A 72,089-nucleotide genomic window follows, 5' to 3' on the forward strand; every position below is an offset into this window, starting at 1 on the left:
TCGGGTATCACTCTTGTAAATGCGCATTGCACTCCCTCCAAGGCCCAACTAATCTTCCTGAGGTGTGGTGCGCACAGATCTGCTCACAGTATGCTTTTTCATTTCTTTTATTTGAGAAGCTTGCGAACCAATTGAAGTGGTCAGCACAAAGCTAGATGCTGAGCATGCAAAGCAGATTATTAGGCAAGGCCACACAATGCTTATGTTGAGCCTTGTGATGAGATTTCAGTAGATGATAAGGTACAACAGAAAATGTATCTCCTGTGCTTACAAGTTAGCCCCTAAAACTTACCAGCAAGCATTCTGAAGCTTCTAAACACATCCTGAATAAACACGAGACTCACACCATTTGTATGATCTTTTGATTTCCGTATCTTTGATCTCTCTGTCTATAAACTCTGTATGTGCCCTAATATCTCCAGTCACCTTCTGCGCCCCTTCCATCTCCCACGGGAATTTCCCGCTGCTATACTAACTGTTGTGTACATACCACCACAAGCAAAGGTTGAGGAAGCTCTGGATGTGCTGTACTCCATCACTAACACCCTGGAGACAGAACACCCCGAGGCCCTGTTTTTTGTAACTGGTGACTTCAATCAAGCCAATCGAAGGAAGGTGTTGCCTAAGTACCACCAGGGCATTACCCACCCCAGCAGGAACCTGGACATTTTAGACCACTGCTACACCACTGTGAAGGATGCCTACCGCTCCATCCCCCGCCCTCATTTCGGAAACTCCGACCACAATGCCATGTTTCTTCTCCCGGCTTACAGGCAAAAGCTCAAGTAGGAGACCCCCCCCTCACGGATACAGGTCCAGTGCTGGTCGGAGGAGGCAGAGGTTCAACTCCGGTGCTGTCTGGAATCGGCTGACTGGGCCGTGTTCCAACAGGCCGTCACTACTGTCACAGACTTTATCAGCAAGTGTGTGGAGGACTGTATACTGAGGGAGTCAATCCGAGTGTTCCCCAACAGGAAACCCTGGGTGAATCAGGACATACAGAACCTGCGAAAAACCAGGCGTGAGGCCGTCAGATCAGGAGACCCACTCAAATATAAGGAATCCAGAGCCATTAAGACAGCCAAGGACCAATACCGATCCAAACTAGAGACCCAGACAGACACCCGGCGACTATGGCAGGGACTGAATGACATCACAGGTTCTAAAAAGAGACAGTGCAAGATTGCAGACGGTGACACATACCCAAATCTATCACATCCTCTGGAAGTTCATTCCACCCAGGAACCATTCTGACATCTGGAGGACTCCCTGCAGTCCTTTTCAGATAATCCCATGGAATTGTTTATATCCACCTGATGGACAACAAAATTCATCAAAGTCTCATCTGAAAAATGACCCTGCTGACCATGCAGCACTCCCTCACTGTTACACTGAACTTTCAGCCCATACTTTGGACTTAAGTTCTAGAGTGGAGCTTAAAGCCACAAACTTTTGATGCTTGAGGTGGGAGGGCGAGCAGTGCCAAATCAGCTAGCCTTTGAGATGCTAGTTTTAGAAATATGAACATTTGCTCATCTTATCAAAAATTAGACAACCAGCCCTGGCAGCAGAATACTATGATTAAAGGCATTGAGCCTGAAGCATGGAGAGATAAAGTAGAGGAGGGTGGGGGTGGGGAGAGAGTAGCATAGAGTACAATGGGTGAGTGGGGGAGGAGATGAAGGTGATATGTCAAGGAGGAGAGGGTGGAGTGGATAGGTGGAAAAGAAGATAGGCAGGTCGGACAAGTCAAGGAGACAGTAACTGAGCTGGAAGTTTGAAACTAGGATGAGGTGGGGGAAGGGGTAATGAGGAAGCCGTTGAAGTCCACATTGATGCCCTGGGGTTGAAGTGTTCCGAGGCGAAAGATGAGGCGTTCTTCCTCCAGGCGTCTGGTGGTGAGGGAGCGGCGGTGAAGGAGGCCCAGGACCTCCATGTCCTCGGCAGAGTGGGAGGGGGAGTTGAAATGTTGGGCCACGGGGCAGTTTGTTTGATTGGTGCGGGTGTCTCGGAGATGTTCCCTAAAGCGCTCTTCTAGGAGGCGCCCAGTCTCCCCAATGTAGAGGAGACCACATCAGGAGCAACTGATACAATAAATGATATTGGTGGATGTGCAGGTGAAACTTTGATGGATGTGGAAGGCTCCTTTAGGGCCTTGGATAGAGGTGAGGGAGGAGGTGTGGGCACAGGTTTTACAGTTCCTGCGGTGGCAGGGGAAAGTGCCAGAATGGGAGGGTGGGTCGTAGGGGGGTGTGGACCTGACCAGGTAGTCACGGAGGGAACGGTCTTTGCGGAAGGCGGAAAGGGGTGGGGAGGGAAATATATCCCTGGTGGTGGAGTCTTTTTGGAGGTGGCGGAAATGTCGGTGGATGATTTGGTTGATGCGAAGGTTTGTAGGGTGGAAGGTGAGCACCAGGGGCGTTCTGTCCTTGTTACGGTTGGAGGGGTGGGGTCTGAGGGCGGAGGTGCGGGATGTGGACGAGATGCGTTGGAGGGCATCTTTAACCACATGGGAAGGGAAATTGCGGTCTCTAAAGAAGGAGGCCATCTGGTGTGTCCTATGGTGGAACTGGTCCTCCTGGGAGCAGATACGGCGGAGGCGGAGAAATTGGGAATACGCTGCTCATTGGATGCTGCCTGAACTGCTGTGCTCTTCCAGCACCACTAATCCAGTATTTGGTTTTCAGCATCTGCAGTCATTGTTTTTACCTAGCAGAATACTATGAGTTAACTCACAAAGTAAATGAGCATCTGGAAAGTCTCACAAACAAAGAAGAGATTGAAGGAGGGTAGATAAAACTAGAGGGAAAGGAGATTGTGAGCAGAAAACAGAAATGACCTCAACGTTTATGGATCCACACAGAGGGTAGAGGGGGACAAAGCCCCTCCATGTGTTTTCACTGTTAAAGCCAGGACACCTAAAGGAAACTGGTGAGCCTTGTTTGATTGGTTCTTTGTCCAGTATGTCCACAATTCATTACCTCCACTGCAGGGACTGTGCTGAGTACCAGAAGGCTCAGTGGTTAGCACTGCTGCCTCATAGCACTGGGATCCAGGTTTGATTCCAGCCTCTGGTGACTTTCTGTGTGGAGTTTGCACATTTATAGAATCCCTACAGTATGGAAACAGGCCATTCGGCCCAACAAGTCCACACCGGCCCTCTGTGGAGCAACCCACCCAAACCCTTTCCCTTATGTTATCACTCTACATTTAACCCTAAACTACACAGCCGCAAACACTATGGACAATTTAGCATGGCCAATTCACCTAACCCACACACCTTCAGACTGTGAGAGGAAACCAGAACACCTGGAAGAAACCCACACAGACACGGGGAGAATGTGCAAACTCCACACAGACATGTGCGGGTTAGATGGATTGGCCATGCTAAATCACCCATAATTTCCAGGGATGTGTGGGTTAGTCATGGGAAAGGCAAGGTTACAGGGATAGGGTAGGGGGGGTGAGTCTGGAGGGTCAGGAGAGTCTGACTCTGGTGGGTCTGGTGCGTCTGACTCTTTGGAGGGTCAGGTCAGGATGGACCTGTTGGGCTGAATGGCCTGTTTTCACACTGCAGGAATTCTATTCTATGCAGCGACTTGCCAAGGTACCTGCAAGCTCTACTACCTTGGGGTAACAGATGCATGAGAACCCCTCCACCCACACGTTCTACAAATCACTCACTTGGAACCAAAACACCGTACCATTACTGTCACTGCGGCAAAAGCCTGGAATTCTGCAACAGCATTCTGGGGGGTTTTGTAACATGGAAAATGATCCCCAACCTAATACAGTTCAGTAGGATACCCAAAACCGTGAAGCCTCTGGCTGAGGAGGGGTGAATTGACTCCTGTCCTTCATTAAGCTCCCCCCCCCCCCACTCTGATCGATTGCAACAAGAACCCCCTCCTTTGTGCAAACCTTTCTCCCAGAACCAAACGAGTTGATGTTTTGACAAGAACAAAATTAAGCAGGCCTTCTTGAATTAGCAAAATGTCTGAATTCATTTATCCAAAACAAAATGCACACATACAAGCACACACAGATTAAAAACAAGAGCAAGTAAAAACAGTAGATGCAAAAAACAAAACAGATCCACAAATCAATCTCGGAATTGTTTGTGAAGAGTGCACAGCTGAACGTTGAGGCCACTGCAACTGGGTATCCTGATAACATTGTCTTTAGAGGATAAACAATAGGCTTTGAAATAACTCCACAAAGGCCGATATCGTGTCACAAAGTCACCGTTTATTCACACCTGCATTAGACATGACACTGACACAGCTGGCTCAGAGTTCGATCCTAGAGTGAACAGAACCTCTGACGCTCATGTTTTTATCTGTTAGCCAGGACTCAACCAGGAAACTCATATTCTATGATGTTCACCTGGCTGACCTGTTTCTAATCACTACAGACTTCACAGTCTTTGGTTTTGCAGACTGATTGCAGTTTGAATGTTCTAAATGTTTTTTTTACCATGATTGGGTTTCAGCATTCAGAATGAGCGAGAGCCCTTTTGCTGTCCCATTTGATTTAGTTTGCAGCACTAAGAGTTAGAGATAACTTTTCCTGCAAAGCAGGAAATTGTTCATTGATCGTGACTGTCAGAACACACCTACACTGAAACGTAGGCTGATACATGAGAGCATTCAGTCTCACTAGTGCACTCCAGTAGAGTTGAAACTGACTTTATAACCCCTGTCCTTGTGTATACTTCCAAGTGAAAAATACAAAATGTGTCTACAGTTTGGAACATAACGCTGTTGACTCAAGGTTATCAACTTCTCAATATTCTTACAATCACAACAGATCACCGTCCAATCTGTTTGATACCATTAAGTCTTCCATCCTTTGCGCCCCACTAAAATTTTATAAAACCAGCTGTAATCGGTTCATAGAGATGTACAGCATAGAAACAAATCCTTTGGTCCAACTCATCCATGCCGACCGGATATCCCAACCTAATCTAGAACATTTGCTAGCACCCGGCCCAGAACCCTCCAAACCCCATTGAGATACAACATAAATGCTGTAATTGTACCAGCTGCCGCCACTTCCTCTGGCAGCTCATTCATACCACCCTCTGTGTGAAAAAGTTGCCCCTTAGGTCTCTTTTATATCTTTCCCCTCTCACCCTAAACTTATGCCCTCTAGTTCTGGACTCCCCGACCGCAGGGAAAAGACTTTGTCTATTTATCCTATCCATGCTCTTCATGATTTTATAAACCTCTATAAGGTCATCCCTCAGCCTCTGGTGCTCCAGGGAAAACAGCCCCAGCCTATTCAACTCTCCCTATAGCTCAAAACTTCCAACCCTGGCAACATCCTTGTAAATCTTTTCTGAACCCTTTCAAGTTTCACAACAAACCAAATGCCTTCTTCGCTATCCTATTTACCTGCGACTCTGCATTCAAGGACACTCCCTAGGACCTTACCATTAAGTGTATAAGTCCTGCTCTGATTTGCTTTTCCAAAATGAAGCACTTCGCATTTATCTAAATTAAACATCATCTGCCACTCGGTGCATCGGCCCACCTGATCAAGAATCTATTGTTCTCTGAGGTAACCTTCTTCGCTGTCCACTAAACCTCTAATAATGGGGTCATCTGCAAACTTACTAACTATAACTAGTGTGTTCACATCCAAGTCATTCATATAAATGAAAAAAAGCAGTGCACCCAGCATCGATCACCATCACCTTATGTCTTCTACCTTTGAGCCAGTTCTGTATCCAAATGGTTAGTTCTCCCTGTATTCCATGACATCTAACCTTGCTAACCAGTCTCCCATGTAGAACCTTGTCGAACGCCTTACTGAAGTCCATATAGATCACATCTACAACTCTGCCCTCATCAATCCTCTTTGTTACTTCTTTAAAAGCTCAATCAAGTTCACGAGATATGTTTTCCCATGTACAAGGCCATGCTGACTGTTCCTAATCAGTCCTTGCCTTTCTAAATCCTGTCACTCAGTGCTTCCAACAGCTTGTCCACCACCGATGTCAAACTCATCGGTCTGTTGTTTCCTGGCTTGTCCCTACCATCTTTCTTAAACAGTTGCACCACGTTTGCCAACCTCCAGTCTTCCGGCACCTCACCTGTGACTATCAATGATACAAGTATCTCAGCAAGAGGCCCAGCAATCACTTCCCTAGTTTCCCACAGAGTTTTAGGGTTAACCTGATCAGGTCCTGGGGATTTATCCACTTTTATGCATTTCAAGACATCCAGCACTTCCTCCTCTGTAATGGACATTTTTTCAAAATGTCACCATCTATTTCCCCACATTCTGTATCTCCCATGTCCTTATTCACAGTAAATACTGATGCAACATACTCGTTTAGTAACTCGCCTATCTACTGAGGCTCCACACATAGGCTGCCTTGCTGATCTTTGAGGGGCTCTATTCTCTCCCTAGTTGCCCTTTTGTCCTTAATGTATGTATAAAATCCCTTTGGAGTCTCCTTAACCCTATTTGCCAAAGCTATCTCATGTCCTCTTTTTGCCCTCCTGATTTTCCTCTTAAGTATACTCCTGCTGCCTTTATACTCTTCGAAGGATTCACTTGATCTCTACTGTCTTTCCTAATGAAGGGCTTATACCCCATATGTCGACTCTCCTGCTCCTCAGATGCTGCCTGATCGGCTGTGCTTTACCAGCACCACCCTCTTTGGGTCGAATCTCCAGCATCTGCAGTCCTCACTTTCTCGCTGTCTATATCTGACATATGCTATCTTCTTTTTCTTAACCAAACCCTAAATTTCTCTAGTTATCCAGCATTCCCTGCACCTACCAGCCTTTCCTTTCACCCTAACAGGAATATACTTTCTCTGGGCTCCTGTTTTTTCATTTTTGAAGGCTTCCCATTTTCCAGCCGTCCCTTTAAAAGCGAACATCTGCCCCCAATCAGCTCTTGAAAGTTCTTGCCTAATATCGGCGAAATTAGCCTTCCTCCAATTTAGAAATTCACCTTTTAGATCTGGTCTATCCTTTTCCATCACTATTTTAAAACGAATAGAATTATGCTCGCTGGCCCCAAAGTGCTCCCCCACTGACACCTCAGTCACCTGCCCTGCCTTATTTCCCAAGAGTAGGTCAAGTTTTGCACTTTTTCTAGTAGGTACATCCACATACTGAATCAGAAAATTTTCTTGTACATACTTAACAAATTCCACTCCATCTAAAACCTTAGCACTGCGGGAGTCCCAGTCTATGTTTGGAAAGTTAAAATCCTGACCATAACCACTCAGTTATTACCTCGGTAGTAGTCCTCTTTTTAAAACAGTGCATTTTAGAATTAGGGCTATAAATGTCAGTAATACACTGGAGTTCTGATCTGTGGACACGACAGTCTTGATCCCTCATTGACTCCAATGGTTCAAAAGGCCACCACCACCTTTTCAAGGGCATCTAGGGCTGGACAATAAATGCAGACTCAGCCAGCGATACTCATACCCCCACCGAATATATTTTCCAAAGTTGTATTTTGTACACTGGCGATTTGAGGAGAAGAAGGAATATACCATGATTGAAAATCAATGACCTTAGTGTGAACCACAATTTTCAGATACAATAAATTAACCTTTATTAACTTTACAGTTTGTTGGCCAAATTTAGTGCCTTGTAGTCTGTAGCAATGTGTTTCTTTCATGCATGGCTAAGGGAGTGTTTCTGTTTGTACACATTCATGGGAAATAGAGCGCATTTGTACATTTTTAATGTTTTTACCTAGATGTGTTTTAACAATAGTTACATGTTTAATTTAAGAATATTTCCTGGCTTAATTTTTGCCAGCTGTGCATAGCCAAGAACATACCTAATTGACAACCCAACACCCTTTTAAATTTCACATTTGTTGAAGCCAAACCAGAAATGGAAAGGAGAGGACATTAACACTCCAACATGTCATGTGACAAACACAACAGGAATCCCAATTTCTACTGAACAAATAGATTAAAGTTAGTATTCCTACCATCAAGTGTGATAGTTATTAAACTACAAAAAGGACTGTAAAAGTTATTTAGTGCTGCGTCATCTAATGAAGAAAAACCCTGTCATTTCAATTTCTATTACTAGGACCACAACATTGTCTTCTGAATAAACTGAAACCAGCACTGATTCAATAACACCCTCATATTTGAACAATACGTTGTGTTTTGAAAGCCAAGGTTCACTGGCATGTAATTACATGACAAACATGTGACCAGTTTGGTTTTTTTAAAGATGTTGGATTAAACAAAGGTTTCATAAAATGCTCCATTTCCCCCAGTCACACGCATAGCGCACATTTCTTTGTTCCTGCAACCCTTTAGAAGGCTAACTGCCTTGATAGGCGTTTTCTCCTACAGTATGGCCCTTTCTCCTCACAGTGCCACACTATTGTCTAGCTCATACCCCCTCACGTAAACAAGCACATACCTCCTGCATCTGGTAGGAAACTGAAGTGTAGCCAATGCTTTTCTCCATTTTTAGTAGAGAATTCAGAAGGAATCTCTTTCCTCTCAGTGTGGTGAGAGTGTGGAAATGGCTTCTATGGGAAGTAGATAAAATGAATAGAACACATGAATTTATGGGGAATCTGGACAAATGTATGAAGGAGAATAGAACTAGATGTTACAACTGAATGATGAAAGGTGGAAGGATGCTCTATTGGAACGTAAACATTGGCATGGACTGGATGGCCTGTTTTTGATTTTGCGAGAACATAGGGGGCTAAGGGGGCAACTTGACAAAAGTGCATAAAATAATGATAGTCATGGAGGGGATGGATAGTCGGGAGTCTTTTTCCAGGGTGGAAATGATAAATATTACAGGACATCGGTTCAAGGTGAGGGGGGATGTTTAATTGAGATGTACAAGGCAGGTTTTTTTTACACAAAGGGTGGTAGGTGCTTGAAATATGCTGCTGAAGAAGCAGTAGAAGCAGATTATGGTAGCAACATTTGAGAGGCATTTTGACACACATATGAACAGGCAGTGAATAGAGGGATATGGATCATGTGCAGGGAGATGGGGTTAGTATAGAATGGTATCCTGGTCGGCACAGACATGGCGGGCTGAAGGGCCTTTTCCAGTTCTGTACTGTTGTACATTCTATGTTCTGTAAATCCTGTCTCAACCCACACAATTCTATCCGAAATCACAAAGATTTACTTATTTATATATTTTATCATAAGTGGTAATATAATTTGATTTTGTGGAATCTACATTAAAAAAAGAATTAAGAATCTTTCTTCCTTTCCAATTTCTATTCATTCTTTTCCCCCCCCCACCCCCCAGCAATATGATTTGCCTTTTCTGGAGGATATTATCTAACTACGTGGCTTTTACTTGAACCATAGTTGGCTCAGCTTTGACATGCATTAAGGAGAAGTTTGAACATTCTGGGTGAATGGGACAAAAGCTTATTTCAATGCATTCAGGTGTGGCACAGTTTAGCTGCAGGATTAAGCTCCCTTTGCATTGCCACATCAATATGCTTCCACCCCCAATCAACTGCAGTGAGTTTGCATTTTGTTCCACTAACATATCCAATCTGCGATCAGACATAAGCCACAATGACGCCGAGTTTTGTCCTGGTAAGTGATTTGTGCTGAATGCACAGGGTCATCAGGAAGGTGTACATTAAAGTCTCAGAGTGAGGGAAGGCCACTTTCTTGCATAGCAAGAGAAAGACCAGGGCAGAAGTTTAACCAACCTTTCATAGAATCCTCACAATGTGGAAGCAGGCCACTCAGCCCATCGAGTCCACAATGACCCTCTGCAGAGTATCTTACCCATACCCACCGCCCTACCTTATCCCTGTAAACCCTACATTTCCCACGCACATCTTTGGACTGAGTGACAATGCTGTCACTTGAGGAGGTTATTTTTTCCTGGTCTTATTTGAAGATATGTTGTAAGACAGAGAAGCTGAGCTGTCTCGAGGCAAGTAAACAATTTAATAAGGCCTTCATTTTTTTAACGTTGGAACAATGGGGGCAGCCTGGGTGTGGTCAGCTCTCACCCACCAGACTCTCTAGTTTTTTTGTTAGTTTTAAGAAGAAGCCTTTGGGGCCTCAGAAGCTTCAGTGAATGTCTCCATGCTACTTCTCCCTTTGAATGTTCTCTTGATATTTTTCTCTTGGAATGGAGAACTGCATGTGAGAATCTGTATCTGAACTTGCCAAGGAGTGTATTTGTGGGGTGCTACTATACTGCTACAGTTAATTAATACTAAGAACTACATCTATTACATGGTGACGTTTTCTAGTCGTTAAAGTTATTCTAAATTCCTAATTCTTTTGTTTGTATTTGAACTTAAATAAATTGTGTTTTGCTTCATGTCGAGTAGTTTGACCACTCACATTGCATCGGGAACACAGCACTTCCAATCTACCTTTAAAATAGAAAAAAACTAGGCCACCTTCCTAAAATATTTTGAGGAGTTCTGGTCTGGTCCATTACAGAGGAAACCCATGCAGACGCAAGAAGAACATGCAATCTCCACATGCACAGTCACCTGTGGAATTGAACCCGGGTACCTGGCAATGTAAGGGAGCAGTGCTAGCGGCTGAGCCACCATGCTCCCTACCACCTACCTTCCCCTCACTGTATTTTTAATGAGGGGACCAGGTTCTGACACATCCCATAATGGAAGGCTTCATGTTACATTTTTTTGAAACAAAGCAAAATAATTTGAGTCTATTAAAGTTTCCCTGAGGCTGTATGATCAGCTGCACTGAAGATTTTCTTTCAATCTGTAAAATTAAACATCCAACAGCAGCTGCACAGTCACTTCCTCTTCCAGAGACCTGGGCCTTCAGATAAGGAGCAGGGCACTAGCCTTCCACCAATTGACCTCTTTTGTGTAAAACGTTTTCGTTCACCGCCTTTATAACAGCTGAAAAATGAATTTTCCATGCACGCACACTAAGAATATGGACATTGGATTCTTCAGTGAGTTCAATAATTTCAAATTACAATTTCTGTTCCTGCTTTCTCAAGACAGCAGGTTCTGGTCATGGTTCTTACTGATACGACCCATATCTCCTCCAGGGCTGTTTTTGCTCGTCCCATTACCACATTGCTTTTGCCTAACCCTTTGTCATTTAATTTCTTTTCTCTGCCACTCTGTCACAGAACTCCCACACTGTTCATTTCCTCTTTCCTCTCGTTCTATACTTGCTTAAAAACAAGTTTCACACATTTAATCGCTTCCAGTCCTGATGAAAGCCAGGATGGTAGCTACCTCATGAAGGAGCAGCGCTCCAAAAGCTAAAATATTTCCAAATAAGCCTGTCGGTCTATAATCTGGTGTTGTGTGATGTTTAACTTAGTACTGATGAAAAGTAATTAAGCTTAAACTTTAGAGACTCAGACTTTAAACTTGAACTCTGATTATTTTCTTTTTGCTGTTCACAGACTCTTCCTGGCACATTAAGTAATTCCAGAACCTTTTGATTTTATTTTAGCGTGCATGCAGTTGCAATTTCATGGAGTAATTTCAAGATCGAGTGCTTGTGAACTTTAGAGGTAAACCATTCCGGGTGGTTTCTGCACAGCAGCATCCTTTCCACTGCACCACTGCACCTGTTCTCCTTGTTCCCTCCAAGGCACTTTCAGCCTCAACATGGTCATACTTCATCTTTACTGGAGATGTCAATGCCAAGCCAATTAATTTTCAATTCAAATTAATGTCCTCTCGGAAAGGGAGATCCACAGAGAGTGGGAATAAAAGTCTTGAAATAGCTTCACAGTGATTTGGTCCCTGTAAATATAGAGTTCACAGTGTCACAGAGATGCACCGCACAGAACCAGACCCTTCAGTCCAACTCGTCCATGTTGACCAGATATCCCAACCCAATTTAGTCCCATTTGCCAGCATTTGGCCCATATCCCTCCAAACCCTTCCTATTCATATACCCAACCAGATGCCTTTTAAATGCTGTACTTGTACTAACCTCCACCACTATTTTTGGCAGCTCATTCAATACATACACCACCCTCTGCATAAAGAACTTGCCCTTTAAGTGTCTTTTATATCTTTCCCCTCTCACCCTAAACCTATGCCCTCTAGTTTTGGACTCCCCCACCCCTTGGAAAAGACCTTGTCTATTTATCCTATCCATATCCCTCATGATTTTATAAACCTCTATGAGGTCACCCCTCAGACTCCAACCCTCTAGGGAAAACAGCCCCAGCCTGTTCAGCATCTCCCATTAGCTCAAACCCTCCAACCCTGGCAACATCCTTGTAAATCTTTCCTGAACCCTTTCAAGTTTCACAACATCTTCCCGATAACAGAGAAACCAGAAATACATACAATGTTCAAAAAGTGGCCAAACTAATATCCTGTACAGCTGCAACATGACCTCCCAACTCCTATACTCAATACTCTGACCAATAAAGTAAAGCAGACCAAACACCCTCTTCACTATCCTATCTACCTGCAACTCCACTCTGAAGGAATTATGAACCTGCACTTTAAGATCGCTTTGTTCAGCAACACTTCCCAGGACCTTATCCTACTGCTCCTCGGATGCTGCCTGAACTGCTGTGCTTTTCCAGCACCACTCTACCCATAATCTGGTTTCCAGCATCTTCAGTCATTGTTTTTACCATTAAATGTATAAGCCCTGCCCTGATTTGCTTTTCCAAAATGCAGCACCTCACATCTATCTAAATTCAACTCCATCTGCCACTCCTCGGCCCATGGGTCCATCTAATCAAGCATTATTAATACAATGATTTGGTGCGTAAGGCAGAGAGAAGGATGTGTCCACTTACTCAAGTTGTATCGCTGCCTTTCTACTCCATTCCAATCACTCGCTTCTCATCGTGGTGTAATTTCAAAGTACATATAATCCTGCAAGAAAATGGTTCCATTCAATATCCACTTGTACAGTATCCTTAACACACCTTAATGTACTTTGCAGAAGGATCATCAAACAAATCTGACATTGAGCCAAAGGTGATATTGAAAGAAGTGACAAAAAGCCTGGTTGGAGATGCAACTCCAACCATCCTAAAGGAAGGCAAGGAGATTAACAGCTGAAGATGTTTAATCTAGAGACTGTAGCTCAGAGGGCTGAAGGCAGGGACAGTACCGTGGGGCAAAGAGATTTTCCGGCTGCTCCGGAGGTCAGAGTTCTTGGAACGTAAGGGTTGGAGAAAGGCATATAGACAGATGGAATGGGCAAGCCAGAAAGGGTTTTGTGCCAAAATTTGAACTTTATCCTTTTGAGGGATGCAGGGACAGAGTTGATAGCTTAGTGAATTTGTGTTGGTTAGGAGACTTGGAACAGCCAAGTTTGGAAGTGCCTAAGAGTACACTGAGTACAGGAGTTGGGAGGTCATGTTGTGGTTGTACAGGACATTGGTTAGGCCACTTTTGGAATATTGTGTACAATTCTGGTCTCCATGCTATAATAAGATTTTGTGAAACTTGAAAGCTTTCAGAAACAATTTACAAGGATGTTGCCAGGGTTGGAGGGTTTGAGCTATAGGGAGAGGTTGAACAGGCTGGGGCTGGAGTGGTGGAGGCTGAGGGGTGACATTATCGAGGTTTATAAAATCATGAGGGGCATGGATAGGGTAAATAGACAAAGTCTTTTCCCTGGAGTCGGGGAATCCAAAACTAGAGGGCATAGGTTTAAGGTGAGAGGGAAAAGATCTAGAATGAATCTAAGGGACAACTTTTTCATGCGTGTGTGGAATGAGCTGCCAGAGGAAGTGGTAGACGCTGGTACAATTAGAACTTAAAAAGCATCTGGATGAGTATATAAATAGGAAGGGTTGAGAGGGATATGGGTCAAATGCTGGCAAATGGGACCAGACTAACTTAAGATATCTGGTCGACATGGACATGTTGGACCGAAGGGTCTGTTTCCGTGTTGTACAAGTCTATGATTCTGACTGTTTATTGCTGAAAGCTACAGCAGTAGATGGGTTGAGAGATGAGCAATATTGTGGGGGTGGCCTTTCTAAGGAAGATGTTTGAAGTTGGAAGCTCACTTTGTGTCGGATGAGATGCTATGGTCACACAGTCAGATTCATGTCAAATGCGATTACTTCCATTTCAGCAATGAATTATGCATGGATATAATATGTCCTTTTATATCATGATGATGCAACTGATGTCAGCAGATGTCAATACATGCTGACCTAGCTAGTGACACCCACATCCTGTGAATGAATTTAAAAAGGCCTCAGCTATAGGCCGAATGTTATGCTAGCAGCATGAAATCATGTGTTCGCCCACCTTCACCTTTGCTCTCAATGCTTGGGCAAGTGCTCTATTCTACGATGTCACAATTCTAATTGATTTTACCTTCCCTCACCTAATGCCTACACTTGCCTGCTCTCAATAAAGATGACAAGAAGCTGCTCAGAAACAGGGATTAGAAATAATTTCTGTTTCCATTTCCTAATCCTGGGATGCAAAGATTATATGGAGGCATTATCATTGATGACAATTAATGTTGTCGAGATGTTGAAACTGATTCTTGCTCAATAACCATAATTCTGTTGAAATTGCTTCCATTGTGTTTTCTTACTTAACCTTTGATGGGATGAGGAAATATTTTCCTAATCTGATCATCAGAGCCAGGCAGGTGACCTGAGTTTATCAGAGGGTTGGGCAGGTACAAACATGTGGATAAGGAAGAAACACAGGCCATTGACCCTTCCAACCTGCTCTACCATCCAAGAAGATCATGGATGAACTGATTGTAACCTCAATTCTACATTTCTACATATCCCCAAAGGTCTTTCTTCCCCCTTGGTCATTAAGGGCTGTGCCTTAAAAACAATTAAAGACTCTGCACCCATCACCTTTAGATCAAGGGAATTCCAAAGACTCTCAACCCTTAAGTCTCTTTTAAATCCTTTCCCCTCTCGTTTTAAACTTACGCCCTCTAGTTTTGGACGATCTTACCTTGGGAAAAAGACCTTGGCTATTCACCTTACCCATGCCCCTTATGATTTTATAAACCTCTCTAACGTCACCCCTCAGCCTACGTTGCTCCAAGAAAAACAGCCCCAGCCTGTTCAGCCTCTGCCTCTATCTCCAATCCTTTAACTCTGGCAACATTGTTGTAAATCTTTTCTGAAGCCTTTCAAATTTCACAACATCCTTCCTCTATAGTAGGGAGAACAGAATTAAACGCAATATTCCAAAAGTGGCTGAACCAATGTCCTGTACAGTCGCAACATGACCTCCCAACTTCTCTACTCAATGCACTCACCAATAAAGGAAAGCATACCAAACACCTTCACCATCCTAATCCACTTGCGACTCCACTTTCAAGGAACTATGAACCTTGTATCACAAGGTGTCTTTGTTTGGCAACACTCCCCAGGACCCTACCATTAGGCATATAAGTCCTGCCCTGATTGTCTTACCAAAAATGCAACTGGGCTTAATTATCAGAGCACTCCTCCTGTTATGATTGAACTGAGAAATGGTCACCACTTTGTGGTAAAGGGGCTGTTATGATGCAATGTTCTTGTCTCTAGCTCTGCAGTAGGACCTCTTCTGACACCCTTCCCTTGATAACTTGTTATGATCGCTCTACCTGAATTGGTTTGCACAGTTTTTGGATGTCTTGTTTCTTTGGTTAGACCTGCGACATGTGAGTCTTATAGCTATCATATTATTCCAGCCATTTCCAGCACCATGTTATTTTAATTTTTTTGTAATTATCTCTCTGTCTCATTTAATCAGCTACCTGACTTGCATGAAGTTCTGGGATTTACATATTAGTGAATCTAAACCTGCAATCCATCTAAAAGATGAAAGACTTAACAGAAATCCAGGATTGTTCAATACATCGCCCAGTTGTACGACACTTTGTTCTTTAACTATAAATTCTGTCCCCTGTGATCCAGCCCCACTAGCTACCTGACAAACGAGCAGCGCTCTGAAAGCTTATACCTCCAAATAAACCTGTTGGACTATAACCTGGTGTTGTGTGATTTTTTAACTTTGTCCATCCCAGTCCAACGCCGGCATCGCCACATCATTTGATCAAAGTGGAGATCCTCACTTGTTATTCAGCTGTTGACATTTTACTCGCACCATCTGACATTTTGGAACACCTGCAGAGACTTACTATCTGATACACCACTCACACCTTTTATATAACTTTTTGATACCACAGTCCTTGACCTCTCTACTCTGGATCTCTCTGCCCTGGATCTCTCTGCCCTGGATCTCTCTGTCCTTGATCTCTCTGCCCTGGATCTCTCTACCCTGGATCTCTCTGTCCTTGATCTCTCTGCCCTGGATCTCTCTACCTTGGATCTCTCTACCTTGGATCTCTCTGCCCTGGATCTCTCTGCTCTGGATCTCTCTGCCCTGGATCTCTCTACCCTGGATCTCTCTGCTCTGGATCTCTCTGCCCTGGATCTCTCTACCTTGGATCTCTCTACCTTGGATCTCTCTGCCCTGGATCTCTCTGCCATTTATCTCTCTACCCTGGATCTCTCTGCCGTGGATCTCTCTACCCTGGATCTCTCTGCCCTGAATCTCTCTGCCCTGGATCTCTCTGTCCTGGATCTCTCTACCCTGGATCTCTCTGCCCTGAATCTCTCTGCCCTGGATCTCTCTACCCTGGATCTCTCTGCCCTGAATCTCTCTTCCCTGGATCTCTACCCTGGATCTCTCTGCCCTGAATCTCTCTGCCCTGAATCTCTCTGCCCTGGATCTCTCTGCCCTTGGTCTCTCTGCCCTGGATCTCTCTGCCCTGGATCTCTCTACCCTGGATCTCTCTGCCCTGAATCTCTCTGCCCTGGATCTCTCTGCCCTGGATCTCTCTGCCATTGGTCTCTCTGCCCTTGATCTCTCTGCCCTGGATCTCTATGCCCCTTGATCTCTCTACCCTGGATTTATCTGCCCTGGATCTCTATGCCCTGGATCTCTCTGCCTATAAATTCTATACCCTCTCTCACTTCACCTGATGAAGGGGCTATGCTCTAAAAGTTTGTGATTTCACATAAACCTGTAGGGCTATAACCTGATATCGTGTGATATATGACGTTTTCCAGTCCAGTGAAACACTGGTTCCTTCACACCTGTAATAGCAGTCATAGGTTCAAATTCTTCCTACTTCAAAGATCACAACTTTGGTTTCAACCACACCACCATTTGTGGTAAAGCAATCCACACTCCAATAATTACAAGAAAGATTTTCCTTTCTTTTTACCTCCAAACTATTCTCCAATGTATAAAATATATTACTTTGTAAAGATATGCCTGAGTGACTCACCTTTCTTTGTAAGACAGACTGGTTCAGTGCTACTATTCACCAATCAGAGTTGGATGTTTCATGAAAATCTTTATACTTACAATTAAAAAACATAGACCAATCAGGGCTGCTTTAATCCTAACATCCAGCACCGTTGGAAAGTTGATTTCAAAGTTATCCTTATCTGTGAGAGCTTCAGTGAGAAATCCACTCCAGTTCTTTGTTATACTTCCAACTTTTGTTGATGCCTGAAAATCTTTAATCTGTAATAAAACCGTAAAAATAAGAACAATACAAGACCTTGATCAATGATATTCAATGAATTTTAACTTAGAGACATACAGCACGGAAATGGACCCTGTGGTCCAACCAGTCCATGCCGAACATAACCCCAAACTAAACTAGTCTCCCCTGCCTGTTCCTGGCCCATATCTCTCCAAACCTTTCCTCTGAATGTACCTGTCCAAATGGCTTTTAATTGTTGTAATTGTGCCCAAATCCAGCACTTTCACTTAGTAAAACCACTCTCTGTGTAAAAAATGTGCCTCTCATATCTTTTTTAAATCTCTCTCCTCTCACCTTAAACTTGTGCCCCTGAGACAACTTGAAAAGGAAAGGACTTGCATTTCTGTAGCACCTATTACTGTTGCCTACAGATGGAAGGATCAGAAAGGATGCATTTTGAGGAGTGAGTTAAGCACAATGATGTGGTGGGAGGTCCACTTAGGGTCTCGAATGTGTAAGATGGACCAATTGCGTTGGCCTCATTGTTTCCATAACAAAGTCTATGATTTCAATGCAGTGTGTACCTGTGGTCATGATTTGGAGATGCCGGTGTTGGACTGGGGTGTACAAAGTTAAAAATCGCACAACACCAGGTTACAGTCCAACAGATGTAATTGGAAGCACACTAGCTTTAGGAGCGACGCTCCTTCATCTATCACCTAATGAAGGAGCAGCGCTCTGAGAGCTAGTGCTTCCAATTAAACTGTTGGCCTAAAACCTGGTGCTGTGTGATTGTAAACTATGTAAATGTGGTAGTTGTTTAGTTCAGTTGGCCAGCTGATTGTTCTGTAATGCTAATAGTGTAGGCTCAATTCCTGCACCAGCTGAAGTTATCATACAGAGTTCTCTTTCTCTCAGTCACCCACATTCCCTCAGGGTGAAGCACCATCAGCCATCTCTTTCCAATGGGACTGTGGCTTTTAACTCATAAATATCAAGCAATAAGCTACATCTTATAAAGACAAGTGGCTCTTCTCATTAAACGATCAAATAGATTTCCACTATCACAGTATCCTAAACTAACCCAGTGGATCCTGACCTCTAAACAGGTTAATGGCAGCAAATCTACCTCAAAGTGAGTGATGGTAAAGTGAGTTTATACAACATGATGGACAACACTTCCAATGGAATCCACCTCCACCTCTCTCCCAGGCAGCGCATTCCGAAATCTAACAACTCTCTGTGTGAAGAAATTTCTCCTCATCTCACTCCTAGCCCTTTTGCTGACAATCCTGAAATTGTGACCCCTCATTGTTGACACACCAACTAGTGGAAACAGTTGTCCCTCTGTCAAAATTACTCATATGTTTGAACACCTCCATAAGATCACCTTTTAATCTTCTCTGCTCCAGAGAGAATGAGCCCAATCTCTCCAATCTTCCCTTGTACCTAAAATCCTTCATTCCTGATATTATTCCAGTAAATTCCCTTTGAACTCTCTCTGCAGCTTACTTAAGTAAGGTGCCCAGCAGTGAACACAATACTTCAGATGGGGTCTGATCAATGATTTATAGAGATGTAGCATTATAAAAATTCAAAGTTATATCAAAATAATTCGTCAAAACCACAGACAATGGGACTGATTCAACTAAGTTGGTTAAATAAATGGGTTAAAAATCACACAACACCAGGTTATAGTTTTAACTTTGTACCCCCCAATCCAACACCGGCACCTCCAAATCATAAAGGAATGGGAATCATTTATTGTAGTCTCATGTGTTTGCTCCTATAGATAGGCATTAATAAAAAGTAATAAAGAAATGGTGAATGAGGTGATCAAAGATTTTGCTTCCCCATAAAGGATACAAAAAATAAACCGATAAAAGCTGTAAATCAGGAGGTGGAACTGAAAGGGGAATTACAATTGCAAGGGAAGTTAAAACAAATGAGTGGAGCTTGTGTTGATAGGTCCAAATGGACTTCATCTTAACAAACAAGTAATGGATGAGTTGGTGTTAATTTTCCAAAACTTGTTAGGATCAGGAGAGGTTCCACTGAACTGGAGAGTAGTAAATATAACTCTTCCAGACAATGAGGGAGTAAAACAGGCAACTTAACTTGACGTGTCAAAATGAATTATGAAGCAATTGTCGCTGCAAATGTCGAAAGGTAAATCTGGAAGAGTCAGCGAGGTTTCAGGAAGGAAAACTTATTGAGGTTCTTTGGAGAAATACATGTGCTGTAGATAATGAGATTTTGTTTTGATAATGGGCAACACAGTGGCTCAGTGGTTAGCACTGCTGCCTCACAGTGGCAGGGTCCCAGGATCGATTCCAGCCTCGGGTGATTGTCTGTCTGGAGTTTGCACATTCTCCCAGTTCCTGTGTGGGTTTTCTCCGGATGCTCCGGTTTCCTCGCACAGTCCAAAGATATGCAGGTCAGGTGAATTAGCCATGTTAAATTGTCCATAGTGTTAGGTGCATTCGTCAGAGGGAAATGTGACTGGTTGGGTTACTCTTCGGAGGGTCGGTGTGGAGAGCCTGTTCCCACACTGTAAGGAATCTAATCTAATCTAATAATGGGAAACCTAGAGATATGCTGTCCCTGAATGACTGGGCAGAATTTGATCAGGTGCCACATCGAGATGACTGCAGTAAATTAGAGTTCATGTTGGGGAATGGGGATGACAACATGTTAGCATGAGGTTGGCTGGTGGTACCATGGTAATATTGTGCTGAACATAGCTGCCCTCTCAGGTGTGATTCCCGGCCTTTTACACATAGAAGATTGACTGGCAGATGGAAAATAGACAGCATGCAGAAATGAGGAGAATATGCAAACTCCACACAGACAGTCATCCAAGGCTGGAATCAATCCCAGGTCCCTGCACTCTGAGGCAGCCATGCTAAACACTGAGCCACTGTGACGCCAATAGGTAGGGGAGTGTACTGCGACGATGACATAAGGATGTTGCAGACAGATATAATGGGATTGAGTGAGTGTGCCGAAATCTGGCAGAGGGATTGTGATATGTGTAAATGTAAAGTTGTTCACTTGCCAGGATGCATGACCAATCAAGTATTACTTAAATGGCGAGCAGCTGTAGAAATTAGGACTTGGAAAAGATGTTTCATCTTCTGGGCCAGTCTGGAACCAGAGTGGGGTTGCAGGGTGGTGGGGATGTGGGGGGGTGGGGGAGGGGTACTGTTTCAAACTTTGACATCAACCATTTCAGGATCGAGCTGAGGGGCAGAAGTTTACCATATTTTACCAACATGCTATTTTCATTACTGTCCATGAGCCACAAAGAATTTTCACACACTGTTGTCACAAACCTGCTTCATTAACTATCTCCCACACCTATCCTGATGCCAGCTCCCTTCCTCCACTCACTGTTACTGTGAATACTTGCCATTGATCGGATCTAGGATCTCTGAACACTCTATCATGTTTAGAAGTCTGCTGTGGATCCTGAAGAAGGGCTCATGCCCGAAACGTCGATTCTCCTGCTCTCCTTGGATGCTGCCTGACCTGCTGCACTTTTCCAGCAACACATTTTCTGCTGTGGAATCCTGTCAGGTACTATCAGCCCAAAGCTGCCCTGCACAGTTTGTGATATCTGCCCTGGAGATGACAGAGAAGGGGAGAGATTGGTGCCCAACTTTGCGAGTGGGGACCAGAAGGTTCTGATGGATGTGCAGAGGAGGGAAGTGCTCTTTTCCAGAGCCTGAAGAAAAAGTCACTAGACCCTGGTCAACGTGGTCCAGGCTCATCGCCCGGGTCAGTGGTGTTTCGGCCAGCTGGAAGAATGCTCACCAGCGTATGACAGAGATTAGTGACCTTCTCTGCTCTGCCAAGCTAAGTGCTACCATCCTCTCTCCGTGCTCTCACACTCACTCTCTCAATGCTGCGGTACTGACTCTCCCCCTCACCAAGGCTCATACCCACGATTCCCATGATTGGATGCAACATCATCCCTCACTCACTCTTAGCCCCCCAATCCACCCATAGCCCAAACCCTGCATGCCCCAAATCATTCAGTTCTGAACCTCCACCCCTCCGTCCCCACTGGCACCAGCACCAGCAGCTGTGGGCAGAAAGAGCTAAGATGGGTGTTGGGCTGCCTGACAATCAGCTCCTCAAATCCTATGAGGAGTGGACACTGACCCTGACTGTCCCGAGTGTCTGACTGGCTGTGTCCAAGTTCCACACTGAGAGAGCAAAATGCAAAATAAAAATCAAGGCAAGGCAGGGGTAATGTGAGCATCTGGGTAGGTGTTAAGTGAACCAGCGCTAAGAGGCAAGTGAGCAGCCCTGAAATACAGCCTGGACCAGGCTGTGAGATTATTAGGGATATGCATAAATGCATAAATGCAGAATTGAGGCAGAGATCAGATCAGCCAAGCTCTTAATGAATGGGGGAGTAGACTCAAAGGGCTGTCTGATCTATTCATGTTCCTTGTTCATACTAGCTGTGTAAGGATCCCTGTTAGCCAATAGAAAAAATTGGTGCACTTCAAAATGCAGCATTAAAATGCCAGGGTGTACTGTAAGAACATCGGGAATGAGGCAAGATGGTGTGGAGTGACTGTCACAGATCCGCTGACATGGAGTGCTTGTAGCTGCTTTTTTTCTTCAGAATTGTTTTCTCCAAGATATCCAATCTGTATCAGATTTATTCCATGGAGTGCTTGTGGCTGCTGCTTATGGAGTGTGCTCTGATATGTTAGTGCCTTCTGTCCAAGGTGGAGTAAATGGTAAGTTAGAGCCACTATGTGCTCATTCTGACTTGCATGTCGGAAATTCTCAGTGTCTAGTTTCTCTCTGATGTATTGTAGAATGGGAACCTGCATAGTAATGAGTTGAGGTGAGGTAATAGTGAAGGTATAAATGAACAAGACTCCCCATTAACAGGTCTCCTGCCACTTACTAGAGAGAATACTCTCTTGACTCAGTTGGAAAATGCAACTTGTTCTTTCCATCAGGAAAGGCCTTGTTCGACTTCTCATGGGAGTCTCCCAAATTTAGCAAACTACACGCGTCATTCAGGCCCTTGGAGAAATCTGCCTGAGGAGGTTGTACAACTTTGGAACTCTCTGCCTCAGAAGGTCAGGTAATTAAATATTCCTAAAACTGAGCTGGATAGATACTTGTTAGACATGGGCATGAAAGATTCCCAACACAAATGGAGTTAGCCAGATATTATTGAATAGCAGAGCAAGCTTGAGGGGCTGAATCGTTCACTTCTGCTTCTATTTCATATGTTCTTATGCTTTCTCACAGAATCTGAGAAAGCACTAGACCTCCCTTTTATTCGCACAGGTGAGATGAACTCATTTTTTCTGGTAGAATGCAAGTATCCTCCATTTTGACTGGAGAAATCTGTAGAAACATTTCTTTGCAACAATACACAACAACAGAGTTTCTTTGTTGTAAAATAAATAGCCTTTAAAGTAAGAAAATATGTAATTACTGTGAGACATGGCTTCAGAAATAAATATTGTCAAGAATTTTTAATTGTAGATATTTCCTAAATAAAAGACAGAATAGATTGGGCATCTTGGAGAAAGTAATGCTTAAGAAGGAATAGCTTCCAGTGTCAGATATGAAATCAGATGCTGAACAACTGGATGTATCTCTATATGCAATTGGAAATATAATTGATGACATTATAGCTCAGCCTGATGTAAAAGCAATGGATAATTTTGACAAAGTTTGAAAATCTTTGGAAATTACTCCAACCTTAAAATCAATCCAATTCTTGAAACAGCAATATTTGACAGAACAGTTCATTATTCAGGAAATCCATAGATAATTCCAGATTGAGACCACCAAATGCATGGAAAAACGTGATCACTATGATTTAAAGTCAGAGATCATGAAGGACAGAATCGTTTTTGATTTGCTGACGATAAGTCTTTGTTTGATTTATTGCACTCAAAAGAACAATTCACTCTGGAGAAAAGTGAGTGAAGCTAAAGTTCAGACAGAATGCAGGTCAGTCCTAACAGGAGCTGAGTTTAAGAAATAATCAAAATCCATTTAGTTTTTAAGATTATATAAACCCTGAAGACACACAAGAGAAACCAATGCACTAAGAAAGGCACCAAAAACCAGCAATCATTGTTTGCCTTGTTAGCTATCACTGTGGAACCCTTTCAAACATAAATAGTACTTAAACAGATTATTTGTTTCTTAAAGTGTAGACCAATTTCAGAAAACGTGCTGAAGTAGGACACAGCCCCAGAGCAGCAAGAGTTAAACATCTATAGAGACAAAGAAGTTAATGAGGTAGAACAGGAGAAGGTATTCCGAGGGCAAATAGGTAATCCAATCTAACCTCTCACAAAAAGACGGTGATGTGAATGTTAATCTTGACACAGGGGTGAATGTCACTGTATTATCAGATAGCGTACATGCTTGGAGAAACTCAGCTTTCTATTGACAACAGTGCCACGTTACAGTTTAGGGGATTTGGCTTTAAAATGATAAATATAGTGCAAACAAAAAGACTGTCAGTGTGAAACATTGACATGCTTCAAAATCAAGAATTGTGAGTCTTGAGCAGGAACATGTGCCTTGCCCTTAACCTTTTCTGAAGACTGAAGAGATTAAACAGCACAGGATAAAGAGTTCTTTTACACAACATTAAGGAAGCTCAACACTGAATATAGCATCATATTTTTCAACAAGGAGTTCAATATGGGCTAAAGAGATCATAGGGCTATGGGGAGAAAGTGGAAAGCAGGTGACAGAGTTGATACACTGGCCTTCATGTGACCTTTTGTCATGTGACCTTTGATTTTGTCTCCCCCAGTCATAGAGTCATACAGTCATCCTCTGGCATCTCCATGTCATCTCTACAAGCAGGGAGATTTTGCATGATTTAATGGAACAAATTGCAATACAACTTGTAGAGAAGACCAGTGCGGGCTTCACATCCCTTGTAATCAAACCAATTGAGTGATGCTTGGGCATCCAACTGAATTTTATATTGACCTCAAAACACTCGTGATGACAGATAAATATCCTACGTCCATGATGATGAGAGTGCAGCTAAATTAGCCAAAAATACAGCTTTCATAAAATGTAATGCAGCGGCATCCCCTTTTCTTTCAGTTTGTTTGTGGATATGGGCATCGCTGGCTGGGTCAGCACTTATTGCCCTATGTCCCGAGTTGCTCCTTGAGATGGTGGTGTTGAGCTGCCTTGAACCACTGCAATCCACCTGCCGTGGGTTGACCCACAATGCCCTCAGGGAGGCAATTCCAGGAACATGACATTGTCTTCGTGTCATAGAGTCATACAGCACGGAAACAGACCCTTTGGTCCAACCAGTCCATGCCAAATGTAATCTCAACCTAAACTAGTCCCACCTGCCTCCGTTTGGCAGAAAAACGTAGAACAGTTTTATCCAGAAAATACAGTTGATTCTATTCTGCTTAGTTTATGCAGTGTGATTTACAGGATCAGCTTAGGATTCTCTTCTACCAGATCGTGTCATAGAGTCCTACAGCATGGAGACAAGCCCTTTGACCCAAACTGGTCCATGCTGACCAAAATGTCCACCCACGCTAACCCCATTTCCTTGCACTTGGCCCATATCCTTCTAAATCTTTCCTATCCATGTGTTTGTCCAAATGCCTTTTAAATGTTATTAATGTATCCTCCTCAACCACTTCCACTGGCAGCTCATTCCATATGCTAACCACCCTCTGTGTAAAAAGGTTGCCCCTCAGGATCTCTTTTATTCGTTCCCCTCTAACCTTAAACTGATGCTCTTGATTCCCCAACCCTGGGAAAAAGACGGAGTGCATTCACCCTATCCATGCCTCTCATGATCTTATACACTTCTATAAGATCCCCCCCTCAGTCTCATACGTTGTAATGAAAAAAGTCCTAGCTTGTCCAACCGCTCCCTATAACTCAGACCCTTAAATCCTGGCAACAACCTTGTAAATTTCTTCTGCACTCTTAATAACATCCCTCCTATAGCAAGGTGACCAAAACTGAACACAATACTCCAAATGGGGCCTCACCAAGTCCAGTAGAACTGCAACATAACTTCCCAACTTCTATACTCAATGTCCTGACTGATGAAGGCCCCCAAAAGCCGCCTTCACTGCCCTGTCTACCTGGGACTCCATTTTCAGAGAACCATGCACCTGAACTCCAAGGTCCCTCTGTTCCACTACACTCTGTATGACCCTACCATTCACCATGAAACTCCTGCCTTGATTTGACTTCCCAAAACGCAAGACCTCGCACTTATCCACATTAAACTCCAGTTGCCATTTCTCAGCCCACTTCCCCAGCTGATCAAGGTCCTGCTGCAATTTCTGATAACCTTCCTCACTGTCCACAATACTGCCTATTTCAGTGTCATCTGCAAACTTACTAATTATGCATTGTACATTCTCATCCAAATCCAAATCATTGATGTAGAAATGAAATCAATTAATCACCTCTGAGTTCAAAACTTATATTGCATAAAAATTATATCAACTTAACATGAAAACTGATAAGCCAGTAATGGACAGAGATCCGGCCAGGTTAGTTAATCTTCTCACATAAGATCTTGTACTGAAGGATCAAAACAAAAAATGCTGGAGATCATAGCAGGTCGGGCAGCATCAATGGCGAAAGAGCAAGCTAATATTTCAGCTTAGATGAAGAGTCATCTAGATGTGAAACATGATCTTGTATTGAACTCTATCCCCATGGTTTAATACTGTCCTAATGAGACCACTTAGACTTTGAGCAGGATTATGTGTCTTGGTGAAGGGCTTTTGCCTGAAACATTGATTTTCCTGCTCCTCAGATGCTGCTTGACCTGCTGTGCTTTTCCAGCACCACTCTAATCTTGACTCTAATCTCCAGCATCTGCAGTACCCACTTCTGCCACCTGTGCCTTGCCCCTAACTTTCTCTTGCTCAGTTCTCTTTCTCCTCTCAAATATTCAATTTTTTTTCCTTTCAGTTGCAGAATTTGTGGGTTTTAAGAGTTTGACTCAATTAAATAATCATATTTACTTCAGTGCAAAATGTTTTCATCCTAAAAAAGTCATCGATAATTCAACGTTACTCACAGCATAACTTCACTGTGTGATGTGAGATCTTACATGATTAAAATGGGAAATACAAACTGATTTCATTTCAACAGGATATTCTTGAATATAGAATGTTTGAGAGTTCTCTGAAGATATTCAAGCTGAGACAAGAATAACATGATTTGACTGTGGGCTTGTAACACAACCCAGACACATTGAAGGCATCAGAAGTTGAGAGAAATAAATAAGAGCGACTTTCAAAGAAATGAAACCAGACGGATCCAACACACCACGCTTCTACAGATGACACAAAATTCCTAAACCAGCAGCCCCCCCTCAGACCCATAGTCCTGCTACCTGGAACACCAATTTACAGATTAGGCAAGGAGCTACACCAAAGACTAAAACACTTAGTAGAAGACTCATACCACTTCATTCACTCCACCCAAAACTCCTGAAGACCATCAAAGACACTAAGATAGAAGAGGATGAAATAATAATCTCCTTTCACATCCATCAACATCAACCTGGCCAAGGAAACACTGACTACACTATTAGAAGAACCAAAGACACATACACCAAACACCACCAACTTCATCAGCCATGAAGTACCCATAGGATCTCCGTTATCAGGATTCTTAGCAAAGGCAGTAATGCAGAGACTCGAACAAACAGCTCTGTCAACCATCCAACCCAAACTTTGGGTCCACCACATGGATGACACTTTTGTCATCACTAAACGAAACAAGTTCGAGGAAACCTTCAAGACCATCGACAATACCCTTACTGGCATAAAACTCACTAAAGAGAACAACAACAACAAACTGCCATTCCTAGATGTTACAGTAGAGCAAACAGCCAATGGGGAACTTCAAACCAGCGTCTGCAGGAAAACAACACATACAGACCAAATACTGAACTACAGAAACAATTATCCCAACATCCACAAACAAAGCCACATTAAACCATTATGTCAATAAGCTACCACACACTGCAGCACAGAGGAATTACAAAGAGCAGAGGAAAATCACCTATACAGCGTATTCAAAAAGAATGGGTACCCAGTGAACACAGTCCGCCGATTTCTCAGCAATAAACCCAAACAAGCAGACCAAACCCGTCCAGAAACCCTAACCACTCTCCCCTACATTAAGGCATCTCAGCAATGACTGCCACACTACTCAGGCCCACTGGGTATAAGCTCTTCATCAGGAATGAGGCATGTGGGCCGGGGCTGAGAGATAAATGAAAGGGGTGGTGGGGTTAGGGGGAGATAACTGGGAAAGCCATAGGTGGATGAAGTTGAGGGAGAAGGTGGTATGTCAGAGGGGACAGTGATGGACTGGTCCAGAGGATGGTGCCGAGTTGGAGGCTTGGGACTGGGATAATGTGGGGGGGGGATGGGAAATAAGAAAGCTGTTGAAATCTACATTTATCCCACATGGTTGCAAGATCCCACGGCGAAATATGAGGTGTTCCTCCTCCAGGTGACAGTTTGGCGGTGGAGGTGACCTGTATTTCCTTGACGGAGTGGGAGGGGGAGTTGAACTGTGGGTGCGGGTGTCCCAGAGACGTTCTCTGAAACGATCCACAAAAAGGTGTTCTGTCTCCCCAATGTAGAGGAGACCACACCGGGAGCAACGGACACAGTGGATGACATTGGGAGAGGTGCAGGTGAATTTCTGACAGATGTGGAAGGACCCCTCGGGGTCTTGGACAGAGGTGAGGGGAGTGGTGTCAGTGCAGGTTTTGCACATCCTACGGTGGCAGGGAAAGGTGCCAGGAGTGGGCAGTTGGAGGGTGTGGACCTGATGAAGGAGTTGCGGTGCGAATGGTCTTTTCGGAAGGGGGAGAAAAATATATCTCTGTGGTGGGGTCTGTTTGCAGATGGAGGAAATGGCAGAGGATGATGACCCACAAGCCTCATTCCTGATGAAGGACTTATGCCTGAAACGTCGATTCTCCTGCTCCTCGGATGCTGCCTGACCGACTGTGCTTTTCCAGGATCACACTCTCGACTCTGATCTCCAGCAGCTGCTGTGCTCACTTTCTCCTACTCAGACCCCTTGGCATCATGGTAGCCCACAAACCCACCAACACACTCAAACAGCCATTAGTGAACTTAAAAGAGCCTATACAGGCAACAGATAAAACTAATGTCATTTACAACATACCTTACAAGAACTGTAACAAACATTACATTGGACGAACAGGCAGAAAACTAGCCAGCAGGGTACATGAACATCAACTAGCCACAAAAAGACATGGCCCATTCTCACTAGTATCCTTACATACAGATGAGGAAGGACACCACTTCGACTGGTACAACACATCCATCCTAGGACAAGCCAGAGAGATGCGTGAGAATTCCTCGAAGCATGACACTCCAATCGGAACTCTATCAACAAACACATTGACTTGCATCCCATTTACCACCCACCCCCCCAAGAAAAAGAACAGGAAATGACATCACCAACCCAAGGAAGCCTAATCACATAAATAAAAAGCAGGTCATACCACCAGTGATTCACCAGAGGCTCACTGATGATGTGATGAAATGCCTGAAAATGAACCTTCCAGCTCAGCGAGCAAACCCACATTCAGAACCTCAACCTGAGCTACAAGTCTTCTCAAAACTCACTCACATTCAACTTGCTTGGACACTGAATCTGTTTAGACTTGTCACCATTTTCTTTGACCAAATGATACTCTCTTTCAAAAAGAACACTGTCAGAACAAAACCGGCAATCATGGTTCTTGTTCAAACACAGAATAAGACCTTACTCAAGAAGTGCAAAAACAACCAATAAATAATATCCAGCTGCATGACAATTTTCTATTTTACACAGTTGCAGCTTGAGCAGATTTCTGTATCAAAAATTCATAAATATAAACTTTGGCCGTACTTGCTGGTAGTCTGCTTGTGCTTTATCTATAATAACCAAAAAAGGATGGAATTTCATTATCTCTATCATGTATTCCGTAACATTATCTTCATGTAATCCTGTCGTACTGCAGTCATAGCACTGATGATGGTCAATGCAAGGTGTCCTTCCTTGGTTTTCTATTGCACTTTTTCTACTCATTTGGCACTCATCAAAAGCTGACACAACTCCTTATCAGATTTACACACCATTTGGGATGTTTTGGTTCAATGCACAGCCCATCAGAATTTCCTCCCTCTTCCCAAAGATTTTGCACCAGATTACTTCAATATATCTACAAAGTCTTCAAGGCATACTGCGCCTCATGGATGATGGGAAATAGTCAAGAAACATGGTCAGAGGATGTAGGCAATTTAAAGCCTACAAACCAAACATCTCACCTTCAATGACGAAAACACTCTTCCAAGAAATCGGTTCACTTCTTGGGACACACTGCCAACGGTCTTTCACTCAGAGGCCCAACAATGTCCAAAGAGAGCATGTTCTGGGAGTATAACTCCCCAAACTGCCTGAATGTCTGAAATCATCAAATCGTAGAATCCCTATGGTGTGGAAGCAGGCCATTGGACCCATTGAGTCCACACTGACCTTTTGAAGAGCATCCCACCCAGGCCCACTATCCCTGTAACCCTACATTTCTCATGGCTAATTCACCTCACCTGCATATCTCGGGACACTATGGGCAATTGAGCATGGCCAATCCAGCTAACCTGCACATCTTTGGATTGTAGGAGGAAATCGGAGCACCCGGAGGAAACCCATGCGGACACTTGAAGAATGTGCAAACTTCACACAGAGTCAGGGGGCTAGGAAGAGATGGGATAATGGTAGAAGTAATTATAAAGACAAAAATATACAAATTCACAATAGGGATTAAAAAAGGTTTGGGATGAGATGTGTAAGGGTCTGAAAGGGTTAATGTTGAGAAGTGCCTTAAGTCCGCTCCACTTGTGTCACCTGGACTTGGTGAAAGATCAGCTTAGGAACTTGAAGAAGAAATGGCAAACATTTGCGTTGTCCTCACAATTTCTGTAACAGTGCCTTTCATATCTCTGTCACTTGTACATAGCCACAATCATCTAATAAACTGCATCTTGTTTAAGACAACATTCCCTTCTCATTAACCTAGGAGAAAGTGAGGACTGCAGATGCTGGAGATCAGAGTCGAGAGTGTGGTGCTGGAAAAGCACAGTAGGTCAGGTCCGAGGAGCAGGAGAATCAATGTTTCAGGCAAAAGCCCTTTATGCCCGAAACGTTGATTCTCTTCTCATTAGCCTACCAAGCAATTTTCCCCCACCACACTAGACTAAGCAAGCCCTGTACATCCCTACCCTGTAAGAAAATAGTGGCAACACGTCCACCTTAGGGTCCACGGTAGTACAGAGAGCTCATACAATGTGATGTGCAGTGGTACAGATCGCACATAAAACATACATGTCTTCAGGATATCACAAAATGCTTCACACAAAGTATTCATGAAATATAACTAACATTAATATTAAATTAATTTGAGGCAGTTACAAGAATCCATTTTTCATGTAGCACGGGCCCAGATAAATGCCCAGTTCATCTGTCTCAGGGAAGCCATGATGTGGAGTGCTGGTGTTGGTCTGGGTTGGACCTGATGAAGGAGCAATGCTCTGAAAGCTTGAGATTTCAAACAAACCTGTTTGACTATAACCTGGTGTTGTGTGACTTCTGATCTTGTCTCAGGGAAGTTAAAGAAGTAACATTGTACCTGTGAATTAGAACATTTCAAACTGTCCTATTGAAACTGTATAATCTCCAAGCGAATTATAGATGGTGGATTGGATTACTGCTCTAGTAGAAGTTCCCAGAATTTATTGTTTCTGTCCACCCTGGTGAATATTGAACTGTTTACGAGTTTAGTTACACTCTTTTTGTTAGTGTCAGTCAATATATTTTTCCCTGTACCGCCATACTCAGATTATGTTCATTCATCACCAATTTGAACAGATCCATTCGGTTTGCGATCTGACACCACAGAGAGCACTTATGCATCTGCTGCAATTAACTTGCTACTTGCTGAGGTCACAGGTTTGGAAGGTGCTATTGAAGGTGCTTTTTGAGCTGTTCAGGGTATTTTGTAGATAGGACACACTGCTGCAACTGTGCACTGGGAGGGAAAAGAGTGAATGTTCACTATGGTCAATGGGGTGCCAATTTAAACAAGCTGCTTTGTTCTGGATGTTGTCAAGTTTCTTGAGTGTTGTTGGAGCTGCAGGAAAATAGGGAGTATTCCATCGCAAACTCGAGTAGGCAAGCATTTAGGAGACAGGAGTTAGTTATTTGCTACACAATTCTGAGCCCCTGACCTGCTTTTGCAGTCACAGTATTTATATGGCATTTTCAGATAGCTTCTGGCTAATGATAAACCTGAGGATATTGATAGTGGGGGATTCAGTGATGGAACTACTATTGAATGTAAAGAGACAGTGGTTTGGTGCTGTCATTTTGGAAATGGCACTTATGTGTCCTGAATGTTACTTACCACTTATCAGCCTAACTTGGATGCTGTCCAGGATTTGCTGCATGTGGACAGTGTCTGAGGAGTCACTGAACACTGTGCAAACATTGGCAAATATCCCCATCTCTGACTTTATGATGGAGGGAGGATCATTGATAAAAAAAGCTAATGATTATTTAGCCTAGCACACTGCTCAGAGGAACTCCAATAGTGATATCCTATTCTCAGTCAAATGCTGCCTTGAGATCAAGGACAGTCATTCTCATCTGAACTTTGGAGTTTTGTTCTTTTGTCCATATCTGCCAGATTAGATTAGATTAGATTCCCTACAGCGTGGAACAGGCTCTTCAACTCAACATATCCACACCAACCCTCTGAAGAGTAACCCACCCAGACCCATTTCCCTCTGATTAATGCACCAAACACTCCGGACAATTTAGCATGGCCAATTCACCTAACCCGCACATCTTTGGACTGTGGGAGGAAACTGGAGCACCCAGAAGAAGCCCATGCAGGTATGGGGAGAATGCACAAACTCCACATAGACAGTCACCTGAGGCTGGAATTGAACCCGGGTGCCTGGTGCTATGAGGCAGCAGTGCTAACCACTGAGACACTGTGCCACCCTGTAATGAGATTAGGAGTTGAGTTGCCTTAGTGGAGCTCAACTGAGTACCAGTGAGCAGGTTATTCTCTTTGCAAATTATGCTTGATAACACCCTCCCAACACTTGGCTCATGATTGAAAGTTCCTGATTTCATTCCTGATGAAAGACTCTGGACCAAAATATCGATTTTCCTGCTCCTTAAATGCTGTGCTTTTCCAGCAACACACTTTCAACTCATGATTGAGAGTTGCCAGGTGAGGCTGTAATCAGCTGGGTTAATTGACTTTTTTTGTGGATAGAACATACCACGACAATTTTCCATATCATTGGGTAGATTCCAGTACTCTAGCTGAACTGGAGCAGCTTAGCTAGGAGGCAAAGTAGTTCTGGAGGACACAGCTTCAGGAATAATGCCAGAATGTTGTCAGGACCCCTTGCCTTTGTAGTATCTTTGTATTTAAAGGTAAAGGATGTATGATCTATTTTATATAAGCTCATCTTAACCCGAATTGCCTAGTGAAACTGAACAGACTGAAACTGGTGGGAAGTTGTGGCACGATTTAAGTAAGTACTAGCCATTATTATTTGGCCAATTATTTAATTTCTCTTTGTGGGATCTTGCTACACATGAATAACTGCTGCATGTCCCTCCTCTGCAATGCTGAGTACATTTCTTTCATGGTTTTAAAGTGCTTTAGGGCATCCAGAACCTATGAATGACACTATAAAAATCCCAATGTTCTTGACCATTCAGTGTTTGTGAAGCTGACTTCTTATCCACCAAGAGTTATTGGAATATATTTAAAAATTGAGATCTCTCTTTAACGTTCAATAGACAACCAACACCTAATTACTAACGCGTTGGATCACTGCTGACATCCAACATCTGAAGGAATGAAAAATAATTCAGACAATGTATCCTGTGGTCTTTCGTAAAAATGCAGAAAACAGGAACAACAAGAGGCTATTCAGCCCTTTGAGCCTGCCCCGCCATTTAATATGATCATGGCTGATCATCCAACTCAGTCCCCTATTCCTTCTTTCCCTCCCATACCCTGTGAGAGCTTGAGTCCTAGGATCTATATCAAATTCCTTCCTGAAAACATTCAATACTTTGGCCTCTCTGTAGCAGAGAATTCCACTTCTTCATCTTATTATAGAGTCATACAACATGGAAACAGACCCTTCACCCAACTCATCCATGCTGACCATGTTCCCAAACTAAGCTCATCCCACTGCCTGTACCACCACTTCCTCTGAAAGTTCATTTCACACAAAAAACACTCTCTGTGTAAAAAAGCCTTCTCCTCTCACCTTACAAATATACCCCTTAGACTTGAAATTTCTCACCCTTGGGAAAAGACACCTGCCAATCAGCATATCTATACCACTCTGCACCAGTTGGACTAATGCAAACAATCCCTTCTGACATCTCCAAAAGAGCTTACCTTGAACTTAATTGGATGGCCGCAACTAGAAAGACAGCACGGGCCGAGGATCTTCAAAACAGGAACTGTGTTTTTATCTTGAATGACAAACTTGGGTAAGCATGGGTGCCATTTCTGGATCACGTAGCTAATAGGTTCCCCTGGAGGGGCTTGTACTTCCAACTGTGGACGAAAGAGATCAGTGCAAAGAAAGAGAAACAGAATGATGCAAAGTGTGGGATATTAGAATCCCATTTAATAAAGCAGCTTTCATTTCAAAACTCTATCACTGACACTTCCATCACAATCAGACAGCCAAATATCATCATGACAAAAAACCGTTCTGTTGACAGGAACATGAGTGACCTAAACTTGTTTTCTCAAGTGTTGAAATTAACAAACGCTGGTCAGTCAGTATGAGTTTGCTATTCAGTTCACACAGCATTTTCTCAAACCCAACCTTTGTCCAATAACTTTCACAATTCACCAGCTCTAAGTGAGTCAGAAGTGAGTTTTTTGGACTATAAATAAAAGATTACATAAAGTCTATGATTTTTTGATGACCAGGGAGTCTTTTCTGTAACATAAATGGGAGTTGTATGTTGGGAACTTTGGGGGAATTACCAGGAAATTGAAGATTCCACCAGGAACTCTCTGTTGAATTCACAGCAGTTACTCAGTAAAAGTAAGTGTAATTAATGGATAGTCATAAAACTCACACACACACGCGCACACTCGCACATGAACACATGCACTATGTGCACATACAGGATCACACACACAGGAACACACACACATGTACACGCAAACATACAGGCGCATACATATACTTATACACACAGACACACACACACACAGACACACACACACACACACACACACACACACAGTCAAATTCTATGACACCACCCCACCACACAGCTGCTGGAGCCTGACCTAATACTCTTTCTCGCCCCAGGACCTGACATTATCCACACCCCCCTCACCATCCTCCCTTGGGACCTAAGAAAACCCCTCACTTGGGGACCTGACACACCTCTCTGCACCTATGATCCAACACCACCCCTCAACTCCAGACTCTCTCTCCTCAACAGACCTGATATCCTCAACTCATACCAATCCACCCTAAACACTCAATCACTTTATTGACACACTTCATGATTTACTTTCTGGCATCCTAATCATTGGCATCCAACTCACCTGGTACCCTTCCCACCTGGCGTTCTAACCTCATATTTACCCTTTCAAAGAGCTGTCAAAGTGGCTCATAGACACTTAAACCTCCGAATGGGTCAAATATTGATGTGTAAACAGGGAAGTGTCTTGGCTTCACCTGACTATTCTGTATTATTGGGATAGAGACTAATTTAAGGTTCACTCCCTATCTATGAAGAATCCATAAGAAAGCCTCCTGCCAGAAATGCAAAGCCCTTTCTTAACAACAAAAAAGTGCGGAGTGTCAATCTAATGATGACTGCTACTCTTTTAAAAATCAGGCTGATTGTCTCAAAGAACAGGGTTCTAATGGATACCAGTCAGTCTGATCCAGAAATTCCAGGATTCTTTTTCTCCCACCAGCTATGCAGTTGGGGGTGGGAGAGTGGTTTCCATTGACCAAGTGTTAATCTTGCGTATATTTTCAAACAGTCAACATATATGTGCAGGATGAGCAGCCAATTCTCATCCATATAGGCTGGAATAGTTAGGGGCTTGTTTTTGATGCAGACTTGATGGGCTGAATGGCCTTTCTCTTTGTTGTATGACAATACCTGCTTCAAAAACTCAGATGATGGAGGAATGAGTCATTGAATATTGGTCAATGCATGTTAATATTCCCATCTGATTGAGAATGAGCACATTGCAGAAGGTCGTTGCTCTCTCTTCCTGCCCAGAGAGAGGGAGTTGATGTTGAAAATGTTGGATCCACTGCCATTGAGTCATCAAGTCACGGAGGTCTACAGCACAGGAAAAGGCCCTTCAGCTCATCAAGAGGACGGGAATTATAAAGCAAGCTGGATGTTCAACTAATAGAATCATCCCTGATGAAGGGTTTTTGCCCGATTTTCCTGCTCCTCAGATGCTGCCTGACCTGCTGTGCTTTTCCAGCACCACACTTTTGACTCTAATCTCCAGCATCTGCAGTCCTCACTTTCTCCCATCAATCCGGACCCCCAGGTAATGTGCTGAAGATTCTTTTTTTAATAAGTTTGCAGGGTGAGTGTGTCACTGGCGAGGCCAGCATTTATTGCCCATTCCTAATTACCCAGAGGGCAGTTAAGAGTCAATGCTGTGGGTCTGATTCCTCTCCACAGAAAGTGCCCAACTTGCAGAGATGTTCCAGTAATCTCTGTCTTGTTAATTTTCTGGGGATCTGGGTTCGAATCCCGTCATGGCAGATGGTGGAATTTGAATTTAATGCAAATCTGGAATAAGGAGTCTAATGGTGACCATGAAACTACTGATGGCTGTCAGGAAAGTCCCATCTGATGCACCAAAGCCTTTTCGGGAAGGTGACTGCACCCGGAATGGCCTAAATATGATGCCAGACCCACAGCAATGAGGTTCGCTCTTAACTGCCTTCTGAAGTAGCCTAACACTCACTCAGTTCAATTGCAATTTAGATTCGGGCAATAAATGATATCTTAGCCAGCAATGCCCACATCCTGTGAATAAATAAAAACAGTCAGAAGTCACATGACACCAGGTTATAGTCCAATAGATTTATTTGAAATCACAAGCTTTCGGAGCGCTGCTCCTTCATCAGGTGAAATCTGCTCCGAAAACTCCAAAAAAACTTGTGATTTCAAATAAACCTGTTGGACTATAACCTGGTGTTGTATGAATTCTGACTTTGCCCACCCCAGTCTATACCAGCACCACCACATCATTATTTAATAAAAAGTGGTGGACAGTAACTGGGTGGTATGGTGGCTCAGTGGTTAGAACCACTACCTCACAGCACTAGTAGACCCTGGTTCAATTCCATCCTTGGGCAATTGCCTGTGTGGAGTTTGTATGTTCTCCCTGTGTCTGTTCACAGGTGCTCTGCTTTCCTCCCACAGTCCAAAGCTGGGTAGCTTATGTGGATTGGCTATGGGAAATGCAGGGATGGGATTCTCTCCTGCTGGCCAGTGTGGGCTGAATGGCCTGTTTCTACACTGTAGGGATTCAATGAACTAGCTGAAAGATCAATTTGCCTTTCTCCGGATGCCCCAATATATTTTACAGCCAATGATGTTCTATTGAAGTGTAGTCATGGATCAGAAATAAAAAAATAGCAATGTTATCAGATTATTTTAAAGTGTTGTTGGTTGAGTACAAATAGTGGTGATGTCACTAGGGTGAGATTCCTTTCAAAGGGGACCATGAGGTCATTTACAACCATGTCTGAATGTTCACAGGCTCCTGAATATCAAAGGCCGAGCCTCCAACAATGCCACACTGACGTTGTCTTATATTGAACTGTCAGCCTGGATCTTGTTTTCAGCTCCGGAACGGGACTTGAAATACTAAACTCCAAAGTAAAGATTAGCAAATGCCATGATGTGGGGGCACCAGTGTTGGACTGGGGTTGGACAAAGTCACAAGTCACACGACACCAGGTTACAGTCCAACAGGTTTATTTGAAATCCCTGGCTTTTGGAGCTCTGCTCCTTCATCAGGTCAAGTGTCTTCACCAGACGAAGGGGCAGCACTCCAAAAGCTTGTGATTTCAAATCAACCTGTTGGACAATAACCTGCTGTTGTGTGACTCGTGAAGAGGAAAAGAGCATAGCAGTGCAAATGGAGGTGGTACAGAGAGCGATGCTTTCATTAACCTAGAGCAGGCACACTTTAACATGTGTGGACAAAGAAGTAAGAAGCTGGATGAATCACCAGTGTTTTTTTAATCAATCACTCACCTTCTGCAAACAGCATGGACACCAGCAACTCTGACACCGCAAGGTTCGTTTCATGCGGATTACCTCTGTTCCCATATTGTCCACAAGTTGAATTTTGAAAGCACGCTTTGACCCGCAGCACATTTTGCAGCAGAAGTTAGACTTTTCGGTGACAAAGTAGATCTGCTGGCCGATTATGTTCTTAACTTCATATTTGTTGTTGGTCTCATATCCAATCACAGCTGAAAAACACAAGAAAATACAAGAGCTGCCAACAGCAGCCTGCTCTGAATGTGCTACCGGATGAGTGGGTGATGATGGGTTTTTAGCATGCTCCCAGAGTTGAGAAACTTTGAAGTCACATTCATAAAGGACGTATAGGAAGGCCAATAAATTAACGTCTCATTTATTTTACTGAAGCTGAGGCTGGGCATGGGGTGTTGGGGGTGCGTGGGTGTTGATTGGTACAGTTCTTTGGAGCATTCGGAAGTGAGTTCCACTAAGAGTTTCTCAAAAGGCAAAAAAAAAGCGAATTCTTTAACATCTGTTTCGCGATCTTCTTGTGTTTCTTGAAAGTGGTGACTCGTTTTCTTGTTTGATTCTCACATCATTGGTCTCTTTTAAATATTTTCACTCATTTTCAAAGCAATCAAAAGACCATAAGGCCATAAGACATAGAAGTAAAAACAATAACTGCAGATGCTGGAAACCAAATTCTGGATTAGTGGTGCTGGAAGAGCACAGCAGTTCAGGCAGCACCCAATGAGCAGCGAAATTGACGTTTGACGAAATTGAAGGGCTTTTGCCTGAAACGTCGATTTCGCTGCTCATTGGGTGCTGTCTGAACTGCTGTGGTCTTCCAGCACCACTAATCCATAAGACATAGAAGCCAAACTAGGCCATTTGGTCCATCAAATGGATAGGGTAAATAGACAAGGCCTTTACCCTGGGCAGGGGAGTCCAAAACTAGAGGGTATAGGTTTAGACTGAGACTGGAAAGATTTAAAAGGGATCTAAGGGGAGACATTTTCATGCAGAGGGTGGTGTGTGTATGGAATGAACTGCCAGAGGAAGTGGTGGAGGCTGGTACAATTACAATGTTTAAAATGTATCAGAATGGGTATAAGAATAGAAAGAGTTTAGAGGCAGGTGGGTCAAATGCTGGCAAATGGGACTAGATTAATTTAGGATATCTAGTCAGCATGAGTGAGTTGGACCAAAGGGTCTGTTTCCGTGCTGTACATCTCTATGACTCTAAGTCGGCTCCTCCATTCAATGAGATCATGGATGATCTGATGATCCTCAAACATGCTTTCCTGCCTTTTGCCAATAACTCTTGATTCCCTTACTGATTAAATATCTGTCTCAGCCTTGCATATACTTAACCCACCTTTGACCTCTCTGTGGATTCCACAGATTCACTACCCTCTCAGAGAATAGATTTCTCCTCACCCTCTGTCTTAAATGTGTGACTCCTTACTCTCAGGTCATGTTCTCAAGTCCTTGACTCTCCCACAAGCAGACACAACCTTTTTGCATCCACATGGTCAAATCCCCTCAGAATCTTGTATGTTCTAATAAGGTCTATCTTAACATTGGAGGCAGTGTGGAAAAGATTCACTAGGCTGATACCAGGGATGAAGAGAATGTGTTATGAAGAGACGTTGAGTAGATTGAGCCCTACCCATTGGAATACAGAAGAATGAGAGGTGATCCTTAGAGGGATACTTGCTTGTTATGGAAGTGAGAGCCATGGCTAATTTTATTCCCCATGCTATAACAGGGACATTAACAATTTTTCTGTCTACATTTAGACCTGTTTGAATCTTCATCATAGAGTGTTACAGAATTGAAACAGACCCTTCAGTCCAACCATTCGATGCCAAACATAATCCCTGATGAAACTAGACCCCACCTGCCTGTTCCTGGCCCATATCCCTCTAAACCTTTCCTATTCATGTGCCTATCCAAATGTGTTTTAAATATTGTAACTCTGCCCACATCCACCACTTCCTCAAGAAGTTTATTCCACACGTGAACCACTCTCGGTGTAAAAACTTTGCTCATGTCTTTTTTAAATCTATCTCCTCTCATTTTAAATGTGTCTCCTAGTCTTAAAATCCCCCATCTTGGGGAAAAGACAGCTACCATTAAGTCTATCTCTACCCCTCATGATCTTATAAACTTCTAGAAGGTCACCTCTCAACCTCCTACACTCCAGTGAAAAAAGTCCCAGCCTATCCAACCTTTTTGGCCTCAAATACAGCTTTGTTCTTTAAACACTAGCAACATCGAAGGATCGCCATGATTTCGAGATGCTGGTGTTGGACTGGGGTGTACAATGTTAAAATTCACAAAACACCAGGTTATAGTCCAACAGGTTTAATTGGAAGCACCAGCTTTCAGAGCACTGTTCCTTCATCAGGTGGTTGTAATAGGGTGATCGCAGGACAACCACCTAATGAAGGAGCAGTGATCCGAAAGCTAGTGTTTAAACCTATTGGAATAAAACCTGATGTAGTGTGATTTTTAACTTTGAACATTTAAGGGTTCTTCCTTGAGGTAATTCATGGTTTCCATTGTTCCAGAAACCATAATTTCCTGCCAACCCACACCTGAACAATACAAGTTACAGCAGGCTATCACTGACAGTCCAGAACTGGTGGGTGGAAAACTTGGCATGTGAACAAGTTGCAGGTATGTCTAACCTGCTGCCCATTTACATACTTCTCATTTTTACTGGGTTGCAAACACTTGCTGCTGGTCAATACCCATAACAAGATGCGGCAATTAAAATGGAGCATGTTGGGTTAAACAATGAGACTTTAGTTTACCAGAGGTCATGCACACAGTCACAATGGGACCAGAATTTCCAATTTCTTATGGAACTGTCATTTCCCATAGTAATGGTAACTCAATTAAAATTTGGGAGGCGCTGACCAACTTGTTCAAACTTTGGTTTAGCTTTGTGGTGTTAGCAGAGTAATGATACTACCTAAAGGCCTAAGGTAACACTCTATGGACATAGGGCCAAACCCCACCATGATCACGGTGGAATTTAAATTCAATTAATATTATTTAGAATTAAAATGATAGTCTCAGTCAGGATGATAGTAGAACTACCATTGATTGATATAAAAATCCATCTGGTTCCCTCATATCCTTCACAGAAGGAAATCTGCCACCCTTTCCTGGTCTCGCCTTCATGTAACTCCAAACCCATTGCAGTAGGACTGACCATCAACCACCCTCTGAAGTGGCATAACAAGCCACTCAGTCCAAGGGCAATTCAACAGTCTAGATCAGTTGGGATTATATTCACTGGAGTTTAGAAGAATAAGGCGGGATCTTGGAGAAACCTGTAAAACTCCAACAGGACTAGTTTGGGTAAAAGCAGGAAGGGTGTTCCCAATGATGTGAGAATCCCGAACCGGTGCTCACAGTCTAAGGACACAAAGTTGGACTGAGATGAGGAGAAATTTCTGCACACAGATGCTGGGGAGCCTGTGGAATTCTCTGCCACAGAAAGCAGTTGAGGTTAAAACATTAAATGCTTTCATGGCGTTAGATATAGTTCTTCGCGTTAAAGGGATCTAAAAGCAAGGGGAGGAAGCAGGAACAGGGGACTGAGTTCAGTGGTCAGCCATGATCATATTGAATGGGGGAGCAGGCTCGAAGGGCCGAATGGCCAACTCCTGTTTCTGTTTTCCACGTTTCTAGAGGCCTCAAAATTTGCATTTGCCAATGTTGCACAAGAGAAAGAAGAAATGAAAATTAATTAACAACTACAGTTGAATGGATTCAACTGTCAAGTAGGTATATTTAAAGCTGATATAATAAAGGGCCTTCTCACATCCTCAAAACAAATCACTGCGGTTCACACAGTGAAGAGCAGAGGCTGCTTGTATTTAGAAAATTTTCGAGGCTTCGGGTGCCAGCAACATTTGACAAACAACAACGGGATAAATTAGTTGCATATCTGCTGTTTTTTTTTGCTGTTGACTAGGGAGTAAATACTGGCCAAAAACTCTCATGTGGGAGGAATGAGCTAACAGTACGTAGAATGGCCAAAGATTCAATGGAAACACTTGTGTACATAAACTGTAGAGTGAAAGGAAAGGTTTAATGCGGTAAACACAGCTCAAACTGGAATTACAGCTGATGTCTTCACATTAATGGAGAAGCAGAGGGATCTTGGGATCCATGTCCACAGATCCCTCAAACGTGCCACCCAAGTTGACAGGGTTGTTAAGAAGGCATAAAGTGTATTGGCTGTCATTAGCAGGGGGATTGAGTTTAAGAGCCACGAGGTTATGCTGCAGCTCTATAGAGCCCTGGTTAGACCACACTTGGAATATTGTGTTCAGTTCTAGTCACCTCACTATAGGAAAGATGTGGAAGCTTTAGAGAAAGTGAGGGGGAGATTTACCAGGATGCTGCCTGGACTGGAGGGCATGTCTTATGAAGAAAGGTTGAGGAACATAGAACATAGAACATACAAAAATACAGCGCAGTACAGGCCCTTTGGCCCTCGATGTTGTGCCGATCCAAGCCCACCTAACCTACACTAGCCCACTATCCTCCATATGCCTATCCAATGCCCGCTTAAATGCCCATAAAGAGGGAGAGTCCACCACTGCTACTGGCAGGGCATTCCATGAACTCACGACTCGCTGAGTAAAGAATCTACCCCTAACATCTGTCCTATACCTATCACCCCTTAATTTAAAGCTATGCTCCCTTGTAATAGCTGACTCCATACGTGGAAAAAGGTTCTCACGGTCAACCCTATCTAAACCCCTAATCATCTTGTACACCTCTATCAAGTCAGCCCTAAACCTTCTTTTCTCCAATGAAAACAGCCCCAAGTGATTCAGCCTTTCCTCATACAATCTTCCTACCATACCAGGCAACATCTTGGTAAACCTCCTCTGCACCCGTTCCAGTGCCTCCACATCCTTCCTATAGTATGGCGACCAAAACTGCACGCAATACTCCAGATGCAGCCTCACCAGAGTCTTATACAACTGCAACATGACCTCAGGACTCCGGAACTCAATTCCTCTACCAATAAAAGCCAGTACGCCATATGCCTTCTTCACTGCACTATTTACCTGGGTGGCAACTTTCAGAGATCTGTGTACATGGACACCAAGATCCCTCTGCTCATCCACACTACCAAGTATCCGACCATTAGCCCAGTATGCCATCGTTTTGTTACTCAAACCAAAGTGAATCACCTCACACTTACCCACGTTGAACTCCATTTGCCACCTTTCTGCCCAGCTCTGCAGCTTATCTATATCCCACTGTAACCTGCCACATCCTTTCTCACTGTCAACAACTTCACCGACTTTTGTATCATCCGCAAACTTACTCACCCAATCTTCTAGCCCCTCCCCCAGGGTCATTTATAAAAATGACAAACAGTAATGGTCCCAAAACATATCCTTACAGAACACCGCTAGTAACTGCACTCCAAGATGAACCTTTACTATCAACTACTACCCTCTGTCTTCTTCCAGCCAGCCAATTCCTAATCCAAACCTCCAACTCACCCTCAATGCCATACCTCCGTATTTTTTGCAGTAGCCTACCATGGGGAACCTTATCAAACGCCTTACTAAAATCCAAATATACCACATCCACCGCTTTACCCTTGTCCACCTCCTTAGTCACCTTCCCAAAGAATTCAATAAGGTTTGTGAGGCACGATCTGCCCTTCACAAAACCATACTGACTATCCTTGATCACATTATTCCTATCCAGATGTTCATAAATCCTATCCCTTACAAGCTGGAGCTTTTCTCATTGGAGTGAAGAAGGCTGAGAGGTGAATTGATAGAGGTGTACAAGAATTTGCGATGCATAGGTAGAGACTTTTTCTCAGGGTGGAAATGGCTATCATGAGGGGCATAATTTTCAGGTGATTGGAGGAAGGTTTAGGGGAGATGGCAGAGGTAGGTTCTTTACCGAGAGTGGTGGGTGCAGGAATGCACTGCCAGCAGTGGTAGTAGAGTCAGATACATTAAGCACAGTTAAGTGACTCTTGGGTAGGCACATGGTTGATTGTAAAATAAAGAGCATGTAGGTTAGTTTGACCTGAGAGTAGGATAAAAGGTCATCATAACATCAATAGCTGAAGGGCCTGTACTGTGCTGTACTGTTCTACATTGTATGTTTTATGCTCTATCAATCCTTCTGCCCCGACAATGACCTTACCTTCCACTATCTCCAACTGCTGATGAATGAGAAGACGGTCTACCTGAGGGACAACAGAGTTTAATTCATTTCTATTTCATTCATATCTTACCCAAATGTTGCTGCTATACAGTGAGTTACTTTTATGGGACGCTGCTTTATGAAGTAACTTTGCAAAATTTGTTACTGGGCCCATTTCGCTGACCTTCCATGTATTATATCTCTCATTAAATGGTTTTGTTCAAAATTACTTTGTATCCAATCTTATTTCCACTTCTATCCAGTGATACTTTTGAGGACAAAATAGCCCATTAAACTTTCCTTCCCTTCACCACTGGCACACTGAGTAATCTGCACTATCTCTGTGATAAGTTGCAGTGACTCACCAATGCCGTTGACTGTACCTTCCTAACCCACAGCAATGGCAGTCTGGGAGAAGCAGGGGGAAGGTTTCCAGGAAACAGTTCAATAGCCACATGCTATTTCTTCTTGAAACTACATTATCATTCCCAAACTTTCATTGGGCCAAAATCTTGCTATTTGTGTCTTAACTGCAGCCAATCATTGCTCACCACCACTTTTTCAAGGGATAGGTAATAAATGCCATCCCATGAACCAATAAAATGATGGTAGAGCCTTGCTCATTGGACAAGGATGTAAAGGCTTGTATCGGTAAAGATGTGCAGTCAAAAACCACATGCACTGCTCAACTTGTACTTCTTTCTTGGTGCTCCTTTAGTGTTGATGACAGATCTCTCAATGAGTATGATTTCATGAAATTTGTGCAAATGCTCCAAACTTGACCCCACCAATGATTGAAATGGGAACAACCTGCCTCTGGCTATAACCAAAAATTTCAATGCATAATTAGACTGTGCTTGTACATTGACTAGACTCGTCAATAATCATAATCAGAGCCTTATTGCTTCCCTTCTGTGCTGGCTGACTCTGTCTCTGAAGCACAATCTCCTGGTAAGGAGGCTAGGTATACAGGGAATGCCAAATGAGGTACGGCCAGACCACAGCCCTTGATTTCTATTCCGTTAATTTTATTGTGGTCCCAGAACTTTCAACTCAATGGTCCTTGTGAGGGCCAGACTATTGGGAAATGTTTGATCAGAGAGCTGATTGCTTCATCTTGTGAGAGGGAAAAATGACGATGCCAAGGCAGAGTGAGGCAATATCTCCAAGTGTTTGATGATGGGCATCCATAAGCATCTCTGGTGTGCCAAGGTGACATCAAGCACACATCTGCTCTAACCTTCAAAAAGCTTCAACAGGGCAGAGACAGGATGGTCATTGTTAGGCTACTCTCTAACTAATGCATTATTTAAATTGAAGGTAAAAGGTATTGATGACAGAGTGCACAGCAGATGACTAGTCCAAGATTGACCCCATATCCCATTGACAAACATTAAAATGAGCGATTAGTCAAATGTCTTTGTACCTCCAGAAGATACTCCAGCCCCGGTGGGCATTGTGTTGAGTTTTCTGCCATTCTGAATTACCTTCATGGATGTCGAAGACCAGGGAATGTAATGAGGGACAGTTTCAGGCCAGCTGGATTGAAGCAGAAGTTCTGAAGCATTAGTGGCTGCTGCTCATTTTTCTTACTGGAGAATAAGTCAATTTCTATACAACTAAAATATTACTGCAGACCAAAGGCCAATTGATTAAACCTAAATCGTCAAAGATTGTTAGTTATGAATGAAAGTATTGATAACAACTGGGAGAAGGTGTTGCAGTGGGGGGAGTCTGTACCTGTAGGTTTCCCAAGGGGTAAATGAGAATATAACAGCATAAGCATGAGGAGCAGATGTAGGCCATTCAGCCCATTGAACCTGCTCCTCCATTTGACATGATCATGCCTCAACTCCACTTTCATGTCCACTATCCATAATGCTTCAACCCACTCCTAATTAAAAATCTGTTTATCTCCTCCTTAAATTTATTCTGAGTCTCAGCATCCACTGCACTCTGGGGGAGTAAATTCCACAGATTCATGACCTTTGAAGTGAAGTAATTCCTCAGTATATCTGTTCTTAATCTCTTCATCTAAAACCATAATCTCGGTTTCAGATTGCAGCACGAGGGGAAACATCTGCAGCGACTTTGTCCATCCCTTATAGCATCTTATTTCTCTCATTTGAATCTCCTCTTATTCTTCTAAACTCAAGCAAGTATGGGTTAAGCTGCTCAATCTCTCCTCATAAGATAAGCCTTTCAGCTCTGGAACTACTCTTATGTACCTTCTCTGAATTGCAATTCCCTCCCTCCTCACAGAGGGGGATCAAACTGTGCTCAGTGACATGAAGGAATGAGTGTTACCGTGGCATAGCCATTCGGTTATAGAGATATATGATATGGAAACAGGCCCTTCGGTCCATCCATGTCGACCAGATACCATAATCTAATCGAGTCCCATTTGCCAGCACTGAGCTCATATCCCTCTAAACCCTTCCTATTCATATCTAAATGCTTTTTAAATCTTGTAATTGTACCAATCTCACCACTTTCAAAAGCAGCTCATTTCATACATATACCATTCTCTGTTACAGAGAGCCCAGGGTCTGTCACAGAGACCGCGGAGCCCGTTAGTGAGACCCTGGGACCCATTACAGAGACCCCGGAGTGTGTTACAGTGACCCCAGGGTGTGTTACAGAGACCCCGGGGTGTGTTACAGAGACCCTGGGACCCATTACAGAGACCCCGGAGTGTGTTACAGAGACCCCGGAGGGTGTTACAGAGACCCCGGGGTGTGTTACAAAGACCATGGGGTGAGTTACAGAGACCCCGGGGTGTGTTACAGAGACCCCGGGGCGTGTTACAGAGACCCCGGAGGGTGTTACAGAGACCCCGGGGTGTGTTACAGAGACCCCGGGGCGTGTTACAGTGACCCCGGGGTGTGTTACCGAGACTCCGGGGTGTGTTACAGAGACCCCGGGGTGTTTTACAGAGACCCCGGGGCGTGTTACAGAGACCCCGGGGTGTGTTACAGAGACCCCGGGGAGTGTTACAGAGACCCCGGGGTGTGTTACAGTGACCCCGGGGCCTGTTACAGAGACCCCGGGGTGTGTTACAGAGACCCCGGGGTGTGTTACAGAGACCCTGGTGTGTGTTACAGAGACCCCGGGGCGTGTTACAGAGACCCCGAGGTGTGTTACAGTGACCCCGGGGTGTGTTACAGAGACCCCGGGGCGTGTTACAGAGACCCCGGGGTGTGTTACAGAGACCCCGGGGTGTGTTACAGTGACCCCGGGGCCTGTTACAGAGACCCTGGGGTGTGTTACAGAGACCCCGGGGTGTGTTACAGAGACCCCGGGGCGCGTTACAGAAACCCCGGGGCGTGTTACAGAGACCCCGGGGTGTGTTACAGAGACCCCGAGGTGTGTTACAGTGACCCCGGGGTGTGTTACAGAGACCCTGGTGTGTGTTACAGAGACCCTGGTGTGTGTTACAGAGACCCCGGGGTGTGTTACAGAGACCCCGGGGTGTGTTACAGAGACTCCGGGGTGTGTTACAGAGACCCCGGGGTGTGTTACAGAGACTCCGGGGTGTGTTACAGAGACCCCGGGGTGTGTTACAGAGACCCCGGGGTGTGTTACAGAGACCCCGGGGTGTGTTACAGAGACCCCGGGGCGTGTTACAGAGACCCCGGGCGTGTTACAGTGACCCCGGGGTGTGTTACAGTGACCCCGGGGTGTGTTACAGAGACCCCGGGGCGTGTTACAGAGACCCCGGGGTGTGTTACAGAGACCCTGGGGTGTGTTACAGAGACCCCGGGGTGTGTTACAGAGACCCCGGGGTGTGTTACAGAGACCCTGAAGCGTGTTACAGAGACCCCGGAGGGTGTTACAGAGACCCTGGTGTGTGTTACAGAGACCCCGGGGTGTGTTACAGAGACTCCGGGGTGTGTTACAGAGACCCCGGGGTGTGTTACAGAGACTCCGGGGTGTGTTACAGAGACCCCGGGGTGTGTTACAGAGACCCCGGGGTGTGTTACAGAGACCCCGGGGTGTGTTACAGAGACCCCGGGGCGTGTTACAGAGACCCCGGGCGTGTTACAGTGACCCCGGGGTGTGTTACAGTGACCCCGGGGTGTGTTACAGAGACCCCGGGGCGTGTTACAGAGACCCCGGGGTGTGTTACAGAGACCCTGGGGTGTGTTACAGAGACCCCGGGGTGTGTTACAGAGACCCCGGGGTGTGTTACAGAGACCCTGAAGCGTGTTACAGAGACCCCGGAGGGTGTTACAGAGACCCCGGGGCGTGTTACAGAGACCCCGGGGCGTGTTACAGAGACCCCGGGGTGTGTTACAGAGACCCTGGGGTGTGTTACAGAGACCCCGGGGTGTGTTACAGAGACCCCGGGGTGTGTTACAGAGACCCTGAAGCGTGTTACAGAGACCCCGGAGGGTGTTACAGAGACCCTGGGGTGTGTTACAGAGACCCCGGGGTGTGTTACAGAGACATCGGTGTGTGTTACAGAGACCCCGGGGTGTGTTACAGTGACCCCGGGGTGTGTTACAGAGACCGTGGGGCGTGTTACAGTGACCCTGGGGTGTGTTACAGAGACCCCGGGGTGTGTTACACTGACCCCGGGGTGTGTTACAGAGACCCTGGGGTGTGTTACAGAGACCCCGGGGTGTGTTACAGAGACCGTGGGGCGTGTTACAATGACCCTGGGGTGTGTTACAGAGACCCCGGAGGGTGTTACAGTGACCCCGGGGTGTGTTACAGAGACCCCGGGGTGTGTTACAGAGACCCCGGGGCGTGTTACAGAGACCCCAGGGTGTGTTACAGAGACCCCGGAGGGTCTTACAGTGACCCCGGAGGGTGTTACAGTGACCCCGGGGTGTGTTACAGAGACCCCGGGGTGTGTTACAGAGACCCCGAAGTGTGTTACAGAAACCCCGGGGCGTGTTACAGAGACCCCGGGGTGTGTTACAGAGACCCCGAGGTGTGTTACAGTGACCCCGGGGTGTGTTACAGAGACCCTGGTGTGTGTTACAGAGACCCCGGGGTGTGTTACAGAGACCCCGGGGTGTGTTACAGAGACTCCGGGGTGTGTTACAGAGACCCCGGGGTGTGTTACAGAGACCACGGGGTGTGTTACAGAGACCCCGGGGCGTGTTACAGAGACCCCGGGGTGTGTTACAGAGACCCCGGGGCGTGTTACAGAGACCCCGGGGTGTGTTACAGTGACCCCGGGGTGTGTTACAGAGACCCCGGGGCCTGTTACAGAGACTCCGGGGTGTGTTACAGAGACCCCGGGGTGTGTTACAGAGACCCCGGGGTGTGTTACAGTGACCCCGGGGCCTGTTACAGAGACTCCGGGGTGTGTTACAGAGACCCCGGGGTGTGTTACAGAGACCCCGGGGTGTGTTACAGAGACCCCGGGGCGTGTTACAGAGACCCCGGGCGTGTTACAGTGACCCCGGGGTGTGTTACAGTGACCCCGGGGTGTGTTACAGAGACCCCGGGGTGTGTTACAGAGACCCCGGGGTGTGTTACAGAGACCCTGAAGCGTGTTACAGAGACCCCGGAGGGTGTTACAGAGACCCCGGGGCGTGTTACAGAGACCCCGGGGCGTGTTACAGAGACCCCGGGCGTGTTACAGTGACCCCGGGGTGTGTTACAGTGACCCCGGGGTGTGTTACAGAGACCCCGGGGTGTGTTACAGAGACCCCGGGGTGTGTTACAGAGACCCTGAAGCGTGTTACAGAGACCCCGGAGGGTGTTACAGAGACCCCGGGGCGTGTTACAGAGACCCCGGGGCCTGTTACAGAGACTCCGGGGTGTGTTACAGAGACCCTGGGGTGTGTTACAGAGACCCCGGGGTGTGTTACAGAGACCCCGGGGTGTGTTACAGAGACCCCGGGGCGTGTTACAGAGACCCCGGGCGTGTTACAGTGACCCCGGGGTGTGTTACAGTGACCCCGGGGTGTGTTACAGAGACCCCGGGGCGTGTTACAGAGACCCCGGGGTGTGTTACAGAGACCCTGGGGTGTGTAACAGAGACCCTGGGGTGTGTTACAGAGACCCCGGGGTGTGTTACAGAGACCCCGGGGTGTGTTACAGAGACCCTGAAGCGTGTTACAGAGACCCCGGAGGGTGTTACAGAGACCCCGGGGCGTGTTACAGAGACCCCGGGGCGTGTTACAGAGACCCCGGGGTGTGTTACAGAGACGCTGGGGTGTGTTACAGAGACCCCGGGGTGTGTTACAGAGACCCCGGGGTGTGTTACAGAGACCCTGAAGCGTGTTACAGAGACCCCGGAGGGTGTTACAGAGACCCTGGGGTGTGTTACAGAGACCCCGGGGTGTGTTACAGAGACATCGGTGTGTGTTACAGAGACCCCGGGGTGTGTTACAGTGACCCCGGGGTGTGTTACAGAGACCTCGGGGAGTGTTACAGAGACCCCGGAGGGTCTTACAGTGACCCCGGAGGGTGTTACAGTGACCCCGGGGTGTGTTACAGAGACCCCGGGGTGTGTTACAGAGACCCCGAAGTGTGTTACAGAGACTCCGGGGTGTGTTACAGAGACCCCGGGGTGTGTTACAGTGACCCCAGGGTGTGTTACAGAGACCCCGGGGTGTGTTACAGAGACCCCGGGGCGTGTTACAGAGACCCCGGGGTGTGTTACAGAGACCCCGGGGCGTGTTACAGAGACCCCGGGGTGTGTTACAGAGACCCCGGGGTGTGTTACAGAGACCCCGGGGTGTGTTACAGTGACCCCGGGGTGTGTTACAGTGACCCTGGGTTGTGTTACAGAGACCCCGGGGCCTGTTACAGAGACCCCGGGGTGTGTTACAGAGACCCCGGGGCGTGTTACACTGACCCTGGGGCCTGTTACAGAGACCCCGGGGTGTGTTACAGAGACCCCGGGGTGTGTTACAGTGACCCTGGGGTGTGTTACAGTGACCCTGCGGTGTGTTACAGAGACCCCGGGGCGTGTTACAGAGACCCCGGGGTGTGTTACAGAGACCCTGGGGTGTGTTACAGAGACCCCGGGGTGTGTTACAGAGACCCCGGGGTGTGTTACAGAGACCCTGAAGCGTGTTACAGAGACCCCGGAGGGTGTTACAGAGACCCTGGGGTGTGTTACATAGACCCCGGGGTGTTTTACAGAGACATCGGTGTGTGTTACAGAGACCCCGGGGTGTGTTACAGTGACCCCGGGGTGTGTTACAGAGACCGTGGGGCGTGTTACAGTGACCCTGGGGTGTGTTACAGAGACCCCGGGGTGTGTTACAGTGACCCCGGGGTGTGTTACAGAGACCCCGGGGTGTGTTACAGAGACCCCGGGGTGTGTTACAGAGACCGTGGGGCGTGTTACAGTGACCCTGGGGTGTGTTACAGAGACCCCGGAGGGTGTTACAGTGACCCCGGGGTGTGTTACAGAGACCCCGGGGTGTGTTACAGAGACCACGGGGTGTGTTACAGAGACATCGGGGTGTGTTACAGAGACCCCGGAGTGTGTTACAGTGACCCCGGGGTGTGTTACAGAGACCCCGGGGAGTGTTACAGAGACCCCGGAGGGTCTTACAGTGACCCCGGAGGGTGTTACAGTGACCCCGGGGTGTGTTACAGAGACCCCGGGGTGTGTTACAGAGACCCCAGGGTGTGTTACAGAGACCCCGGGGCGTGTTACAGAGACCCCAGGGTGTGTTACAGAGACCCCGGGGCGTGTTACAGAGACCCCGGGGTGTGTTACAGAGACCCCGGGGTGTGTTACAGAGTCCCCGGGGTGTGTTACAGTGACCCCGGGGCCTGTTACAGAGACCCTGGGGTGTGTTACAGAGACCCCGGGGTGTGTTACAGAGACCCCGGGGCGCGTTACAGAAACCCCGGGGCGTGTTACAGAGACCCCGGGGTGTGTTACAGAGACCCCGAGGTGTGTTACAGTGACCCCGGGGTGTGTTACAGAGACCCTGGTGTGTGTTACAGAGACCCTGGTGTGTGTTACAGAGACCCCGGGGTGTGTTACAGAGACCCCGGGGTGTGTTACAGAGACCCCGGGGCGTGTTACAGAGACCCCGGGGTGTGTTACAGAGACCCCGGGGCGTGTTACAGAGACCCCGGGGTGTGTTACAGTGACCCCGGGATGTGTTACAGAGACCCCGGGGCCTGTTACAGAGACCCCGGGGCCTGTTACAGAGACTCCGGGGTGTGTTACAGAGACCCCGGGGTGTGTTACAGAGACCCCGGGGTGTGTTACAGTGACCCCGGGGCCTGTTACAGAGACTCCGGGGTGTGTTACAGAGACCCCGGGGTGTGTTACAGAGACCCCGGGGTGTGTTACAGAGACCCCGGGGCGTGTTACAGAGACCCCGGGCGTGTTACAGTGACCCCGGGGTGTGTTACAGTGACCCCGGGGTGTGTTACAGAGACCCCGGGGCGTGTTACAGAGACCCCGGGGTGTGTTACAGAGACCCTGGGGTGTGTTACAGAGACCCCGGGGTGTGTTACAGGGACCCCGGGGTGTGTTACAGAGACCCTGAAGCGTGTTACAGAGACCCCGGAGGGTGTTACAGAGACCCCGGGGCGTGTTACAGAGACCCCGGGGCGTGTTACAGAGACCCCGGGGTGTGTTACAGAGACCCTGGGGTGTGTTACAGAGACCCCGGGGTGTGTTACAGAGACCCCGGGGTGTGTTACAGAGACCCTGAAGCGTGTTACAGAGACCCCGGAGGGTGTTACAGAGACCCTGGGGTGTGTTACAGAGACCCCGGGGTGTGTTACAGAGACATCGGTGTGTGTTACAGAGACCCCGGGGTGTGTTACAGTGACCCCGGGGTGTGTTACAGAGACCGTGGGGCGTGTTACAGTGACCCTGGGGTGTGTTACAGAGACCCCGGGGTGTGTTACAGTGACCCCGGGGTGTGTTACAGAGACCCCGGGGTGTGTTACAGAGACCCCGGGGTGTGTTACAGAGACCGTGGGGCGTGTTACAGTGACCCTGGGGTGTGTTACAGAGACCCCGGAGGGTGTTACAGTGACCCCGGGGTGTGTTACAGAGACCCCGGGGTGTGTTACAGAGACCCCGGGGTGTGTTACAGAGACATCGGGGTGTGTTACAGAGACCCCGGAGTGTGTTACAGTGACCCCGGGGTGTGTTACAGAGACCCCGGGGAGTGTTACAGAGACCCCGGAGGGTCTTACAGTGACCCCGGAGGGTGTTACAGTGACCCCGGGGTGTGTTACAGAGACCCCGGGGTGTGTTACAGAGACCCCGAAGTGTGTTACAGAGACTCCGGGGTGTGTTACAGAGACCCCGGGGTGTGTTACAGTGACCCCAGGGTGTGTTACAGAGACCCCGGGGTGTGTTACAGAGACCCCGGGGCGTGTTACAGAGACCCCGGGGTGTGTTACAGAGACCCCGGGGCGTGTTACAGAGACCCCGGGGTGTGTTACAGAGACCCCGGGGTGTGTTACAGAGACCCCGGGGTGTGTTACAGAGACCCCGGGGTGTGTTACAGTGACCCTGGGGTGTGTTACAGTGACCCTGGGGTGTGTTACAGAGACCCCGGGGCCTGTTACAGAGACCCCGGGGCGTGTTACAGAGACCCCGGGGTGTGTTACAGAGACCCCGGGGTGTGTTACAGAGACCCCGGGGTGTGTTACACTGACCCTGGGGCCTGTTACAGAGACCCCGGTGTTTGTTACAGAGACCCCGGGGTGTGTTACAGTGACCCTGGGGTGTGTTACAGTGACCCTGGGGTGTGTTACAGAGACCCCGGGGCCTGTTACAGAGACCCCGGGGTGTGTTACAGAGACCCCGGGCGTGTTACAGAGACCCCGGGGTGTGTTACAGAGACCCCGGGCGTGTTACAGAGACCCCGGGGTGTGTTACAGAGACATCGGGGTGTGTTACAGAGACCCCGGGGTGTGTTACAGAGACCGTGGGGCGTGTTACAGTGACCCTGGGGTGTGTTACAGAGACCCCGGAGGGTGTTACAGTGACCCCGGGGTGTGTTACAGAGACCCCGGGGTGTGTTACAGAGACCACGGGGTGTGTTACAGAGACATCGGGGTGTGTTACAGAGACCCCGGAGTGTGTTACAGTGACCCCGGGGTGTGTTACAGAGACCCCGGGGAGTGTTACAGAGACCCCGGAGGGTCTTACAGTGACCCCGGAGGGTGTTACAGTGACCCCGGGGTGTGTTACAGAGACCCCGGGGTGTGTTACAGAGACCCCGAAGTGTGTTACAGAGACTCCGGGTTGTGTTACAGAGACCCCGGGGTGTGTTACAGTGACCCCAGGGTGTGTTACAGAGACCCCGGGGCGTGTTACAGAGACCCCAGGGTGTGTTACAGAGACCCCGGGGCGTGTTACAGAGACCCCGGGGTGTGTTACAGAGACCCCGGGGTGTGTTACAGAGTCCCCGGGGTGTGTTACAGTGACCCCGGGGCCTGTTACAGAGACCCTGGGGTGTGTTACAGAGACCCCGGGGTGTGTTACAGAGACCCCGGGGCGCGTTACAGAAACCCCGGGGCGTGTTACAGAGACCCCGGGGTGTGTTACAGAGACCCCGAGGTGTGTTACAGTGACCCCGGGGTGTGTTACAGAGACCCTGGTGTGTGTTACAGAGACCCTGGTGTGTGTTACAGAGACCCCGGGGTGTGTTACAGAGACCCCGGGGTGTGTTACAGAGACTCCGGGGTGTGTTACAGAGACCCCGGGGTGTGTTACAGAGACCACGGGGTGTGTTACAGAGACCCCGGGGCGTGTTACAGAGACCCCGGGGTGTGTTACAGAGACCCCGGGGCGTGTTACAGAGACCCCGGGGTGTGTTACAGTGACCCCGGGATGTGTTACAGAGACCCCGGGGCCTGTTACAGAGACCCCGGGGCCTGTTACAGAGACTCCGGGGTGTGTTACAGAGACCCCGGGGTGTGTTACAGAGACCCCGGGGTGTGTTACAGTGACCCCGGGGCCTGTTACAGAGACTCCGGGGTGTGTTACAGAGACCCCGGGGTGTGTTACAGAGACCCCGGGGTGTGTTACAGAGACCCCGGGGCGTGTTACAGAGACCCCGGGCGTGTTACAGTGACCCCGGGGTGTGTTACAGTGACCCCGGGGTGTGTTACAGAGACCCCGGGGCGTGTTACAGAGACCCCGGGGTGTGTTACAGAGACCCTGGGGTGTGTTACAGAGACCCCGGGGTGTGTTACAGGGACCCCGGGGTGTGTTACAGAGACCCTGAAGCGTGTTACAGAGACCCCGGAGGGTGTTACAGAGACCCCGGGGCGTGTTACAGAGACCCCGGGGCGTGTTACAGAGACCCCGGGGTGTGTTACAGAGACCCTGGGGTGTGTTACAGAGACCCCGGGGTGTGTTACAGAGACCCCGGGGTGTGTTACAGAGACCCTGAAGCGTGTTACAGAGACCCCGGAGGGTGTTACAGAGACCCTGGGGTGTGTTACAGAGACCCCGGGGTGTGTTACAGAGACATCGGTGTGTGTTACAGAGACCCCGGGGTGTGTTACAGTGACCCCGGGGTGTGTTACAGAGACCGTGGGGCGTGTTACAGTGACCCTGGGGTGTGTTACAGAGACCCCGGGGTGTGTTACAGTGACCCCGGGGTGTGTTACAGAGACCCCGGGGTGTGTTACAGAGACCCCGGGGTGTGTTACAGAGACCGTGGGGCGTGTTACAGTGACCCTGGGGTGTGTTACAGAGACCCCGGAGGGTGTTACAGTGACCCCGGGGTGTGTTACAGAGACCCCGGGGTGTGTTACAGAGACCCCGGGGTGTGTTACAGAGACATCGGGGTGTGTTACAGAGACCCCGGAGTGTGTTACAGTGACCCCGGGGTGTGTTACAGAGACCCCGGGGAGTGTTACAGAGACCCCGGAGGGTCTTACAGTGACCCCGGAGGGTGTTACAGTGACCCCGGGGTGTGTTACAGAGACCCCGGGGTGTGTTACAGAGACCCCGAAGTGTGTTACAGAGACTCCGGGGTGTGTTACAGAGACCCCGGGGTGTGTTACAGTGACCCCAGGGTGTGTTACAGAGACCCCGGGGTGTGTTACAGAGACCCCGGGGCGTGTTACAGAGACCCCGGGGTGTGTTACAGAGACCCCGGGGCGTGTTACAGAGACCCCGGGGTGTGTTACAGAGACCCCGGGGTGTGTTACAGAGACCCCGGGGTGTGTTACAGAGACCCCGGGGTGTGTTACAGTGACCCTGGGGTGTGTTACAGTGACCCTGGGGTGTGTTACAGAGACCCCGGGGCCTGTTACAGAGACCCCGGGGCGTGTTACAGAGACACCGGGGTGTGTTACAAAGACCCCGGGGTGTGTTACAGAGACCCCGGGGTGTGTTACACTGACACTGGGGCCTGTTACAGAGACCCCGGTGTTTGTTACAGAGACCCCGGGGTGTGTTACAGAGACCCCGGGGCGTGTTACAGAGACCCCGGGGTGTGTTACAGAGACCCCGGGGTGTGTTACAGAGTCCCCGGGGTGTGTTACAGTGACCCCGGGGCCTGTTACAGAGACCCTGGGGTGTGTTACAGAGACCCCGGGGTGTGTTACAGAGACCCCGGGGCGCGTTACAGAAACCCCGGGGCGTGTTACAGAGACCCCGGGGTGTGTTACAGAGACCCCGAGGTGTGTTACAGTGACCCCGGGGTGTGTTACAGAGACCCTGGTGTGTGTTACAGAGACCCTGGTGTGTGTTACAGAGACCCCGGGGTGTGTTACAGAGACCCCGGGGTGTGTTACAGAGACTCCGGGGTGTGTTACAGAGACCCCGGGGTGTGTTACAGAGACCACGGGGTGTGTTACAGAGACCCCGGGGCGTGTTACAGAGACCCCGGGGTGTGTTACAGAGACCCCGGGGCGTGTTACAGAGACCCCGGGGTGTGTTACAGTGACCCCGGGGTGTGTTACAGAGACCCCGGGGCCTGTTACAGAGACCCCGGGGCCTGTTACAGAGACTCCGGGGTGTGTTACAGAGACCCCGGGGTGTGTTACAGAGACCCCGGGGTGTGTTACAGTGACCCCGGGGCCTGTTACAGAGACTCCGGGGTGTGTTACAGAGACCCCGGGGCGTGTTACAGAGACCCCGGGGTGTGTTACAGAGACCCCGGGCGTGTTACAGTGACCCCGGGGTGTGTTACAGTGACCCCGGGGTGTGTTACAGAGACCCCGGGGCGTGTTACAGAGACCCCGGGGTGTGTTACAGAGACCCTGGGGTGTGTTACAGAGACCCCGGGGTGTGTTACAGAGACCCCGGGGTGTGTTACAGTGACCCCGGGGTGTGTTACAGAGACCCCGGGGCCTGTTACAGAGACTCCGGGGTGTGTTACAGAGACCCCGGGGTGTGTTACAGAGACCCCGGGGTGTGTTACAGTGACCCCGGGGCCTGTTACAGAGACTCCGGGGTGTGTTACAGAGACCCCGGGGTGTGTTACAGAGACCCCGGGGTGTGTTACAGAGACCCCGGGGCGTGTTACAGAGACCCCGGGCGTGTTACAGTGACCCCGGGGTGTGTTACAGTGACCCCGGGGTGTGTTACAGAGACCCCGGGGTGTGTTACAGAGACCCCGGGGTGTGTTACAGAGACCCTGAAGCGTGTTACAGAGACCCCGGAGGGTGTTACAGAGACCCCGGGGCGTGTTACAGAGACCCCGGGGCGTGTTACAGAGACCCCGGGCGTGTTACAGTGACCCCGGGGTGTGTTACAGTGACCCCGGGGTGTGTTACAGAGACCCCGGGGTGTGTTACAGAGACCCCGGGGTGTGTTACAGAGACCCTGAAGCGTGTTACAGAGACCCCGGAGGGTGTTACAGAGACCCCGGGGCGTGTTACAGAGACCCCGGGGCCTGTTACAGAGACTCCGGGGTGTGTTACAGAGACCCTGGGGTGTGTTACAGAGACCCCGGGGTGTGTTACAGAGACCCCGGGGTGTGTTACAGAGACCCCGGGGCGTGTTACAGAGACCCCGGGCGTGTTACAGTGACCCCGGGGTGTGTTACAGTGTCCCCGGGGTGTGTTACAGAGACCCCGGGGCGTGTTACAGAGACCCCGGGGTGTGTTACAGAGACCCTGGGGTGTGTTACAGAGACCCCGGGGTGTGTTACAGAGACCCCGGGGTGTGTTACAGAGACCCTGAAGCGTGTTACAGAGACCCCGGAGGGTGTTACAGAGACCCCGGGGCGTGTTACAGAGACCCCGGGGCGTGTTACAGAGACCCCGGGGTGTGTTACAGAGACGCTGGGGTGTGTTACAGAGACCCCGGGGTGTGTTACAGAGACCCCGGGGTGTGTTACAGAGACCCTGAAGCGTGTTACAGAGACCCCGGAGGGTGTTACAGAGACCCTGGGGTGTGTTACAGAGACCCCGGGGTGTGTTACAGAGACATCGGTGTGTGTTACAGAGACCCCGGGGTGTGTTACAGTGACCCCGGGGTGTGTTACAGAGACCCCGGGGAGTGTTACAGAGACCCCGGAGGGTCTTACAGTGACCCCGGAGGGTGTTACAGTGACCCCGGGGTGTGTTACAGAGACCCCGGGGTGTGTTACAGAGACCCCGAAGTGTGTTACAGAGACTCCGGGGTGTGTTACAGAGACCCCGGGGTGTGTTACAGTGACCCCAGGGTGTGTTACAGAGACCCCGGGGTGTGTTACAGAGACCCCGGGGCGTGTTACAGAGACCCCGGGGTGTGTTACAGAGACCCCGGGGCGTGTTACAGAGACCCCGGGGTGTGTTACAGAGACCCCGGGGTGTGTTACAGAGACCCCGGGGTGTGTTACAGTGACCCCGGGGTGTGTTACAGTGACCCTGGGTTGTGTTACAGAGACCCCGGGGCCTGTTACAGAGACCCCGGGGTGTGTTACAGAGACCCCGGGGCGTGTTACACTGACCCTGGGGCCTGTTACAGAGACCCCGGGGTGTGTTACAGAGACCCCGGGGTGTGTTACAGTGACCCTGGGGTGTGTTACAGTGACCCTGCGGTGTGTTACAGAGACCCCGGGGCGTGTTACAGAGACCCCGGGGTGTGTTACAGAGACCCTGGGGTGTGTTACAGAGACCCCGGGGTGTGTTACAGAGACCCCGGGGTGTGTTACAGAGACCCTGAAGCGTGTTACAGAGACCCCGGAGGGTGTTACAGAGACCCTGGGGTGTGTTACAGAGACCCCGGGGTGTTTTACAGAGACATCGGTGTGTGTTACAGAGACCCCGGGGTGTGTTACAGTGACCCCGGGGTGTGTTACAGAGACCGTGGGGCGTGTTACAGTGACCCTGGGGTGTGTTACAGAGACCCCGGGGTGTGTTACAGTGACCCCGGGGTGTGTTACAGAGACCCCGGGGTGTGTTACAGAGACCCCGGGGTGTGTTACAGAGACCGTGGGGCGTGTTACAGTGACCCTGGGGTGTGTTACAGAGACCCCGGAGGGTGTTACAGTGACCCCGGGGTGTGTTACAGAGACCCCGGGGTGTGTTACAGAGACCACGGGGTGTGTTACAGAGACATCGGGGTGTGTTACAGAGACCCCGGAGTGTGTTACAGTGACCCCGGGGTGTGTTACAGAGACCCCGGGGAGTGTTACAGAGACCCCGGAGGGTCTTACAGTGACCCCGGAGGGTGTTACAGTGACCCCGGGGTGTGTTACAGAGACCCCGGGGTGTGTTACAGAGACCCCGAAGTGTGTTACAGAGACTCCGGGTTGTGTTACAGAGACCCCGGGGTGTGTTACAGTGACCCCAGGGTGTGTTACAGAGACCCCGGGGCGTGTTACAGAGACCCCAGGGTGTGTTACAGAGACCCCGGGGCGTGTTACAGAGACCCCGGGGTGTGTTACAGAGACCCCGGGGTGTGTTACAGAGTCCCCGGGGTGTGTTACAGTGACCCCGGGGCCTGTTACAGAGACCCTGGGGTGTGTTACAGAGACCCCGGGGTGTGTTACAGAGACCCCGGGGCGCGTTACAGAAACCCCGGGGCGTGTTACAGAGACCCCGGGGTGTGTTACAGAGACCCCGAGGTGTGTTACAGTGACCCCGGGGTGTGTTACAGAGACCCTGGTGTGTGTTACAGAGACCCTGGTGTGTGTTACAGAGACCCCGGGGTGTGTTACAGAGACCCCGGGGTGTGTTACAGAGACTCCGGGGTGTGTTACAGAGACCCCGGGGTGTGTTACAGAGACCACGGGGTGTGTTACAGAGACCCCGGGGCGTGTTACAGAGACCCCGGGGTGTGTTACAGAGACCCCGGGGCGTGTTACAGAGACCCCGGGGTGTGTTACAGTGACCCCGGGATGTGTTACAGAGACCCCGGGGCCTGTTACAGAGACCCCGGGGCCTGTTACAGAGACTCCGGGGTGTGTTACAGAGACCCCGGGGTGTGTTACAGAGACCCCGGGGTGTGTTACAGTGACCCCGGGGCCTGTTACAGAGACTCCGGGGTGTGTTACAGAGACCCCGGGGTGTGTTACAGAGACCCCGGGGTGTGTTACAGAGACCCCGGGGCGTGTTACAGAGACCCCGGGCGTGTTACAGTGACCCCGGGGTGTGTTACAGTGACCCCGGGGTGTGTTACAGAGACCCCGGGGCGTGTTACAGAGACCCCGGGGTGTGTTACAGAGACCCTGGGGTGTGTTACAGAGACCCCGGGGTGTGTTACAGGGACCCCGGGGTGTGTTACAGAGACCCTGAAGCGTGTTACAGAGACCCCGGAGGGTGTTACAGAGACCCCGGGGCGTGTTACAGAGACCCCGGGGCGTGTTACAGAGACCCCGGGGTGTGTTACAGAGACCCTGGGGTGTGTTACAGAGACCCCGGGGTGTGTTACAGAGACCCCGGGGTGTGTTACAGAGACCCTGAAGCGTGTTACAGAGACCCCGGAGGGTGTTACAGAGACCCTGGGGTGTGTTACAGAGACCCCGGGGTGTGTTACAGAGACATCGGTGTGTGTTACAGAGACCCCGGGGTGTGTTACAGTGACCCCGGGGTGTGTTACAGAGACCGTGGGGCGTGTTACAGTGACCCTGGGGTGTGTTACAGAGACCCCGGGGTGTGTTACAGTGACCCCGGGGTGTGTTACAGAGACCCCGGGGTGTGTTACAGAGACCCCGGGGTGTGTTACAGAGACCGTGGGGCGTGTTACAGTGACCCTGGGGTGTGTTACAGAGACCCCGGAGGGTGTTACAGTGACCCCGGGGTGTGTTACAGAGACCCCGGGGTGTGTTACAGAGACCCCGGGGTGTGTTACAGAGACATCGGGGTGTGTTACAGAGACCCCGGAGTGTGTTACAGTGACCCCGGGGTGTGTTACAGAGACCCCGGGGAGTGTTACAGAGACCCCGGAGGGTCTTACAGTGACCCCGGAGGGTGTTACAGTGACCCCGGGGTGTGTTACAGAGACCCCGGGGTGTGTTACAGAGACCCCGAAGTGTGTTACAGAGACTCCGGGGTGTGTTACAGAGACCCCGGGGTGTGTTACAGTGACCCCAGGGTGTGTTACAGAGACCCCGGGGTGTGTTACAGAGACCCCGGGGCGTGTTACAGAGACCCCGGGGTGTGTTACAGAGACCCCGGGGCGTGTTACAGAGACCCCGGGGTGTGTTACAGAGACCCCGGGGTGTGTTACAGAGACCCCGGGGTGTGTTACAGAGACCCCGGGGTGTGTTACAGTGACCCTGGGGTGTGTTACAGTGACCCTGGGGTGTGTTACAGAGACCCCGGGGCCTGTTACAGAGACCCCGGGGCGTGTTACAGAGACCCCGGGGTGTGTTACAGAGACCCCGGGGTGTGTTACAGAGACCCCGGGGTGTGTTACACTGACCCTGGGGCCTGTTACAGAGACCCCGGTGTTTGTTACAGAGACCCCGGGGTGTGTTACAGTGACCCTGGGGTGTGTTACAGTGACCCTGGGGTGTGTTACAGAGACCCCGGGGCCTGTTACAGAGACCCCGGGGTGTGTTACAGAGACCCCGGGCGTGTTACAGAGACCCCGGGGTGTGTTACAGAGACCCCGGGCGTGTTACAGAGACCCCGGGGTGTGTTACAGAGACATCGGGGTGTGTTACAGAGACCCCGGAGTGTGTTACAGTGACCCCGGGGTGTGTTACAGAGACCCCGGGGAGTGTTACAGAGACCCCGGAGGGTCTTACAGTGACCCCGGAGGGTGTTACAGTGACCCCGGGGTGTGTTACAGAGACCACGGGGTGTGTTACAGAGACCCCGAAGTGTGTTACAGAGACTCCGGGTTGTGTTACAGAGACCCCGGGGTGTGTTACAGTGACCCCAGGGTGTGTTACAGAGACCCCGGGGCGTGTTACAGAGACCCCAGGGTGTGTTACAGAGACCCCGGGGCGTGTTACAGAGACCCCGGGGTGTGTTACAGAGACCCCGGGGTGTGTTACAGAGTCCCCGGGGTGTGTTACAGTGACCCCGGGGCCTGTTACAGAGACCCTGGGGTGTGTTACAGAGACCCTGGGGTGTGTTACAGAGACCCCGGGGCGCGTTACAGAAACCCCGGGGCGTGTTACAGAGACCCCGGGGTGTGTTACAGAGACCCCGAGGTGTGTTACAGTGACCCCGGGGTGTGTTACAGAGACCCTGGTGTGTGTTACAGAGACCCTGGTGTGTGTTACAGAGACCCCGGGGTGTGTTACAGAGACCCCGGGGTGTGTTACAGAGACTCCGGGGTGTGTTACAGAGACCCCGGGGTGTGTTACAGAGACCACGGGGTGTGTTACAGAGACCCCGGGGCGTGTTACAGAGACCCCGGGGTGTGTTACAGAGACCCCGGGGCGTGTTACAGAGACCCCGGGGTGTGTTACAGTGACCCCGGGGTGTGTTACAGAGACCCCGGGGCCTGTTACAGAGACCCCGGGGCCTGTTACAGAGACTCCGGGGTGTGTTACAGAGACCCCGGGGTGTGTTACAGAGACCCCGGGGTGTGTTACAGTGACCCCGGGGCCTGTTACAGAGACTCCGGGGTGTGTTACAGAGACCCCGGGGTGTGTTACAGAGACCCCGGGGTGTGTTACAGAGACCCCGGGGTGTGTTACAGAGACCCCGGGGCGTGTTACAGAGACCCCGGGGTGTGTTACAGAGACCCCGGGGCGTGTTACAGAGACCCCGGGGTGTGTTACAGAGACCCCGGGGTGTGTTACAGAGACCCCGGGGTGTGTTACAGTGACCCTGGGGTGTGTTACAGTGACCCTGGGGTGTGTTACAGAGACCCCGGGGCCTGTTACAGAGACCCCGGGGCGTGTTACAGAGACCCCGGGGTGTGTTACAGAGACCCCGGGGTGTGTTACAGAGACCCCGGGGTGTGTTACACTGACCCTGGGGCCTGTTACAGAGACCCCGGTGTTTGTTACAGAGACCCCGGGGTGTGTTACAGTGACCCTGGGGTGTGTTACAGTGACCCTGGGGTGTGTTACAGAGACCCCGGGGCCTGTTACAGAGACCCCGGGGTGTGTTACAGAGACCCCGGGCGTGTTACAGAGACCCCGGGGTGTGTTACAGAGACCCCGGGGTGTGTTTCCGAGACCCCGGGGTGTGTTACAGAGACCCCGGGGTGTGTTACAGAGACCGTGGGGTGTGTTACAGAGACCCCGGGGTGTGTTACAGAGACCCTTGGGCCTGTTACAGTGACCCCGGGGCGTGTTACAGAGACCCCGGGGTGTGTTACAGAGACCCCGGGGCGTGTTACAGAGACCCCGGGGTGTGTTACAGAGACCCTGGGGCCTGTTACAGTGACCCCGGGGCGTGTTACAGAGACCCCGGGGTGTGTTACAGAGACCCCGGGGCGTGTTACAGAGACCCCGCGGTGTGTTACAGAGACCCCGGAGTGTGTTACAATAGACAATAGACAATAGATGCAGGAGTAGGCCATTCTGCCCTTCGAGCCTGCACCGCCATTCAATATGATCATGGCTGATCATTCCTAATCAGTATCCTGTTCCAGCCTTATCTCCATACCCCTTGACTCCACTATCTTTAAGAGCTCTATCCAACTCTTTCTTAAATGAATCCAGAGAATGGGCCTCCACTGCCCTCTGGGGCAGAGCATTCCACACAGCCACCACTCTCTGGGTGAAGTAGTTTCTCCTCATCTCTGTCCTAAATGGTCTACCCCGTATTTTTAAGTTGTGTCCTCTGGTTCGGCACTCCCCCATCAACGGAAATATGTTCCCTCCTGCCAGAGTGTCCAGTCCTTTCATAATCCTATACGTTTCAATCAGATCCCCTCTCAGTCTTCTAAACTCAAGGGTATACAAGCCCAGTCGCTTCAGTCTTTCCGTGTAAGGCAATCCTGCCATTCCAGGAATTGACCTCGTGAACCTACGCTGCACTCCCTCAATTGCTAGAATGTCTTTCCTCAAATTTGGAGACCAGAACTGTACACAGTACTCCAGGTGTGGTCTCACCAGGGCCCTGTACAGCTGCAGAAGCACCTCTTTGCTTCTATACTCAATCCCTCTTGTTATGAAGGCCAGCATGCTATTAGCCTTCTTCACGACCTGTTGTACCTGCATGCTTGCCTTCATTGACTGGTGGACAAGAACACCCAGATCTCTCTGAACAGCCCCTTTACCTAATTTGATACTATTGAGGTCGTAATCTGCCTTCCTGTTCTTGCCACCAAAGTGGATAACCAGACATTTATCCACATTAAACTGCATCTGCCATGCATCTGCCCACTCACCCAACTTGTCCAGGTCACCCTGTAATCCCCTAACATCCTCATCACATTTCACCCTACCACCTAGCTTCGTGTCATCAGCAAATTTGCTAATGTTATTGCTGATATCATCTTCTATATCATTTACATATATTGTAAAAAGCTGCGGTCCCAGCACTGATCCCTGCGGTACCCCACTGGTCACTGCCTGCCATTCCGAAATGGAGCCGTTAATCACTACCCTTTGTTTCCTATTAGCCAACCAATTCTCTACCCAATCTAGTACTTTGCCCCCAATCCCGTGCGCCCTAATTTTACTCACTAACCTCTTGTGTGGGACTTACAGTGACCCCGGAGGGTGTTACAGAGACCCCGAAGTGTGTTACAGAGACCCCGGGGTGTGTTACAGAGACCCCGGGGTGTGTTACAGTGACGCCGGGGTGTGTTACAGAGACCCCGGGGCGTGTTACAGTGACCCCGGTGTGTGTTACAGAGACCCCGGGGTGTGTTACAGAGACCCCGGGGTGTGTTACAGTGACCCCGGGGTGTGTTACAGAGACCCCGGGGCGTGTTACAGAGACCCCGGGGTGTGTTACAGTGACCCCGGGGTGTGTTACAGAGACCCCGGGGTGTGTTACAGTGACCCCGGGGCGTGTTACAGAGACCCCGGGGTGTGTTACAGTGACCCCGGGGTGTGTTACAGAGACCCCGGGGTGTGTTACAGAGACCCCGGGGTGTGTTACAGAGACCCCTGGGTGTGTTACAAAGACCCCGGGGCGTGTTACAGAGACCCCGGGGTGTGGTACAGAGACCCCGGACCTTGTTCCAGCTGCCTGCTGCTGTTAACCATGACTGGAGGAGCAGCGGAGCAGAAGATGAGGGAAAGGAAGAGAGGAAAATGGACTCTACCTCTGTGAAATCGCTCATTATATCATGTTTCAAGTGGGAAATGGAGCAAAGCAACCCTTTGTGTATAATACGCAAAATAGCACTTTTCACTGTATTTTCATTTACATTTGACAATAAATCTAAATCTAAGTAAAATCAAATCACATCAAAAGGTGAGAGTGTGTAGCACTGATTGTGACACAACACTCTCAAAGGCAGCAGTAATATTTAAACAATCCAACACAAACATGTTTACCCAGTGCTTGCAATGAATCCATTAGGGAATGTACAACATCTGTGTACGACCACACAACAAGTCTGCACATCAAAACAATAACGATATTGTACGCATGGCTCTGATCTGCTTATCAGCTGAGTGTGGAGTTGTTCCCTTTTTTGTTACGGACTAATAACTCAATACATTAGCCACACATAGCACTGTATTTTGAAAAACACCACATTATGCAATCAACGCAGCAAACTAAACACATAAAAAGAGAACTGTTCGTTCAGTCACAGGGCAGGTTTAAACTAGCACAGGTGGAAATGTAAGCACGGTGACAAGGGAAAGAGAACAAGGACATTTATAAAAGCAAAAACAGTGAAACTCAATAACAGTAGACCGAGTAATCAAGGGCAAGAGGCATATAGGTCCCCATTACAAAGAAAGTTTACATAAATAAAATAGCAAAAAGGCAAGCCAAAAGGATTAATACAGCAAATAACTGGAATAAGGTGACATGGTCACATGGTTTCAAGGAGATCAGAACATGGAACTTAACGTGCAGGGATGTCTCCCCTTTCAGAAAGATAGGAGGGGAGATAAAGTTGATGGGGTCGCACTGTTCATAAGATAGAAAATTAGGACAATCATGACTGATAATCTTGGGTCTGCTGATACAGAAGAGAAAGTGAGGACTGCAGATGCTGGAGATCAGAGTCGAGGGTGTGGTGCTGGAAAATCACAGCAGGTCAGGCAGCATCTGAGGAGCAGGAGAGTCAGCATTTCGGGCATAAGCCCTTGGTCAGGAATGAGGCTTGTGGGCTGGTGGAGCTGAGGGATAAATGGGAGGGGGGTGTGGCGTGTGGTGGGGGAAGGTCGGCGGTAGCTGAGATTGCGATTGGTAGATGAAGGTGGGGGACAAGTGATAGGTCAGAGTGGAGGGTGGAGCAGGTATATGGGAAAGGTGATGGACAGGTCAAGAGGGCAATGCTGGGTTGGAGGCTTGGGACTGGGATAATGGGGGGGAGGGGAAATGAGGAAACTAGTGAAATCCATATTGATCCCATGTGGTTGCAGGGTCCCAAGGAGGAATATAAGGCGTTCTTCCTCCAGGCATCAAGTGGTAAGGGTTTGGTGATGGAGGAGGCCCAGGATCTGCTTGTCCTTGGCGGAGTAGGAGGAGGAATTGAAGTGTTCAGCCATGGGGCGGTGGGGTTGGTTGGTGTGGGTGTCCCAGAGATGTTCTCTGAAATGATCCACAAATTAGCGTCCTACATTGGATGCAACAGATACAGTTGATGACATTGATGGAGGTACAGGCAAATTTCTGTCGGATGTGGAAAGGTCTTTTGGGGCCTTTGGTGGAGGTGAGCGGGAGGGTGTGGGCACAGGTTTTGCACTTCCTGCGGTGGCAGGGGAAGGTGCTGAGAGTGGGGCTTGGGTTGGTGGGGTAATGTGGACCTGACAAGGGAGCCGTGGAGGGAATGGTCTCTCCAGAATGCTGATAGGTGTGGGGAGGGAAATATATCTCTGGTGGTGGGGTCTGTTTGCAGGTGATGGAAGTGGCGGAAAATGATACGATATATGCAGAGGTTGGTGGGGTGGAAAGTGAGGACTGGGGGAGGGGTGAGGTTCTGAGTTTGTTGCTTTGGGCAGGGTGGGATTCAGGGCAGAGGTACAGGAAGTGGAGGAGATGCACTGGAGGGCATCATCAACCATGTGGGAAGGGAAATTGCGGTCTTGGAAAAAGGAGACCATCTAGGATTTTCTAAGGTTGAATTGGTCACCCTGGGCACAGATGCAGCGGAAGCAGAGGAACCGGGAATAAGGGATGACGTTTTTACAGGAGGTAGGGTGGGAGGTGGTGTAGTCTAGATAGCTGTGAGATTTGGTCATTTGTCAGTTGCCAGAGAGACCCCTCCACTTCTGCAACCTACAAACGTACCTCACCGCCAGAGATATATTTCCCTCCCCATCCCTATCAGCATTCCAGAGAGACCATTCCCTCTGCGATTCCCTCATCAGATCCATGCTCTACCCCCAGACCAGCCCACACCCCACTCCCGGCCCCTACCCTGCCACCGCAGTAAGTGCAAAACCTGTGCCTTCATTCCCCCCTCACCTCCATCCAAGGACCCAAAGGATCCTTCCACAGCCGACAGAAATTGACCTGTACTTCCACCAATGTTATCTACTGTGTCCGTTGCACCTGATGTGGTCTCCTGAACATCAGAGAAACAGGATGCCAACTTGGGGATCATTTCTGTGGCAATCAATTCCATCGATTCCCCACTCTCTGGCTGAAGATGTTTCTCCTTGTCTCTGTTCTAAAAGGTTTTCCCTTTACTCTAAGGCTGTGTCCTTGGGTCCTAGTCTCTCCTACCAATGGGAACATCTTCTCAACATCTACTCTGTCCAGGCCATTCACTATTCTGTATGTTTCAGTTAGGTTCACTCATCCTTCTAAACTCCATCGAGTATAGACCCTCAGACATTCCTCACACGTTAAGCTTTTCATTCCTGGGACCATTCTCGCAAACTTCTTCTGAACCCGCTCCAGGGTCAGTACATCCTACCTGACATATGGGGCCCAAAACTGCACACAATATTCCAAATGTGGTCTGACTGGAACCTTATAGAGCCTCGGAGATACATCCCTGCTTTTATATTAAAGTCCTCTCAAAATAAATGTCATCATTACATTTGCCTTCCTAACTTCTGACACAACCTGCAAGTTTACCTTTGGAGAATCCTGGACTAGAACTCTCAAGTCTCTTTGCACTTCAAGCTTCTGAATTTTCTCCCCATTTAGAAAATTGCCCATTTTTCTTTTCTTGCTACCAAAGTGCATGACCTCACACTTTCCCATGTTGTACTCCATCTGCCACTTCTTTGTCCACGCTCCTAACCTGTCCAAATGCTTCTGCAGCCTCCCTGCCTCCTCTACCAGTCTTTGTATCATCTGTACATGTAGCCAGAATACCCTCACTTCCTTCATCTTTAATGTATAAAGTAAAAAGTTGTGATTCTAATATTGAACCTTGTGGACTCAATATCGAGTTCATCAATTTTAGGGTTTGAGGCACCTTCACCCTTGTACCTACCCCAGTAATCACCCAGGCCTTGCCATCACAAGGAATGCTACTATACAATCCATTGTCAGCTACAAATAGTCCACATTACCAGTTATTCAGTCTAGGAGAAAGTGAGGACTGCAGATGCTGGAGATCAGAGCTTAAAAATGTGTTGCTGGAAAAGCGAAAGCAGGTCAGGCAGCATCCAAGGAGCAGGAGAATTGACGTTTCGGGCATGAGCCTTTCCTGCTGTCTGACCTGCTGCGCTTTTCCAGCAACACATTTTCCGCAGTTATTCAGTCTCCCAGGCTGAGCTTTACCTTTTCCTTTGTTTGTCCAACTGCTGTTCTGTCTCTTTCCAGACCTCATCTCTATTTATTGTTTATTCCACCCCCTTCTCCCATCCCACTGTCTTCAGTATATAAATCACCCTTTTCATACCAATGTTGAAGAAGGGTCCAGCAATGCTAACTCAACTTTCTCTCTCCACAGATGCTGGCAGACCTGCTGAGTTTCTCCAGCAGTTTGTTTTTGTTTCTGATTACCAGAATCTACAGTTCTTCGTGTTTTTTGTTTGGATTAGAAACAACTGCGTTTAACTCAAATAAAGGGAATTACAATGAAATGGCCTGAGAGTTAGCTAAAGAGGACTGGGCAGGTAGATTAGTCGCAAAGACAGTGAGATAGCGGGGGCAGCCACTTATGGAGATGGGTTCATGACTCTCAGGGATAAATAAATCTCGGTACGATGGAAAGATGCTGAGAGGCATAAACCAACTGTGGATAACCAGGGAAGTTAAGGAGACAACAAAGTTGAAAGAAACACTTTATAAAGAGGCAAAGGTCAGTGATGGCCCAAAAGGATGAATCCAGCAGAATCCAGCAAAGGAGGTCTGAAACATTAACAAAGAGAGAGAAAATAAACTGTGAGGGCAAACTAACGAGGAATATAAAAACCGACAGTAAGTTCTTCTTTAAATATGTATAAAAAGGAAGAATGAGGTCAAAGTGTTCATAAGCCCCTTAGAAAATTAACCTGGAGAGATGGTGCTGGGGAACAGGAAAATGGCAGAGGAGTTAAGCAGTCAGTCTTTATGGTGAAAGATATTTTGAATATCTCATTAACACTGAAGAATATGGGAGTGGGGGAGGAATTACGTGCATCACCATCATTACAGAAGTATTATTTTGAACAAAGTATTGGGCCAAAAGGCGGTTACGTCCCCCAGCCCTCATGGCTTGCATCCTAGGATTGTAAAAGAAGTGCCTGCACACACCTGCAGGTAATTAAATTTAAACAATGGGGTTCAAATTTAAATCTTTAGTTACCATTGGATTACCAATCTGTCCCTACATCTCTGCCCAAAGGAGATGGGAGTCACTGCCTGACCACCTCATCTGCAGTGCTTTACCATCTCCTTCTCCAGGGTAATTAGGGATTGAAGGTTAATTAAACAAAGAAAGGTGTGGCATTGTTGGTCAAGGACAGTATTACAGTTGCAGAAAGGATGTTTGGGGACTTGTCAACTGAGGTACTTTGGGCTGGTGTTAGAAACAGGAAAGGAGAGGTCACCCTGTTGGGAGTTTTCTATAGGCCTCCAAATAGTTCCAGAGATGTAGAGGAAAGGATAGCAAAGATGATTCTCGATAGGAGTGAGAGAGACAGGGTAGTTATCATGGGGGACTTCAACTTTCCAAATATTGACTGGGAACACTAAAGTACGAGTACTATAGATGGGTCAGTTTTTGTCCAGTGTGTGCAGGAGGGCTTCCTGACACAATATGTAGACAGGCCAACAAGAGGCGAAGCCACATTAGATTTGGTACTGGGTAATGAGCCTGGCCAGGTATTAGGCTTGGAAGTATGTGAGCACTTTGGTGATAGCGATCATTATTTTGTTATGTTTACTTTAGTGATAGAAAGGGATAGGAGGAAGTGAGGACTGCAGATGCTGGAGATCAGAGCTGAAAATGTGTTGCTGGAAAAGCACAGCAGGTCAGGCAGCATCCAAGGAGCAGGAGAATCGATGTTTCGGGCATGAAGAAGGGATCATGCCCAAAACATCGATTCTCCTGCTCCTTGGATGATAGAAAGGGATAGGTGTATACCACTGGGCAAGAGTTACAGCTGGGGGAGAGGCAATTACGATGTGATGAGGCAAGATTTAGGAAGCATAGGATGGGGAAGGAAACTGCAGGGGATGGGCACATTAGAAATGTGGAGCTTATTCAAGGAAAAGCTCCTGTGTGTCCTAGATAAGTATGTACCTGTCAGGCAGGGAGGAAGGTGTAGAGCGTGGGAGCCGTGGTTTACGAAGCAAGTGGAATCTCTGGTCAAGAGGAAGAAGAAGGCTTATGTTAGGATGAGATGTGAAGGCTCAGTTAGGGCGCTTGAGGGTTACAAGGTAGCCAGGAAAGACCTAAATAAAGAGCTCAGAAGAGCCAGGAGGGGACATGAGAAGTTGTTGGCGGATAGGATCAGGGTAAACCCCAAGGCTTTCTATAGGTATTTCAGGAATAAAAGAATGACGAGAGTAAGATTAGGGCCAATCGAGGATAGTAGTGGGAAGTTGTGTATGGAGTCAGAGGAGATAGGGGAAGCACTAAATGAATATTTTTCGACAGTATTCACTCTAGAAAATGACAATGTTGTCAAGGAGATTACTGAGATACAGACTACGAGACTAGGTGGGATTGAGGTTCACAAGGAAGAGGTATTAGAAATCCTGCAGAGTGTGAAAATAGATGTCTCCTGGGCCAGATGGGATTTATCCTAGGATCCTCTGGGAAACCAGGGAGGAGATTGCTGAGCCTTTGGCATTGATCTTCAAATCGTCATTGGCTACAGGAATAGTGCCAGAAGACTGGAGGATAGCAAATGTGGTTCCCCTGTTCAAGAAGGGGAGTAGAGACAACCCTGGTAATTATAGACCAGTGAGCCTTACTTCAGTTGTTGGTAAAGTGTTGGAAAAGGTTATAAAGGATAGGATTTATAATCATCTAGAAAAGAATAATTTGATTAGGGATAGTCAGCACGGTTTTGTGAAGGGTAGGTCATGCCTCACAAACCTTATTGAGTTCTTTGAGAAGGTGACCAAACAGGTAGATGAGAGTAAACCGGTTGATGTGGTGCATATGGATTTCAGCAAGGCATTCGATAAGGTTTCCCATAGTAGGCTATTGTACAAAATGCGGAAGAATGGGATT

General features: G+C 47.9%; 1 protein-coding gene across 1 annotated transcript; it reads right to left on the bottom strand.

Annotated features, from left to right (window-relative positions):
* Positions 1-11,552: 11,552 nt before the first annotated feature.
* On the bottom strand, positions 11,553-45,589 carry LOC140478460 (phospholipid scramblase 1-like). The gene is made up of 7 exons (XM_072571717.1): positions 45,498-45,589; positions 44,072-44,114; positions 37,871-38,091; positions 33,990-34,151; positions 17,329-17,490; positions 12,768-12,846; positions 11,553-11,748 (listed from the first exon to the last, which is right to left on the bottom strand). The coding sequence occupies exons 1-6, from the start codon at positions 45,546-45,548 to the stop codon at positions 12,814-12,816; spliced, it is 672 nt and encodes a 223-aa protein (XP_072427818.1). The 5' UTR covers positions 45,549-45,589; the 3' UTR covers positions 11,553-11,748; positions 12,768-12,813.
* Between the last annotated feature and the right edge of the window lie 26,500 nt (positions 45,590-72,089).

Source organism: Chiloscyllium punctatum, chromosome 6 (genome assembly GCF_047496795.1).
Source record: "Chiloscyllium punctatum isolate Juve2018m chromosome 6, sChiPun1.3, whole genome shotgun sequence".
Lineage (NCBI taxonomy): Eukaryota > Metazoa > Chordata > Chondrichthyes > Orectolobiformes > Hemiscylliidae > Chiloscyllium > Chiloscyllium punctatum.

What these genes read in the sequence shown, in the direction of transcription:
- LOC140478460 (XM_072571717.1), bottom strand. Translation starts at nt 45,548, where the DNA reads ATGGCAGAAAACTCAACACAATGCCCACCGGGGCTGGAGTATCTTCTG. An exon ending in GGCTGGAGTATCTTCTGGAG is followed by an intron (nt 44,115 to 45,497) that starts GTACAAAGACAT and finishes GTTGTCCCTCAG; the next exon opens with GTAGACCGTCTTCTCATTCA. An exon ending in GCCATCCAATTAAGTTCAAG is followed by an intron (nt 17,491 to 33,989) that starts GTAAGCTCTTTT and finishes GTTTTATTACAG; the next exon opens with ATTAAAGATTTTCAGGCATC.